Source organism: Oncorhynchus gorbuscha, linkage group LG01, assembly GCF_021184085.1.
Source record: "Oncorhynchus gorbuscha isolate QuinsamMale2020 ecotype Even-year linkage group LG01, OgorEven_v1.0, whole genome shotgun sequence".
Taxonomy (NCBI): domain Eukaryota; kingdom Metazoa; phylum Chordata; class Actinopteri; order Salmoniformes; family Salmonidae; genus Oncorhynchus; species Oncorhynchus gorbuscha.
In genome coordinates, this window is record NC_060173.1 from 46,811,756 (window position 1) to 46,883,844 (window position 72,089).

Sequence of the window (72,089 nt, forward strand, 5' to 3'; positions counted from 1 at the left end):
TGTCTGTCTGTCTGTCTGTCTGTCTGTCTGGCCTGCCTGCCTGCCTGTCTGTCTGTCACTCCTAAGTGTTAATTGTTATTACATATAGAGCCAACATACACTACAAATGTATGTGGACACCTGCTCATTGAACATCTCATTCCAAAATCATGGGCATTAATATGGAGTTGGTCGCCCCTTTGCTACTATAACAGCCTCCACTATTAGATGTTGGAACATTGCTGGGGGACTTGATTCCATTCAGCCACAAAAGCATTACTGTAAGAAGGTCAGGCACTGATGTTGGGCGATTAGGCTTGGCTCGCAGTCGGCATTCCAATTAATCCCAAAGATGTTCGCCGGGGTTGAGGTCAGGGCTCTGTGCAGGCCAGACAAGTTCTTCCACACCGATCTCGACAAACCATTTCTGTATGGACCTCGCTTTGTGCACTGGGGCATTGTCATGCTGAAACAGGTAAGGGCTTTCCCCAAACTGTTGCCACACAACCGGAAGCACAGAATTGTCTAGAATGTCATTGTATGCTGTAGCGTTAAGATTTCCCTTCACTGGAACTACGGGGCCTAGCCAGAACCATGAAAACAGCTCCAAACCATTATTCCTGGTCCACCAAACTTTTCAATCAGCACTTTCCATTCGGGCAAGTAGCATTCTCCTGGCATCCGCCAAACCCAGATATGTCCGTCAGATTGCCAGATGGTGAAGCGTGATTCATCACTCCAGAGAAAACATTTTCACTGCTCCAGAGTCTAACGGCGGCAGGCTTTATACCCCTCCAGCCGACACTTGGCATTGTGTATGGTGATCTTAGACTTGTGTGCGGCTGCTCGGCAAACGTTTCCACTTCACAATGACAGCACTTATGGTTGACCGGGGCAGCTCTAGCAGGGCAGAAATTTGACTTGTTGGAAAGGTGGCATCCTATGACGGTGCCACATTGAAATTCACTGAGCTCTTCAGTAAGGCCATTCTCCTGCCAATGTTTATCTGCGGAGATTGCATGGCTATGTCCTCGATTTTATACACCTGTCAGCAATGGGTCTGGCAGAAATAGCTGATGCCACTAATTTTAAGGGGTGTCCACATACTTTGGGTCACGTAGTGTATTACAGTTTTTCTCAGTGGCTTTGGTGCATTTCTTAGATCAAAAGTGCAATTCTTGATACTACTTGTACAAATTCCAAATCATCTAGTCACATGTGCACAATCATTAAAGCAATTTCTTATTCCTTTGAACAAATTGCAATTGATAATGTACACGTATCAGCTTTTTTCCACATATCAATTGCTCATGTCATGTTGATCAAAATATAGTAGATAGTTCTCTGTTGAATAGTCTTACCCCTCAAAACATCTAGGCATTAGTTCCTTGCATAAGCCATTACATGCAAAATTGTTGAACTATTTGTCATAAACTGTCAAGCATAGTTTTACACATTTATATTAGACCTTTTGTACAAAAACGTGAATTGATGAATCGTGCAGGTGAAATTGACCCTCACTCATGAAGGAATGTAAAGTGTTAGTTCAACCAACAATCAACCAGTTGTCTAAATTGCTCAAAGGTGCATCTCATGAGGAATCAATTGGCAAGCATATATAGACAGACCACAACACAGAGTTGCAATTTTCCAATAATAGATGGACCAGGAAACGAACAGGGTCAACAGCCAAGAGGAGGAAGAAGAGGAGCAAGGATGCGTGGTGGAAGGCAAAACAGAGGAAGAGGCAGACGAGGACATAGGCGCATATCTGATGACATAAGGGCCACTATTGTAGGCCATGTTGTCATCATGGCCTTACAATGGCTGAGGCGGGTCGAAGGGTGCAGCCGAATATTGGGAGATCAACCGTGTCCTCAATAGTCCAGACGTTTCGAAGAGAGAACAGGTATGTCCACCAATGTACAGTGCACTGTTACTGTATATAAGCAGTATACTGTATACTTCCTACAATGCTTCATATTACAGTAGTCCACTTGTATTTCACAGCATACAGAAATATACTCTGTAAAGATACATACTGCACCTTACATGCACCTGTATGTTTTACAGTAAAATGTGTGTTCGCAAAGTTGTCAATGTGAAAGTGTGCGATTGCATCACTGCATTTTTCCTCACATAAGACTGCAAGATTACCTCAAACCGGTGGCAGAGGACGCCTTTTCACACCTCAACAGGAGGAGGCTATTTGCACCATGGCTGAGCAAACAATGCCATGAGACTCAGGGAAATACAAAGGACCATTATAGAAGACAACGATGTCTTTGAAAACATCCATACGGTTAGCATCTCAACCATCGACAGGGTGCTGCATAGAAACCAGATGAGTATGAAACAGCTGTACCGTGTACCATTCCAAAGGAATGAGGACAGAGTTAAGGAGCTACAGTACCAGTATGTACAGGTAAAACATATATCTATGTAACTACTTTACAGCAACATTTTATAGTAATACATAGTACATTAAGCATAAACTGCACACATTTCCATTGCTGTGGAAGGAACATGCAATATATGTACATTTTATTTCACTCTTCCTTACCAAAACAAATTCAACTGTGTGTTCTGGGATATAGCGTATAATGGAGTTGGATTCAAGTGAACCCTCTCACAACTTTGTATACGTGGATGAGGCTGGCTTCAACCTGACCAAATGCAGATGGCGGGGTCGGAATATCATCGTTCACAGCTACTGTGGATTTGCCAGGCCAACGGGGAGGAAATATCACCATGTGTGCTGCTATTTCGGAACAAGTTGTCCTAACCCATATCCTCCTTATAGGGCCATACAACACCCAGCATCTACTCAACTTTTTAGAGACTCTCTACAGGGCTCTCATCCCTGATGATGAGAGGGGTCTGTTTAGAGAGGATATGCCAAAGTATGTGGTCATTTGTGATAATGTAAGTTTCCATCAATCAAACATCATAAGGCAATGGTTTGTGACCCACCCGAGGATGCTCATAGAATTCCTCCCTCCTTATTCACCATTCCTTAACCCAAATGAGGAGTTATTTTCAGCATGGAGGTGGAAGGTGTACGATTGTCAGCCACACACACAGATGACCCTGCTGGCTGCAATGGATGCAGCATGTGAGGACATCACAGTAGACGCCTGCAGAGGATGGGATAAGGCATTCCAAAAGATCCTTTCCACGTTGCACTGGAAGGGAAAATATCCGGTGTGATGTGGATGAGAATAAGTGCAGCCTTGTGCATTTTCAATACAGTAACTGTCATCCAAACGGTAGCCTAAGTTTACATCAGGAAATACTGTCAAAGTACACAGTTACATTGACAACATGCCTAAACATTTTGACGACCTTGTTCGTGAACAATGACTCAATGACTTCTCATTCTGATGACACTGACATGATCATTGGCATGAATATTTACTTTTGAGAGATGTACTAAGGATTTTTAGTGACTGACTAGTTTTAGAAACATATCTATTGTATATTGCAGTATGTACAAATTGTTCTGAGAAATGCACTTATTATTTTTGCACATGTTAGGGATGATGTGAAAAATACACCAAAGCGACTGAGAAAAACTGTAAGGAACTGGCAGTACATCGGTGTCTCTGTTTTCTTCCTACCTCCACTGCACTCGCCTCTGAGCTGTCAATATTAAGCCTCTTTCCCACAGCACTGAGACCAGGGGACCACACTGGCTGTGCTGGGCCCATCAAGATCCTAGTTGTGATTTAATATATACATTTATTAGCTAAAGAAGAAAGATCACTGCCTAATAGAGTTCCATTGGCTCATAATACCTTATGAAAGCCTAACTACTCATATTGCAAATATAAGTGCCTGGCTGTCATCCCCCAACCCCACTCCCAATCCAAAGAGTTAATTATGATAACATTACTACTGTCCCACCTTTTATTTTACTAGGCAAGTCAGTTAAGAACAAATTCTTATTTTCAATGAGAGCCTAGGAACAGTTGTTTAAACTGCCTTGTTCAGAGGAAGAAAGACACATTTTCACTTTGTCAGCTCGGGGATTCAATCTTGCAACCTTTCGGTAACCAGCCCAACGCTCTAACCACTAGGATACCTGCCGCCCCTGGACAAGAGGAATGCCTATGTAAGAATGCTGAGATGATCATGGACTTCAGGAAACAGCAAGTCCATGCTGTGCCTAGTTTCACTACACTCGCAATAACATCTGCTAACCATGTTTATGTGAGCAATACAATTTGATTTCGTTTCATTTTAGACACTGAGTTTACAAAACATGAATCCAGGTGAAGCTATGAACCATTATTGGTGTCACTTGTTAAATCCACTTTAATCAGTGTAGATAAAGGGGAGGAGACAGGTTAAAGAAGGATTTGTAAGCCTTGAGACAATTGAGACATGGATTGTGTGTGTATGCCATTCAGAGGGTGAATGGGGAAGACAAAATATCGATGTACCTTTGAACAGGGTATGGTAGTAGGTGTCTGGCACAGATGTTTGAGTGTGTAAAGAACTGCATTGTTGCCGGGTTTTTCACACTCAACAGTTACCCGTGTGTATCAAGAGTGGTCCATCACCCAAAGGTCATCATCCCTGTGGAACGCTTTTGACACCTTGTAGTCCCTGCCCCAAAAATTGAAGCTGTTTTGTGGGCAAAAGGCAGTGCAACTCAATGTTAGGAAGGTGTTCCACAGTGTAGATCATTAGATCATGTCGACAACACGTCTTCGTGTTTTCAGTACTCCGTCCATGGTGGCATGATACACTGTTGTAAACATAGTTATTTCAGGCATGCAATGTAACACTTGATAAAAAATGAATAACCTGATGTTTCAGCTGTTGTCAGCTCTCCCACAGAGATTTATTTGTATGCTTGACAGAATGAGATAAGCGCCATGAGACAGGTGTCTGCCTATTGGTGTGTGGAGCCATTTTGAATGAATAAATCGATCACTCAGTTAGTGGTATTTGTATTTATTATGGATCCCCAAGGCAGCAGCTATTCTTTCTGGGGTCCAAAAACATTAAGGCACAAAAATAAATAAAACAGTACATCATTTAACATCATTACACCACTACACACACTAAATGTATAATCCCACCATACAACAACAGAAAAATGTGTTTATGTATGGAGTGAGTGTGTTAGCATGTGTGTGAGTATGTGTGTATGTGTGCCTGTGTGAGTGCGTCTCTTCACACTCTGCCTTGGTCCATAAGGTGTAGTTTTATGTTTTTTAAAACAGATGTTTCTGTTTGCATGAGTGGAACAGAGCTCCATGTAACCATTGCTCTGTGTAGTACTGTGCATTTCCCTGAGTCTGTTCTGGACTTAGGGACTGTGAAGTAGTGCTGAGCAATTAGTGTTTCGGTTTCTGTTCGATTATTAAAAAATAATCATTGTTTTTCGATTTTGTTTTGATACATTTAAAAAAAACATTAAATGCACTATGAATAATGTGGGGTGAATGATGTAACAATAGAGAATACAACAATGGATAAAAGTCCCATAATATAATATAATAATATAATAATATATGCCATTTAGCAGACGCTTTTATCCAAAGCGACTTACAGTCATGTGTGCATACATTCTACGTATGGGTGGTCCCGGGGATCGAACCCACTACCCTGGCGTTACAAGCGCCATGCTCTACCAACTGAGCTACAGAAGGACCACGATGATGGTAGTGACTGCCCATTAGTAATTATCACTTATTAACCACCATTCTATCCCTCTCATCGCATATTCTCTCTTCTCTCAGTCTCCTTGTGCACAGCACGGACAAGTTTAAGCGGGCGAGCAATGGATTATGGTCATTGTAGTTCATTTCCACGTTTTCTGCTCTAAACTATGTAGAATATTGGCCTATTGGAAACTCTAACTCCCTACCACATTGCACAGTTCAGGCTTGATCTGATTCATCTCCACAGAAACTGCACACAGAGCTCACAGAAAAAAAACGAAACTAAATGGAATTCAAATAATGGAACTGACATCGCTCAATATGTTTTTTAAGAAATGAAAAATAATGACATTTCGGTTAATTGCTCAGCACTACTGTGAAGAGACCCTTGATGGCATGTCTTTTGGGGTACGCATGGGTGTCCGAGCTGTTTGCTAGTCGTTCAAACAGACAGCTCTGTGCTTTCAATATCTCAATACCTCTCACAAAGACAAGTAGTGGTGAACTCAATATCTCCTCTACTTTGAGCCAGGAGAGATTGACACGCATGCATGTCATTGATGTTGGCTCTCTGTGTACGTTTAAGGGCTCGCCGTGCTGCTATGTTCTGGGACAACCGTAATTTGCCCTCTTTGTCCCTCTTTGTGGCACTTGACCATATGACTGGACAGTAGCACAAGTGAGACAAAACTAAGGCCTGCAGGACTTGTTTTGTTGATGGCAATGTCAAGAAAGCAGAGCAGCGCTTTATTACAGACAGACCTCTCCCCATCTTAGCTACCATTGCATCAATATGTTTTGACCATGAGGATTTACAATCCGGTGTAAGCAGTTTAATCTCCTGAACTGGCTCAATTTCCACATTAGTCATTACAAGATTTAGTTGAGGCTTAGGGTTTAGTGAATGGTTTGTTCCAAATACAATGTTTTTAGTTTTAGAAATATTTAGTACTAGCTTAAAACCTGTGGGCTCTCCTTCACCACAGCCAACGTGAGTAAAACATTTAAACGTGTTAACCCTCGCATGGCTGCCGGCCCAGACGGCATCCCTAGCCGCGTCCTCAGAGTATACGCAGACCAGCTGGCTGGTGTGTTTTTATGGACATATTCATTCAATGCCTATCCCAGTCTACTCTTCCCACATATTTCAAGAGGGCCACCATTGTTCCTGTTCCCAAGAAAGCTAAGGTAACTGAGCTAATCAACTATCGCCCCGTAGCACTCACTTCCGTCATCATGAAGTGCTTTGAGAGACTAGTCAAGGACCATATCACCTCCACCCTACCTGACACCCTAGACCCACTCCAATTTGCTTAACGCCCCAATAGGTCGACAGACGACGCAATCGCAATCACACTTGACACTGTCCTAACCCATCTGGACAAGAGGATGTCTATGTAAGAATGCTGTTCATCGATTACAGCTCAGCATTTAACATCATAGTACCCTCCAAAACCCTTGGTCTCGACCCCGCCCTGTGCAACTGGGTCCTGCTTTCTGACAGGCCGCCCTCAGGTGGTGAGGGTAGGAAACAACATCTAATCCTCAACACTGGGGCACCACAAGGGTGCGTTCTCAGCCCTCTCCTGTACTCCCTTTTCACCCATGACTGCGTGGCCATGCACGCCTCCAACTCAATCATCAAGTTTGCAGATGACACTACATTGGCAGGCTTGATTACCAACAATGACGAGACGGCCTACAGGGAGGAGCTGAGGGCCCTCGGAGTGTGGTGTCAGGAAAATAATCTCATTGAACGTCAACAAAACAAAGGAGATGATTGTGGATTTCAGGAAACAGCAGAGGGAGCACCCCCCTATCCACATCGACGGGACAGTAGTGGAGAAGGTGGAGAGTTTTAAGTTCCTCGGCGTACACATCACAGACAAACTGAAATGGTCCACCCAAACAGACAGTGTGGTGAAGAAGGCGCAACAGCACCTCATCACCCTTAGGAGGCTGAAGAAATGTGGCATGTCCCAGGAAAACACTCACAAACTTTTACAGATGCACAATGGAGAGCATCCTGTCGGGCTGTATCACCGCCTGGTGTGGCAACTGCTCCACCCACAACCGTAAGGCTCTCCAGATGGTGGTGAGGTCTGCACAACACATCACCGGGGACCAACTACCTGCCCTCCAGGACAGGTACAGCACCCAATGTCACAGGAAGGCAAAAAAGATCATCAAGGACAACAACCAACTGGGCCACTGCCTGTTCACCCCGCTATCTTCCAGAAGGTGACGTCAGTACAAGTGCATCAAAGCTGGGACCGAGAAACTGAAAAACAGCTTCTATCTCAAGGCCATCAGACTGTTAAACAGCCATCACTAACATTGAGTGGCTGCTGCCAAAATACTGACTCAAATCTCTAGCCACTTTAATAATAAAAAATTGAATGTAATAAATGTATCACTGGCCACTTTAAACACTGACACTTTATATAATGTTTACATACCCTACATTACTCATCTCATATGTATGTACTGCACTCTATACCATCTACTGCATCTTGCCTATGCCGCACAGCCATCGCTCATCCATATATTTATATGTACATATTCTTATTCATTCCTTTACACTTGTGTGTATAAGGTAGTTGTCGTGAAATTGTTAGATTACTTTAGATATTACTGCACGATCGGAACTAGAAGCACAAGCATTTCGCTACACTCGCATTAACATCTGCTAACCATGTGTATGTAACCAATAAGATTTGATTTGATTTGATTACTTGCCACCCATTCTAAAACTGACTGTGGCTATTGTTTAAGTGTTGCAGTGATATCCCTTCCTGTGGTAGCTGACGTGTATAATGTTGAGTCATCTGCGTAAATAGACACACGGGCTTTACTCAGTTCCAGTTGCAGTTTATTAGTAAAGATTTTTTAAAGTAAGGAGCCTAGACAACTGCCCTGGAAAATTCCAGACTCTACCTGGATTATGTTGGAGGCTTCCATTAATTAAAAACACCCTCTGTATTATGTTAGACAGGTAACTCTTTATCCACAATATAGCAGGGGGTGTAAAGCCATAACGCATACGTCTTTCCATTAGCAAACTATGATCGATCATGTTAAAAGCTGCAATGAAGTCCAACAAATCAGCTCTTTCAAGATTCTTATTCAATTTCTTTCAGCCAATCATCAATCATTTGTGTAAGTGAGTGCCCCTCCCTAGAAGCATGCTGAAAGTCAGTTGTTAATTTGTTTCCTGTGAAATAGCATTGTATCTGGTCAAACACAATATGTTCCAAAAGTTTACTAAGGGCTGGTAGCAAGCTGATTGGTTGGTTGTTTGAGCCTGTAAATGGTGTTTTGCTAATCTTGGAGAGCATATCAACTTTTGCTTCCCTCCAAGCCTGAGGGCACACACTTTCCTTTCCTATACATTTAGATTGAAGAGATAGCAAATAGGAGTGGCAATATAGTATGCTATCATCTTCAGTCATTTTCCATCCAAGTTGTCAGACCCAGGTGGCTTGTCATTGTTGATAGACAACAATAATTGTATCACCTCTTCCCCACTCACTTTAAGGAATTCAAAATTACAATGCTTGTCCTTCATAATTTGGTCAGTTATGAATGGATGTGTAGGTTCAGAGTTTGTTGTTGGCATGCCATGTCTAAATTTGCAAATTTTGCCAATGAAAAAATAATTAAAGTAGTTGGGAATATCAGTGGGTTTTGTGATGATTGAGCCATCTGATTCAGTGAAAGATAGAGCTGAGTTTGCCTTTTTGCCCAAGATTTCATTTAAGCTGCTCCAAATTTTTTACAATCATTTTTAATATCATTTATCTTTGTTTCATAGTACAGAATATAGATTAAAACTTCTGAGAAAAAAAAGTTTCCAGATACTGTGTAGTCCTATTATTAACCTGTAAGCTACATTGTTATCAAGTATACTGTAAAGTACTGCATTGGGAAAGTATTCGGACCCCTTGGCTTTTTCCACATTTTGTTATGTTACAGCCTTATTCAAAATTGAATACATTTTGATATGACATAAATGTTGATATCACATTTACATAAATATTCAAACCCTTTACTCAGTACTTTGTTGAAGCACCTTTGACAGTGATTACAGCCTCGAGTCTTCTTGGGTATGATGCTACAAGCTTGGCACACCTGTATTTGGGGAGTTTCTCTCATTCTTCTCTGCAGATCCTCTCAAGCTATGTCAGGCTGGATAGGGAGCATCACTGCTCAGCTATTTTTATTTTGATCGGGTTCAAGTCCGGGCTTTGGCTGGAACACTAAAGGACATTAAGTGACTTGTCCCGAAGCCATTCCTGCATTGTCTTGGCTGTGTGCTTAGGGTTGTTGTCCTGTTGGAAAGTGAACCTTCGCCCTAGGCTGAGCACTCTGGAGCCAGGTTTTCATCAAGGAGTTCTCTGTACTTTGCTCTGTTCATCTTTCCTTGATCTTGACTAGCCTCCCAGTCCCTGCCGCTGAAAAACATCCCCACAGCATGATGCTGCCACCACCATGCTTCACCATAGGGATGGTACCAGGTTTCCTCCAGCCTTTTGGCAAAATCCAAGGGGGCTGTCATGTGGTTTTTACTGAGGACATAGCTTGCGTCTGGCCACTCTACCGTAAAGGCCTGATTGGTAGAGTTCTGCAGAGATGGTTGTCCTTATGGAAGGTTCTCCCATCTCCACAGAGGAACTCTGGAGCTCTATCAGAGTGATCATTGGAGTCTTGACTGCCAAGCTCAGTTTGGCCGGGCAGCCATACCTAGAAAGAGTTTTTTTGGTTCCAAATTTCTTCCATTTAAGAATGATGGCCACTGTGTTCTTGGGGATCTTCAATGCTGCAGACATTTTTGGGTCCCCTTCCCTGTATCTCTGCCTCGACACAATCCTGTCTCGGAGCTCTACGGACAATTCCTTCAACCTCATGGCTTGTTTTTTTCTCTGACATGCACGGTCAACTGTGAGACTTTATATAGACAGGTGTGTGCCTTTCCAAATCATGTCCAATCAATTGATTTTACCACAGGTGGACTCCAACCAAGTTGTAAAAACATCTCAAGGATGAATGTGGGCAGGTGGGATGCTACCGTCCCACCTGGCCAACATCCGGTGAAATTGCAGAGCGCAAAATTCAAACTACAGAATGATAAATATTTAACTTTCATAAAATCACAAGTGTAATACAACAAAATAAAGCTTAACTTCTTGTTAATCCAGCCGCTTTGTCAGAGTTCAAAAAGGCTTTACGGTGAAAGCAGACCATGCAATTATCTGAGGACAGCGCCCCGAGTCAAAAGCATGAAAAACATATTTGAACCAGGCAGGTTTGCCACGACAATCAGAAATAGCGATATAATAAATACCTTACCTTTGATGATCTTCTTCTGTTGGCACTCCAAAAGGTCCCAGATACATCACAAATGGTCCTTTTGTTCGATTTTGTCCTTCTTTATATCCATAAAAGCTCAGTTTACCTGGTGCGCTTCAGTCCGTTTCCCTCCATCAAAATACATACAAAATGAATCCCAAAAATTACTAATAAACTTTTCCAAACAAGTCAAATAGCGTTTATAATCAAACCTTAGGTACCCTAATACGTAAATAGAAAATACATTTTAAGACGGAGAATTGTTATTGTCTTTACCCAAGAAAAAAAACAAAGAACACTTTCTCTTTATTTTTAATGGTTTTTCCTCAGGCTTTCTCCTGCCATATCAGTTCTGTAGGACTCACAGACATAACTTTAGAGTGTTTTCTATCCAAATCTACCAGCATGTCCTAGCTTCTGGGTGTGAGTAACAGGCAGTTTACTTTGGGCACGCTTTTCATCCAGATGTGAAAATACTGCCCCCTACACAAGAGAGGTTAATAGAAACAGGATGTGCCTGAGCTCAATTTAGAGTCACATAGTAAAGGGTCTTCATACTTATGTAAATAAGGTATTTTTGTTTTTTATTTCAATGCATTTCTAAAAACCTGTTTCTGCTTCGTCATTATAGGGTATTTTGTGTAGATTGATGTGGAAAATGTTTTATTTAATACATTTTAGAATAAGGCTGTAACATAACCAAATGTGGAAAAGTCAAGGGGTCTGAATACTTTCTGAATTTGCTGTAGATAAAGCAACAATATACACTATGTGCTATAGCATAAAAGCAGTAATGTTTAAAGTGAGTAATATTGTTTGCCTTTCCTGCAGACCTCAGGCAGTCAATTCCAGTCAAGTACCAAATGTTGAGGGTTCTTATTGATGAGAACATATTTTAGAATCTACAGCTAATTTTTCATACCCTGCCATAACTACTTGTTACCATCACTCTTTGGAGACTCTGACAGAGTACATAAGAGATATATTAGTCACACTCACATTCTGTAAACACCATTAATCTTCTGAGCATAACACCATTCCTGCTTATCAGGTATGACCTTTTTCCAACCCCTAAACGTTGGCTGTGTAAACCTCGACCAGGCTGAGGCTCTCGCATTCTGTTCATATTCTCCTCTCTTGGATGAAGATGACTTCTGCTGGAAAAGTAGGTGTACCTCTGTGCCCTCTGAACTCAACGGGTGTCTGTTCAAAATATAGGCTACTGTAATGTATGTGTGTTGATGGGGTGAGTTTATATAGGAATAGAAGTGCCGCTGATAAAAAGAAAATGGGCTCTAATCTATTCTTTATAATGCCCTGTTTTCGTTGATACAGTATGTTGGTGTAACGGATGTGAAACGGCTAGCTTAGTTAGCGGTGCGCGCTAAATAGCGTTTCAATCGGTTATGTCACTTGCTCTGAGACCTTGAAGTAGTAGTTCCCCTTGCTCTGCAAGGGCCGCGGCTTTTGTGGAGCGATGGGTAACGATGCTTCGAGGGTGACTGTTGTTGATGTGTGCAGAAGGTCCCTGGTTCGCGCCCGGGTATGGGCGAGGGGACGGTTTAAAATTATACTGTTACATTGATGCTGTTGACCCGGATTACTGGTTGCTGCGGAAAAAGGAGGAAGGTCAAAAGGGGGGTGAGTGTAACGGATGTGAAATGGCTAGCTTAGTTAGCGGTGTGCGCTAAATAGCGTTTCAATCGGTTACGTCACTTGCTCTGAGACCTTGAAGTAGTAGTTCCCCTTGCTCTGCAAGGGCCGCGGCTTTTGTGGAGGGATGGGTAACGATGCTTCGTGGGTGACTGTTGTCGATGTGTGCAGAGGGTCCCTGGTTCGCGCCCGGGTATGGGCGAGGGGACGGACGTAAAGTTATTCTGTTACATTGGCACTGAAACGGAACAGTCCAATATTAAATGTTAGAATGTAGAATGTACAGACATTTTAGAGGGAAAACCTGTTTACCGTCCAAAATAATGTAACCTAACTGGAAGTGATTTAATTTTAAAATGCAGTGCTTCATGATACACCTGTGTATTGTACCAATGTTGGAAATAAACGTTTTCCAGTCCAGGGATTCATCCTAAAAATCCAGTATCAAATCAAATCACATGTTATTTGTTGTGCACTCATATTGTGCTGATGTTATCGTAGGTGCATCGAAATGCTTATGTTTCCAGCTCCAACAGTGCATTACACCTAACAATAGGATTGGGCGGTATCCTGATTTTTATATTGCCATATGGTCCTTCTCTCAACCTGGGATTTACGGTATTACCGGTTTAGTACAAAAGTGGGTTCCAAAAAACCCGCTGGGTCACCTCCCTGACCAAGGCCTTTCTCCCCCGATTGCTCAGTTTGGCCGGGCGGCCAGCTTTAGGAAGAGACTTGGTGGTTACAAACGTATCCCATTTAAGAATGATGGAGGCCACTGTGTTCTTGGGGACCTTCAATGCTGCAGAAATGTTTTGGTACCCTTCCCCAGAGCTGTGCCTTCACACAATCCTGTATCGGAGCTCTACGAAAAATTATTTTGACCTCGTGGCTTGGTTTTTGCTCTGACATGCACGGTCAACTGCGGGACCTTATATACACAGGTGTGTGCCTTTCCAAATAATGTCCAATCAATTGAATTTACCACAGGTGGAACTCGGTAGGGAATTTTTCAACCAATGACAGACTATTTTTACGCACTACATGCTGCATCACTCGACGGTCCTGTTCTGTGAGATTATATGGCCTAGCCCTTCACGGCTGAGCCGCTGTTGCTCATAGACGTTTACACTTCACAATAGCAGCCTTTACAGGGCAGACATTTTACGAACTGATGTTGGAAAGGTGGCATCCTATGACGGTTCCAAGTTGAAAGTCACCAAACTCTTCAGTACGGGCCATTCTACTGCTAATGTTTGTCTATGGAGATTGCATGGCAGTGTGCTCGCTTTATACACCTGTCCGCAACGGGTGTGGCTGAAATAGCCGAATCCACTCTTTTGAATACTTTTGGCAGTATTTTGTATATATGTGTTTTTGGGGGTGTGCTGATTCCTGTATATGTGTGTTTTTGGGGGAGAGAACTGATTCCTACTCTATCACCTCTGCCAATTCAGTTCAGACATATGGGAGAGACTGTGAAGAGAGTTCCATTGACTCAAGCATTCTTTGTAAGAAAGGTTTAAAATAGTCCTTACATATCTTCTCTAATAACGCTTTAATCATTAAAAAACATTTAAAACATGAATCTAAGAAATATATTTATTGTTGATGATAATAGAAGCAGAAAAAATAACTTTGGGTTCCTCTGAGACAATTTTACTTTTTGAACATGTAAAAAAGATGAATAACCGTATTTGTGGTTTATTAAAATACACACCAAAATGCTGCCAATGGAAAACTGTTTAAAGATAGAATGGTGTTTTTGTTTAACTCCCCCAACATTTGGTTTGGCATCTGTGAAGAAGACATCAATTAAGGCTACATGGAATGCTCAGTGCCTTCAGCAGTAAATTATGACAAAGTAAGAGATGTTTATCACAGTCAGAGATGTTTATCAAGCAAGAGGGGCTGACTGCAGACGGTCATACATCAAGTCCCAGTATTTCTAGTCGGAGACACATTGTGCGTCCCAAATGGCACCCTATTACATACAGTGCATTCCAAAAGTATACAGACCCCTTGACTTTTTTCACATTTTCTTACGTTAAAGCCTTATTCTAATAGTTTATTATTAAATAGCTTATTAAATAGTTTTTTTCCCTCATCAATCGACACAAAATACCCCATAATGACAAAGCAAAAACAGGTTTTAAGAAAGAAAAAAAAAGAAAAAAAACATAAATATCACATTTACATAAGTATTCAAACCCTTTATTCAGTACTTTGTTGAAACACCTTTGGCTGCGATTACAGCCTAGAGTCTTCTTGGGTATGACGCTACAAGCTTGGAAGACCTGTATTTGGTGGAGTTTCTCTCATTCTTCTTTGCAGATCCTCTCAAGCTCTGTCAGGTTGGACAGGGAGCGTCACTGCTCAGCTATTTTCAGGTCTCGGGTTCAAGTCCGGGCACTGGCTGGGCCACTCACAGACATTCATGACTTGTCCCGAAGCCACTCCTGTGTTGTCTTGGCTGTGTGTTTAGGGTCATTGTCCTGTTGGAAGGTGAACATTTGCCCCATCCTGAAGTCATGAGCGCTCTGGAGCAGGTTTTCATCAAGGATTACTCTGTACTCTCTGTACTTCTGTACTCTTTCCCTCAATCCTGACTAGACTCCAAGTTTCTGCAACTGAAAAACATCCCCACAGATTGATGGTGCCACCACAATGCTTCACCGTAGGTTATGGTATTGGTCAGGTGATAAGCAGTGCCAGATTTCCTCCATACATGACGCTTGGCTTTCAGAGTTCAATCTTGGTTTCATCAGACCAGAGAATCTTGTTTCTCATGGTCTGAGAGTCCTTTGGGTGCCTTTAGGTGCCTTTTCAATTGCATTTATTACAGGTGGACTCCATTCAAGTTGTAGAAACATCCCATGGAAACAGGATGCACCTGAGCTCAATTCTAAGTCTCATGGCAATGTGTCTGAATACTTATGTAAATAAGGTATTTCTGTTTTTAATAATAAATGTGCAAAAATAATGTTTTACCTGTTTTCACTTTGTCATTATGGGATATTGTGTGTAGATTGATGAGGATTATTATTCTTTAAATCCATTTTAGTATAAGGCTGTAACATAGCAAAATGTGGAAAAAGTCAAGGGGTCTGAATACTTTCTGAACTAACTGACATGCCTCTGATTTGCTTGAATAGCTTACACCAAATAACTTGTCAATGTGTGTTCATGTTTACATCTCATTCACACACTTACAGCATATCAACAATGGGCAATTCTGTAAAATATAATAAGAAGCCTAGATAAATAAAGGTTAAATAAAAAATGAAATAAAAAACGATACAAGCACATAGTAGCTTAACCAAGTAACAGGAAAGAAAACTGAAATACAACAGTATTAGTAGCATAGTATCATAAGTAAGATGGAGCCGGAGAAGTTTGCAGACGTTTTACATGCCCTGTATTCTATGTAGCTGTTTACATAACACTGTGGTCAGAGGCTAGCACTAAGACAGCATTGAATGAGCTGTAATCCGCCAGTACACCACATCAGTCATTGTCTTCATCATTAAGTGCATCGATGACGTCATCCCCACAGTGACTGTACGTACATACCCCAACCAGAAGCCATGAATTACAGGCAGCATCCGCACTGAGCTAAAGGCTAGAGCTGCCACTTTCAAGGAGCGAGCCTACCAGATGAGCTAAACTACTTCTATACTTGATTCGAAGCAGATAACATGGAAACATGCATGAGAGCACCAGCTGTTCTGGAAGACTGTGTGATCACGTTCTCCGCAGCCGATATGAGTAAGACCTTAAAACAGGTCAACATTCACAAGACAGCAGGACCAGAGAGATTACCAGAACGTGTACTGCGAGCATGCGCTGACCAACTGGCCAGTGTATTCACTGACATTTTCAACCTCTCCCTGTCCGAGTCTGTAATACCAACGTTTCAAGCAGACCACCATAGTCCCTGTACCCAACAACACTAAGGTAACCTGCCTAAATGACTACTGACCCGTAGCACTCACATCTGTATCCATGAAGTGAGTGCCTTGAAAGACTGGTCATGGCTCACATCAACACCATCATCCCAAAAACCCAAGACCAACTCCAATTTGCATACCTCCCCATCAGATCCACAGATGATGCAATCTCCATTGTAGTCAACACTGCCCTTTCCTGCCCTTAAAAGGAACACCTATGTGAGAATGCTATTCATTGACTATAGCTCAGCATTCAACACCATAGTGCCCTCAAAGCTCATCAATAAGGACCCTGGGACTAAACACCTCCCTCTGCAACTGAATCCTGGACTTCCTGACGGGCTGCCCCAGGTGGTAAGGGTAAGTAACAACACATGTGTGCTCAGTCCCCTCCTGTACTCCCTGTTCACTCATGACTGCACGGCCAGGCAAGACTCCAACACCATCATTAAGTTTGCCGACGACACAACAGTAGGCCTGATCAACGACAACGATGAGACAGCCTATAGGGAGGAGGTCAGAGACCCGGCCGTGTGGTGCCAGGACAACAAACTCTCCCTCAATGTGATCAAGACAAAGGAGATAATTGTGGACTAAAGGAAAAAGAGGACCGAGCACGCCACCATTCTCATTGACGGGACTGCAGTGGAGCAGGTTGAGAGCTTCAAGTTCCTTGGTGTCCACATCACCAACAAACTAACATGGTCCAAGCACACCAAGACAGTCATGAAGAGGGCATGCCAATGCCTTTTTCCCCTCAGGAGACTTGGCATGGGTCCTCAGATCCTCAAAAGGTTCTACAGCTGCACCATGGAGAGCATCCTGACTGGTTGCATCACTGCCTGGTATGACAACTGCTCGGGCACCGACCGCAAGTAACTACAGAGGTAGTGTGCACGGCCCAGTACATCACTGGGGCCAAAGTTCCTGCCATCCAGGACCTCAACACCAGGCGGTGTCCGAGGAAGGCCCTAAAAATTGTCCAAGACTCCAGCCACCCAAGTCATAGACCGTTTTCTCTGCTATCGCACGGCAAGCAGTACCGGAGTGCCAAGTCTAGGTTCCAAGAGGCTTCTAAACAACTTCTATCCCTAAGCCATAAGACTCCTAAACATCCAGTAAAATGGCTTCCCAGGCTATTTTCAGGGCTGTGTGGTGATCAATTTCCAACTACAACAGTTGGTTCCAGGCCAATTGACTAACTGGATGATGCTAGGATTCTCCAGTAGTGGAATGGTTAGTTGTCTGGTTGTGAAGGAGAGTCTGTGAAAGAGCTGTCACAAAAGCCTTGTTCACCCTGCAAGCATTCCAGGTGAAGCTGGTTGAGAGAATGCCAAGAGTGTGCAAAACTGTCATCAAGGCAGAGGGTGGTTACATTGAAGAATCTAAAATCTCAAATCTATTTTCATTTGTTTAACACTTTTTTGGTTACTACATGATTCCATATGTGTTTTTCCATAGTGTTGATGTCTTCACTATTATTCTACAATGTAGAAAATAGTAAAAATAAAGAAAAACCCTGGAATTAATAAGTATGTCAAAACTTTTGACTGGTACTGTATAAAAAATATAAAATAATAATAGTAATATATATATACATTTACAACTGTTGCAATGATAACTTGTCTAGCATATTTTGTTTTGTCGACATTTGGAAAGTTGACCAACAAATTTCCTGTTTCCATCAGGCCTGTCGTGATATTCTTTTCATCCGCCATGTACTTTACTCGCAGTTAAAGGTTGGATGGAAACCTGATTAGTGTGACCATTTACGGTATCTAGTTGTTGATTCTAAAGAGCAGAAATGTGTGTCTTACTACTCACAATCATTCCAATTCCTAATTGGTCTGTGGGTGGAGATTGTTATGTTGAATGTGGCAAAATGTCCTGCAGGTCACATTCTACATATTCCTTCATATTCCTTTGGAAGTCAGGTAGGATGGCAGATATTAGCTCTGGGTGGTTGGCTGTGATTACGGTTGGGAGCAGGCCCAGCATGAGACATGGAGAGGGACAGAACCGGGGAGGGTGACCTCAGGTTAACTTCAGGTTACTTAGAGGGTAGGTCATAGACTACGACTAAGAAGCGTTATGAGGGACGTAGCACAACTCCACACGCATTTTCATTTGAATTGGATCCCTGGGCTTTGATGGAAAGTAAAGGGTTTACAGAAGGAGGTGGAGCTGGTCAAGCATTGTGCACAAAGACCACTCTCTCGCAATAGATCCCCAGCCACCATACACAATGACATATAGCATATTTGTTTAAGTTAGTCCATTTTAAGAGGCATCTTTTTTTGTCATAGATGGCATATGTCCATAGCTGATTTGGCCTAGTTTTTATTGGATTGCTCCTCAAGCGGCCATGACAGAAGCCAAACGTGAGTTGGCTTGGGGGTGTGGTTTGATGTGGGTGTTCTTAAGTGTGTCCTTGCCACCTCCAAGATCAACACCAGGGCAAAATGGAGTGTTAAAAAAATATGTTGTTGTTATAGTTTACTATTGTTCTCTGTACCAGACAACACAGTGCCTAACACCTCTTTACTCTAAAATAAGACCTTGTCCAAGGTCAGGAGTTTTCCCTGGTCAGTTCATGTGGTCAGGAAAACCTCCTTAACCTGCTCATTCTTTACAGATATGCCGCTGGGTTAAGGTCAGATCCCATCCCTTCAGCATCACTGTGCTTCCTCTATGTATGAAGGGAGTGAATACTGAATATACATTGCTTTTACACTCTTTGGTTTACTGCTGCTGGCGAATTTATGTAGTGACCTGCAGTCTAAACTCAGGGACACTCTCAAATTCCAAATGGGGTTTGAAGGCATTTGTCAGGCCACTTCATCCTCGCACAGGAAAAATACACTCGTGGCTGTGCTTTTAAAGAAGAGACATGCTTTTAGCATTTAGAAAATGTTATCCCAAGAGAGGAGCCAAACCCCAGCCGGCTGCTTTCTTCAGAGTCACATTTAATTTCAATGGAGGGGAACAAACAGACGTGTTTGTGAGCAGACTTCGAAGGGCACGACTTGGTCACACTAATCAGGTTTCCAACCAACATTTTTAAGCAAGTAAAGGACCTGATGGATAAAAAATGTCACGACAGGCCTGATGGAAACAGCAAATTTGTCGGTCAACCTAAAAATGTGAACAAAACAAAATACACTAGACAAAGTTGGATCTTTTTGTGTCGGTAAAATGAACTATGTGAGAAATGGCGGTGGAAACGCCTTTATGCGCAAATATTTATATAATAACCATCATATCGAAGTAAACTTAGACCAGAGTAGACCAGAGTGGGCACATTCTCTATATAACGCAGACAATTTTGTGACAAAACCATCAATAGAGTTGAAAATGCGATGGAAACCCAATTGTTTTTTATTATTTGGTACATGGGAATTTAACCGCAAAAGTTATTTTATGTGCACTATGTCTTAATAATCTGTAACAAGTCAATTTGATGGAAACACACTGATGGGAATATATGCATAATTTTTCATGCAGAAGTTTGAATATTTCCATGAAAATCTGTAGCCAATTGGACGGAAACCTAGCAAATGACAGGAAAGAGATTTAGTTTATGCATTTGTGGTGACTTAAGAATGGTGTTTACAATATTGCATATGGATAGGAATAAAATACCTCTACAGTTACAGTATGTCAGATACCAAGATTATCATTGACAGAACAGGATGGTGTTTAAAATATTGTAGGTAACAGTGTTACTCACCTGGACCTCTAGAGTTACAGTTTGAGATACAGAGATCAGTTGACAGGTTTTCTGAAAAGGACATATCAGGCCTTTCCTGCCAGTATGATTTTGACCGTATTGTATCATTTTTTTGTTGTGGTTAGGCACTGTTTACTGGACAGTCTCTGGACTCATGTCCGTTTACTCATGTCTGACTCCCAAATCCAATAGTCTGGAACAATATCCCTCCTTTATTTTTTACATTGTTAATTAGCAGGATGTCTGTTAAGCAGGGGAAACAATCATGTGGGACATAAGGAGGAAATGTCAGCATGGATTTGTGTATTAGCCTCTGGCAATGTGGGTAAGGAGAGTAAACAAACATGTAGAGTTCCTTACTAGTTTTTAATCAATTCAGCTGTACTGAGAACAAACAGATTTTTTTTATACTAATTGCCTAATCTATAACACATTGGTTGATGTTTGACAGTTTTTCAAAAAGCAAAATGATTTGGACAAACCTTGACCTCTGGCTACAGAGGCAGTCATTCTTTTTTTAGTTATAGATTATAAAAGGGTGGGTGTGCATGAAGTTATGCTTAAATCCTCTAAGGACATAGAAGTCTAAAAACGATCAAGTAGTCTGAAACAAAGTACATCCATTTTTATTAGAGCTGTTTGTCACGACTTCCGCCGAAGTTGGCTCCCCTGCCTGTCCGGGCGGTGCTCGGCGTTCGTCGTCACCGTCCTACTAGCCGCGACCGATCCCTTTTTTGTTTGTCTGTTTGTTTTGTCTTATTAGTTTCACCTGTGTTTCTGTTGTTTAGATTAATGAGCTCCCCTATATTTAGTAAATAGGCCCGCCTTTTTTTTGTGCGGGATTGTCTTTATGTTACGTGAGTGCATTTTAGGTAGTGGTGGATTTTCTTCTCTTAAACTTGGCATCCTGTTTTTGGATTGTATCGTTGTATGTCCGCGCCCTGATTTGTTGGGCTTATTATTTTGTGTGCCTTAGTAAAAGCACTTAACCCCAGTGGAACTCTCTCTGCGTCTGATTCCTGCACCCACCTAGTCCCGCGTGACACTGTTGTCACCGGGGGATTCATAGTGAAGATTCTAGGATGAGGGCTCTCAAACTCGTGGAAACACAAGCGATTCACACAGTGCAGAATGATTTCCCAGTGGTTGTAAATACAATCTATTTTTCTACAGGATATTTATGTATTTACATTTTAGCACAGTGGTCACATCACAATTTCAGGTGTCATCAGATAAAATAAAATGTTTTTGTCACATGCGCTGAATACAACCGGTGTAGTAGACCTCGTGAAATGCTTACTTACCCCAACTTGACCCCAACTTTATGTAGTTGTATTGCTATTTAGGAAGGGGCACACTTGGGTCTTCTTTTTCCCTCATTTTAAGATGGAATTCAGTCAAGACCTCCTCTGACTGAAATGAAAGATTGTCTGCTCAGAATAATTTTGAGGCAAAATCCTTTCTAAAACATTTCAAAGCCTTATCAGTGCCCCTTTCCAGTTTAATTTGGTTTGTTTTTGTGCTGTTCATTTCTCTCTCTCTCTCTCTCTCTCTCTCTCTCTCTCTCTCTCTCTCTCTCTCTCTCTCTCTCTCTCTCTCTCTCTCTCTCTCTCTCTCTCTCCCTCTCTCTCTCTGTGTGTGTTGACAATGAGTTCAGCAAGGCCTGCTACTACAATTAATAAGTCTGTCTGGCACGGACAGGAAGTTTCCAAATTGTCATCAGTGGCACTGTTAACAAGTGATTAAGTCTCTCAAAACTCACTGGGTTGTCTTATTGGGACATTTGTGCATATCTCAAACTGTCTTATCTGTGGTTACGTCCCAAATGGCACCTTATTCCCTGTATAGTGCTCTACCCTGGTCAAAGGTAGTGCACAATATAGGGAATAGGGTGCCATTTGGGATGCTCAATGCAACCTGTCAGTATGGCTCTATTGGAGGATTCATGTCAAATCTTCCCATTTCATCTCAATTTCAAATAGCATCCCACCCTGATAGGAATATCAGATTGAAAGGGCTTCATTGTTGTTTATTCATACATCATCACAGGGATGGTTTTCAGAAAGTTGGGGAATCTATTGATAACAATTCAGACAAATCCTGTTCACTGCATAAGCAGAAGTGTGATAGTCATTTGCTATGAGACATAATGTTTTATTTGAAATAATTACATCATAATTGAATATATAAAGGAAAAGACAAAGGTTAAGAAAAAGGCTAATAGGATTTTAGGGTCATTTAGATTATGTGTTTTACTGTTCTAAACTGCTGTAACACAGTTATTAACACTATTACCATTTAGAGCCCACTGCTGTGGGAGTCTGTCAGATAGTGTGCCCATTAAATGTTACATCAAATCAGAAGGCAAGTGATAAATTATTCTGAAGTACTCAGATATTTACCACAGTTCATTTTTTAATGTCTGATTTCACAAATGATGTGTGATCTCCTACAGCAGCACTGGTTCTTTCATCTTTTTGATTTGAGATAGACAAGTCATTGACCTGCCTACCCCAGTGCCGTCACTGGCCAGGATGACTTGAAGAAAAGAGTACAGAGATGACGGATTAACAGGCAGCCTTATGGCCTATGATTATTTAGTCTCGGCACAGAAGAATATACAAGAAAAAGCTGTAGGGTGATTTATTTTCACACAGGGTAGACAACATTTCTCTTTTACCATCCTCCTTAAGTCCGGTCAACAATGATGCTATCACTTTTTGAATAATAAACTTCAAAGATTATAATAACATGACAGAAAGATTATCAGTAGGCTTTCCACATAAAATTCTGACTCAGGTAATGCACTTGACTGATGCACAACTGTTGGATGTTCTTAAGTCTGACTTAGGTAATGCACTTGACTGATGCACAACTGTTGGATGTTCTTAAGTCTAACTATAAGCCCCTTTCTTCCCATTTTCTACTTGCCTCAATAAACATACCATATCTCATATCACTGACTTTACCCGACAATTAATAATGTCACAGTATAATTTTAGTCCGCTTATATACAATAGGCAGCTTAATTCAATACATTCCTTCTGGTCATTAGAGTCATATTACATAATATTCATCTCTTTCCTTAAATCATGTTTATTCATGTTTCCAGACATGAAGGAGACATCAGCTTTCTAATGCTTACCCGCTGAAGCAGAAAGCAAATTAGAGCCACTGTGCTCTAGTGGGGTAATAGGTTCACATATTGATTATTCTCAGTTGGGCTCTGGAGTGTGTGTTCAGACTATAGCTGAATCTCCTCTATCTCTCATTAGGTGCTGTGAGGCAGATGAGGGAGAGAAAAGAGCCACCAGTTCTCAGGGAATACATGTACAGTATTTGTAACCCTGACACATACATATAGGGAGATGTACACTTGTCAGTCACATCTCTAAGTATACTGCATTCAACACATGCATTTGTCTGGCAAGGAGACTGCTCTCTTTGTGATGTTCCATTGGTTAAAACATGACAACAGACAATGAAAAAAGAATCTTCAACCTCTTTTCAACCTTTGGATAAAAGTGTCTGCTAAATGGGGTACTTGATATTGAGCAACTCAGGGTATAGAATGTCAAAAGGAACAGAGGTGGCTTTGAACACTGACCATCAGTGACGATTCCAGGCATAAGCGACATAAGCAGTTGCATAGGGCCCCCGACTGCTGGAGCGCCCCTCGACCAAAAATAAAGAAATAAACGTACCCCCCAAAAATTTTACTCAGTAAAGTGTGGTTGTGCATATACATGAAGTATGTGGACACCTCTTAAAATTAGTGGATTCGGCTATTTCAGCCACACCCGTTGCTGACGGTATATAAAATCAAGTGGTAGGTCACACAATCTCACAGAACGGGACTGCCGAGTGCTGAAGAGTGTAACACGTAAATATTGTCTGTCCTCGGTTGTAACACTCACTACCGCATTCCAAGCTGCGTCTGGGAGCAATGTCAGGACAAGGAAGGTATGTCAGGATCTTCATGAAATCGGTTTCCATGGCCGAGCAGCCGCACATAAGCCCCCATGCGCAATGCCAAGCGTCGGCTAGGGTGGTGTAAAACTCGCCGCAGTGGAAACACTTTCTCTGGAGTGATGAGTCACGCCTCACCATCTGGAAGGACAGACGATTCTGGGTTTGGCGAATGCCAGGAGAATGCTACCTGCCCCAATGCATACTGCCAACTGCAAAGTTTGGTAGAGGAGGAATAGTGGTCTGGGGCTGTTTTTCATGGTTCGGGCTCAGCCCCTTAGTTCCAGTGAAAGGAAATCTTAATACTACAGCATAAATGACTTTCAAGACGATTCTGTACTTTTAACTTTGTGGCAACAGTGTGGGGAAGGCCCTGTCCTGTTTCATCATGACAATTCCCCCATGCACAAAGCGAGGTCCATACAGAAATGGTTTGTTGAGATCGATGTGGAAGAACTTGACTCACCTGAACAGAGCACTGACCTCAACCCCATCGAACACCTTTGGGATGAATTGGAACGCCGACTTCAAGCCAGGCCAACATCAGTGCCCGACATCATGAATGCTCTTGTGGCTGAACGTAAGCAAGTCCCCGCAGCAATGTTCCAACATCTAGTGTTATAGCAGCAAAGGGGGAACCAACTCCATATTAATGCCCATGAATTTGGAATGAGATGTTCGACGAGCACACATAATAATAAAGTAGTAAATTATTATTATTATTCCACATACTTCTGGTAAAGTAGTGTAGTTTAGCCGGCTATCTAAACTAGTAATAATTATGGCCAAATGCCGTGCCCAGGGCCCCTGGCCTCCAGAGGGCACCCATTTATTTTGTTAGTCATTCACATTCAGATATCTTATTAACATGGTATAAGTCATTACAAAATGTGTAGAATTGCAGGAAATTTGCTTTAAATCTGCAAACAATTCTATCCATGGCAAAATGGGTCAATTTTTTAATTGTATTTTTTATCTGTGCCCCATGGCATACTGAGAATAATTGCATGGCATTTGTTTTAAAAAGTTCTTGCAGTCCCATAGCAAAATATGTAGAATTGCAGAAAACTTGCTTCAAACCTTACATTTTTCTCCACCTTCAAGAGGGGGGCCACTATAGAATGTTTACGCATGGCAGGGGGCCCCCCAACCAAATCTTGCTTAGGGCACCCAAAAGGCTAGAGCCGGCCCTGCTGACTGTATATTCAGCTGTTGAAAGAAACATAACATTTCTTAGATGTAAAATGAAAAATGAGCTCCTGTATTTATTGAGATTTAAATGTTTTTTTAGAGTGAAGTACATCGAAAAAATCAAGAGAAAACTGCAAGATTCAATAGAAGACAAAACAAGGAACAAACTAAACAAGACAGGCTTTTGAAAAATTAACTATTTTTTTCATAAAATTGTACAGTTATCTTAGCTAGGTGAATTGCTAGCAGAATTGTTTACTTGTTGCTAAGCAGTTGCTAGGGACTCTCCTGGAAGAAGCTAGCTAGCTTACAAAGAATAACAACAAAAAATATCTAGTTAACAGAAGAAAGGAAGACAAAATAAGGACAAAAGAAGGACAGAAGAAAAAGGAAAAGAAAGAGGACAACAAAGTGAAACAGTCAGCACTTCTATTGCAACTTCGTATTTCGTCGTCCTAACGTAGTCTACACTGCTATCTGCCCAGCAGCTAGCCAGCTAGCAAACGTCCACCGTCTACCGAATAGCAGCACTGTAGAAACTATTACACTCAACTGAACGACTTGATTAGTGTAGTGTTAGCTAGCGACATAGTTGTCTTTGCTGTCTTCGTATCCAAGATAATTGTGTAGTTTAGAGCGTGTAGTCTTAGAGTGATTATCTTAATTTACCGAGGTTAGCTAGCCAGCTATTTGTCGTCCTTAACGTAGGAGACACTGCTAGCTAGCCAACAGCTAGCCAACGTCTACTGAATAGAACTTCCGCACTCAACAACCCGGTCGCATTCCGCTTCGCTCCACAGGTAGTATCACATTTTTCATTTCATTTCATTACAGCACAATGGTTTGATTTGTTTGATCGTAGCTAGCTACATAGCTAGCTACATAGCCGTCTGTGTATCAAAGATAATTGTGTAGTCTAGAGCGATTTTCTAGGTTAGCTAGCCAGCTATTGTCGTTCTTTTAACGCAACGTAACGTAATCAACACTGCTAGCTAGCCAGCTAGCCCCCGAATAGCAGCACTGTAGAAACTACTACACTCAACGGAACGACTTGATTAGTGTAGTGTCAACAACGCAGCCACTGTCAGCTAGCCTACAAAGTCAACAACGCAGCCACTGCCAGCTAGCCTACTTCAGCAGTACTGTATCATTTTTAATAATTTTAGTCAATAAGATTCTTGCTACGTAAGCTTAACTTTCTGAACATTCGAGACGTGTAGTCCACTTGTCATTCCAATCTCCTTGCATTAGCGTAGCCTCTTCTGTAGCCTGTCAACTATGTGTCTGTCTATCCCTGTTCTCTCCTCTCTGCACAGACCATACAAACGCTCCACACCGCGTGGCCGCTGCCACCCTAATCTGGTGGTCCCAGCGCGCACGACCCACGTGGAGTTCCAGGTCTCCGGTAGCCTCTGGAACTGCCGATCTGCAGCCAACAAGGCAGAGTTCATCTCAGCCTATGCCTCCCTCCAGTCCCTCGACTTCTTGGCACTGACAGAAACATGGATCACCACAGATAACACTGCTACTCCTACTGCTCGCTCTTCGTCCGCCCACGTGTTCTCGCACACCCCGAGAGCTTCTGGTCAGCGGGGTGGTGGCATAGGGATCCTTATCTCTCCCATGTGGTCATTCTCTCTTTCTCCCCTTACCCATCTGTCTATCGCCTCCTTTGAATTTCATGCTGTCACAGTTACCAGCCCTTTCAAGCTTAACATCCTTATCATTTATCGCCCTCCAGGTCCCCTCGGAGAGTTCATCAATGAGCTTGATGCCTTGATAAGCTCCTTTCCTGAGGACGGCTCACCTCTCACAGTTCTGGGCGACTTTAACCTCCCCACGTCTACCTTTGACTCTTTCCTCTCTGCCTCCTTCTTTCCACTCCTCTCCTCTTTGACCTCACCCTCTCACCTTCCCCCTACTCACAAGGCAGGCAATACGCTCGACCTCATCTTTACTAGATGCTGTTCTTCCACTAACCTCATTGCAACTCCCCTCCAAGTCTCCGACCACTACCTTGTATCCTTTTCCCTCTCGCTCTCATCCAACACTTCCCACACTGCCCCTACTCGGATGGTATCGCGCCGTCCCAACCTTCGCTCTCTCTCCCCCGCTACTCTCTCCTCTTCCATCCTATCATCTCTTCCCTCTGCTCAAACCTTCTCCAACCTATCTCCTGATTCTGCCTCCTCAACCCTCCTCTCCTCCCTTTCTGCATCCTTTGACTCTCTATGTCCCCTATCTTCCAGGCCGGCTCGGTCCTCCCTCCCGCTCCGTGGCTTGACGACTCAATGCGAGCTCACAGAACAGGGCTCCGGAAGGCCGAGCGGAAATGGAGGAAAACTCGCCTCCCTGCGGACCTGGCATCCTTTCACTCCCTCCTCTCTACATTTTCCTCCTCTGTCTCTGCTGCTAAAGCCACTTTCTACCACTCTAAATTCCAAGCATCTGCCTCTAACCCTAGGAAGCTCTTTGCCACATTCTCCTCCCTCCTGAATCCTCCTCCCCCTCCCCCCTCCTCCCTCTCTGCAGATGACTTCGTCAACCATTTTGAAAAGAAGATCGACGACATCCGATCCTCGTTTGCTAAGTCAAACAACACCGCTGGTTCTGCTCACACTGCCCTACCCTGTGCTCTGACCTCTTTCTCCCCTCTCTCTCCAGATGAAATCTCGCGTCTTGTGACGGCCGGCCGCCCAACAACCTGCCCGCTCGACCCTATCCCCTCCTCTCTTCTCCAGACCATTTCCGGAGACCTTCTCCCTTACCTCACCTCGCTCATCAACTTATCCCTGACCGCTGGCTACGTCCCTTCCGTCTTCAAGAGAGCGAGAGTTGCACCCCTTCTGAAAAAACCTACACTCGATCCCTCCGATGTCAACAACTACAGACCAGTATCCCTTCTTTCTTTTCTCTCCAAAACTCTTGAACGTGCCGTCCTTGGTCAGCTCTCCCGCTATCTCTCTCAGAATGACCTTCTTGATCCAAATCAGTCAGGTTTCAAGACTAGTCATTCAACTGAGACTGCTCTTCTCTGTATCACGGAGGCGCTCCGCACCGCTAAAGCTAACTCTCTCTCCTCTGCTCTCATCCTTCTAGACCTATCGGCTGCCTTCGATACTGTGAACCATCAGATCCTCCTCTCCACCCTCTCTGAGTTGGGCATCTCCGGCGCGGCCCACGCTTGGATTGCGTCCTACCTGACAGGTCGCTCCTACCAGGTGGCGTGGCGAGAATCTGTCTCCTCACCACGCGCTCTCACCACTGGTGTCCCCCAGGGCTCTGTTCTAGGCCCTCTCCTATTCTCGCTATACACCAAGTCACTTGGCTCTGTCATAACCTCACATGGTCTCTCCTATCATTGCTATGCAGACGACACACAATTAATCTTCTCCTTTCCCCCTTCTGATGACCAGGTGGCGAATCGCATCTCTGCATGTCTGGCAGACATATCAGTGTGGATGACGGATCACCACCTCAAGCTGAACTTCGGCAAGACGGAGCTGCTCTTCCTCCCGGGGAAGGACTGCCCATTCCATGATCTCGCCATCACGGTTGACAACTCCATTGTGTCCTCCTCCCAGAGCGCTAAGAACCTTGGCGTGATCCTGGACAACAAACTGTCATTCTCAACTAATATCAAGGCGCTGGCCCGTTCCTGTAGGTTCATGCTCTACAACATCCGCAGAGTACGACCCTGCCTCACACAGGAAGCGGCGCAGGTCCTAATCCAGGCACTTGTCATCTCCCGTCTGGATTACTGCAACTCGCTGTTGGCTGGGCTCCCTGCCTGTGCCATTAAACCCCTACAACTCATCCAGAACGCCGCAGCCCGTCTAGTGTTCAACCTTCCCAAGTTCTCTCACGTCACCCCGCTCCTCCGCTCTCTCCACTGGCTTCCAGTTGAAGCTCGCATCCGCTACAAGACCATGGTGCTTGCCTACGGAGCTGTGAGGGGAACGGCACCTCAGTACCTCCAGGCTCTGATCAGGCCCTACACCCAAATAAGGGCACTGCGTTCATCCACCTCTGGCCTGCTCGCCTCCCTACCACTGAGGAAGTACAGTTCCCGCTCAGCTCAGTCAAAACTGTTCGCTGCTCTGGCTCCCCAATGGTGGAACAAACTCCCTCACGACGCCAGGACAGCGGAGTCAATCACCACCTTCCGGAGACACCTGAAACCCCACCTCTTTAAGGAATACCTAGGATAGGATAAAGTAATCCTTCTCACCCCCCCCCCTTAAAATATTTAGATGCACTATTGTAAAGTGGTTGTTCCACTGGATGTCATAAGGTGAATGCACCAATTTGTAAGTCGCTCTGGATAAGAGCGTCTGCTAAATGACTTAAATGTAAATGTACATGTAATGTAAAACATAAATAAAGTGAGCACCAGTGGGGACAAATTGTGGCCTGGGGATATGGCGTTGTTGTCCTTTAATGTGTATGGCCGTCACCACAAAACAATCCAATGGAATCCCTGGGCACCGTTGTATATTTTATTTTCATTAGAAAAAGTCAGCTTTTAACAACAATCCCAAGTTAATATTTTTGTTTGCTTATGTATTGCATATGAATGTGGTTTATTTAAGTGATAATGTCCGAGAAGCCGGTGTTCAGAGGATATATTGGCATGGGTGTTGTTAGGCCAATATATCATCCAAACACCAGCTTTGGTGTGCGAGTGTGTATTTGTTTTCTTCCTAGGGTTTGTTTTTTGGCGTTCATGGTCAAGGTTGTCAATTGTACCGCAGGAATAGAATGTAAATCACAGAGGATAGACGATGTGGTGGCAGCTGAAGAGAAGTAATTTGGTGTACGAGATTTCACTGCTGAAGAGTTACAAGATGTTTTGAATGATGATGTCCCATCCTCCCAGGCTGCCGGCCTGGAGTAGAATCAAATAGGGCCAAAGTAGTGGCCAATACAGCAGCATGCACCTATGACATTTATTTGTGGACCACCATAATACAGAAGAAGAAGAGACAATTGATACATGGATTGTGTGCCGTTCAGAGGGTGAATGGCCAAGACAAAAGATTTAAGATTGATTTGCCTTTGAAAGAGGTAGGTGCCAATAGTTTCCTGTGTGTATCAAGAATGGTCCACCACCCAAAGCACATCCAGCCAACTTGACACAACTGTGGGAAGATTTGGAATCAACATGGGCCAGTATCCCTATGGGATGCTTTTTTAAATACTTTTTGCATACGTTTTGTATACTCAGAGTACAGCCAAACCAACAAGGAACTGGCAGTACATCTGTGTCAGAGTATCTCTACCGCTCTCTCTGAAATTGATATAAAACCATCTGTGTTCGTCAAAGAACGATGGGACTAGTTTCTGTGGATGAGGACAGATTTCCAGCATTGTGCTTTGTTTCAAGCAAGCAGCAACAGGCCCTCTGATGAGCAAATTCAATTTTAGGTGGGACCTTCCAGCCTCCAATGGCTGTGGATATTTAAGTGATAATGCCAGAGAAGCTGGTGTTTGGAAGATATATTGGCACGGGTGTTTATAGGCCTGAAACAAAGTGCCAATAGAGGTACAGGGAGTGAAGGTTTGATAACTGGAAGACGTTAAACAGAACAGGAACAGCGTCTGCACAGGAACACACAACACCAAGTAATGCATACACAGGGAACACCACGAGGAACAGATAGATATACAGGGGCAATCAACCACGTGAAGGAGTCCATGTGAGTCCAATGAGCGCTGCTGCGCGTAGTTATGGTGACAGGTGCATGTACAGACAGGTAGCCTGGCGCGGAGGGGGAGTGGGAGGAGGCGTGACAATATCCTCCAAACACCGGCTTCGAGGATACATCAATAACAATGAGCTAATCAGGTACGATTTCACCCGGCATAAAAAAAAGTGCTCTCTTGTTAGGACACTATTGTTCAGAGGAGCAAGCCAACAACCCAGCGAGCAAAATAACTACAAACTGGAGCTGGAAAGACTGCAAACTAGCTGCCCTTCCTTTCGTTTGACATTTTTTCAATTGATATGTCTTTGTATATTTCCATGAAAATCACAACTTGCTGAGAAACGCTGCCTGGCATCTCTCTTTCTCGTCCGACTCCCGACCCCGACCCCTTACACGTTCATTACTATGGGACAGTTGGAGATCGAATTTGAATATTTGAAACAATGTTGCAGATGTCGGAGAGAGACTAATGTTTATACAAATCTCCGCTGTTGAAAACTAAATGTTAGTCTAAAGAAATGTGAGATAATGTCTAGATGCTTTTTATAGTGGAGATCAAGTTTATAACTTCCCTGCCTGGGCTGATGAGACAGTCAGATGGAACAGAGTACATAAGCATTTTAACGTCATAGATTTAGCTGGTGGTAATTTGTGGAATTAGACACCTGCTGGAATGCGCTTTTAACCAATCATCATTCTGGGTTATACCCACCCATTGTATAAATGGGTGATTCATGTGTTATGACGTCTTAATGTAGGTAGCCTTCAAGTCAAGCATTATGTGTGTCAAACTACTAACAGGCAGGGTTTCCACACAATTTACTTGCCCATCAATTATGATTAAAGTAATCTCGTTCACCAGATACTTTAAATTAGCTGGGGGGTGAGGTCCTGATTAAGGTGTAGCAGCAGTATAAACACCACACAACAAAAGGTGAGTTTGGTCACCGATGAGCTGAGTCATCATGCCCCGAAAACACCTTATTGTACATGAGCATGCCTGCAGGAGAGAGAGAGAGACGGAACACTGGCTAGCAGACCTAATCCCCTCATTAAAGCTGATTAAACTTGCATCCCAAATGGCACTCTATACAGTGCACTCTATACAGTGCACTACTTTTGACTAGACCCCTATGGGCCCTGGTCAAAAGTAATGTATTGTATAGTGAATAGTGTACCATTTGAAATGCAGTCTGGATCTCCTCAACACAATTATACAGATGAGTTTCCCCGTTCCACTGTGCCTAAGGTTACGGTAAAGCCACTCACATGGAGTGGGCTTACGACTGCTCCTCTTCGCCTCAGCCTCTGAGAGAGGGGCTTCCCTACTAGTATGAATGGGCCATGATAAAGTCCTCTTTTTCAATATGTCTAAGTCCTCTTCTGAAAGTATTACTTTCTTTGTCTCCCCAAGTTAGGCAAACAGAGTAGTCACATAAACACGTGGTGCATAAATATCATATGTCAAATCATACTAAACTCGCTTGCCAGGCTTCACGGTTCCGGATGCAGAATACATGCAAGAATATGACAGCTGGCCGTAAGACTCACATTCTCCTATAACTACAAATATATACAACCTGATGTATATGCACTGAGTGCACAAAACATCAAGAACACCTTCATAATATTTAGTTGCACCCTTTTCCCCCCTCAGATCAGCCTCAATTCGTCGGGGCATGGACTCTACAAAGTGTCAAAAGCATTCCACTGGGGTGCTGGTCCATGTTGACTCCAATGCTTCCCACAGTTGTGTCAAGTTGGCTGGGTGTCCTTTGGTTGGTGGACCATTCTTGATTCACACGGGACACTGTTGCGTGTCAAAAACCCAGCATCTGCACTGTGACATCAATAAAGATCATAGCTTTCACCTGGATTCACCTGGTCCATCTATGTCATGGGAAGAGCAGTCATGTTTTGTACACTCAGTGTATATTACACTGCTTTAACACTGCTAATTCATTTGGCAGACAGCAATGTTTTATTTCACACTATAAACTCTGAATTCAATATACTGTATATGATTCATCAAGCCCTTCTCCGCCAAGGCAGAGTTAGAGGAAGATGTAAGTATGCATTTCACCTGTTCGACTCAGCGCATGTTATAAATACATTGTTTCGATTTTCTGACAGAAGATATTTGTCGCCATCTTGAGGCCTTTTCTACCTCTTTCAGGGCCGTGACAATTAAATAAATACGTCAATGTCATCCAACTTCAGACCGTCGAACACTAATATAAAGTTGACATACGTCAATTCACTTTTATTAATTTACATTATTTCTACTATAATATAACGCTCCATAATGAATATCTTAATACTGCACTATGGATACCATTATATACCTTTATAGTAGTCATAAAATGACTAAGCCTAGTTCATACCCTTCACAAAATGCTGATCCTGCATTCTTGTGTAAAGGTTTTTTTGTGTAGCTGCTTGTAGTTATTTCTTGTGTACGTAGGTAGGGTATAAACTACACTTTAGTCCCATGTCATCAAATTAAAACCTAAATTAAAATGAAAAATTATGAAAGATACAATATTAATCCAAATCTGCAATACAAATGCTTTATTAAAACAACCATTAAAAAGTATGTAAGTGATTGAAAAATAAAATACATAGTTCCTCAAAGCCCAAAAAGTTTAGCACCACTCTCCTAATCGTAAGAGTAGAAGCTGCTGTCGGCCTACCCTCCTTGTCATTTTTTAATTTAGGCTAAAAATCTACATCAAATTTAGAGGCTGCAATGGACGTGGATCAATGATTACAATAGGGAGAGGGCATCAGATGTACAGCACATCTAGTCAATTGGTTATCTTCCTAATCACAGAAGAAGCTGTAGATGTCTGAATGACATTTAGAAGCTCACATTCCTAGTTACAGGAGTGGGAGCTAATAAGGAATCAAAAGACCCATGTTGAATTTTGGTGTTGAGTAGCCTATAGTGGATCTTCCTTGAGGAGTATAAACTAATGGTAAGCTAGTCCACTGACAGCCTGGTTCAAATATAGCAGCATTAGGGGATTCAAAATGAAAACAGAAATGAACAACAAAAATAAAAATGTTGTATTGAGGCCAGTTGTGGTGTCCTCCTCAGATGTAGCCTGGCAAAAGCAACTGGGCTGCACGTCATCCAGGCAACCCTCCAGAGGACCCAGAGGATTTGCAGGTGACCAAGCGTTTCCAGGCCTTCTGGACTCCCCAGAAGAAGTCCCGGATGCCTTTCCTCATCTTGGATAATTTAACTGGCAAGAAGATGAAAATATGTAAGAATTTCAGATGGACAATTGTCTGATAAAACAATAATTTATTACTTCTTTATATATAATTGTCCCATAAGAACATTTCCCCCCCAGGAAGACTCACTCATAGGTGGAGAATCCACAGAAATGTACATCTCTGGCTGGATTGTAGTGTCTGTAAGGACCATGCTCATGTTGGACTGTGATCAGAATTCAAGAATGCACAATTAAACTTCAATTTCACTTCCTTTACATATTCCTATAAATTATACAGCTATACTTACTGGTGCCGATATCAAAAAGCACAACCAATGACCATTCAAGAGTAACCTGAGCTTGTCTTACCTTTCTGCCGGTGGCATAATGCACCCCCTCTGATTCCGCATCCTCCAAATCATTACTGCATGAGTCTTCAAGGTCTGAGGTCTCACGGTCATATGAGTTGGAAACTGAGGGTTTCAAGATGGCCAGTAACTTGTGGGAAACAATGACAGAGACAATGGAAAGCATCTCCTGATCCTCAAATAAATCGTCAATTTTCAAGGAGCGTTTCAAACGCTTGACCTTCCCAAGGTCAGTGTAGATGGCATCTGCCAGCTTCGATGTCATCTTAGAATTGAAACTTTTTTGCTGGCTTTCCATTTCCTCAATCAGATATTTGGCCACCTCATCGTCGAACAATCGGATCAGCTCAGTCACCAGATCACTGATCTGGATGCGCTGACGCTTGTTGGTCCTTTTTGGCATTGGGCATATCTTCTTGACAAGCTTCATCAGGACTTCTTCTAATATAAGCTCCCTTATGAAGCTGGTGGAACCGGATGTCACTTGTTCCACAGTGGACCACTCCGGCTGTTCAATCTCAGTCTTGATTCTGCTCTGCTCAGCTTTCTTATTCAAAGATTGACGGGTTGTCATTTCATTAAACAAGGCTGTCAATTCTTTCAAGTTGAGTGTAGATTCCAGATTTTTGGTGTCTTGAAGTATGGATGGTGCATCCATAATTCCGTTCGTGACAAGACAGACAATGTCCTTGTGCAGCTTGGGTGCCTTGTGGCACAGTATCTTCTGTAGGGCTTCCTCTGTGCCATAGCGTTGCATCAACTTTCTATGCACAGACAGCACCAACTGAAAGATGTCTGTTGCCTTCAGGCAGACATTTGCTTCCCTCCACCTGTTAGTCACCCTCACCCACAGAGCACTGGACAGCTTGTTTGTCACATCCTCAACTAGGGTCCAGCTGGCCAGTTTATCCTGGGTCCGAGGAACAATCAGAGACCGCAGCCGGACAATGATATCCATCACCGCCTCTACATGAACAATAGTATACACCGGTTGGGATGCCTTCACCTCAGCCGAGCCACATCGGCTCTTAACCATGACCCTGTCCTGGTCTGTCCTTAGGCAGATGTCTGAGGAGAGCGGCCTGACAAAGACTTTGGGTACGATTGAACTCAGACGGTTGACTTCCCTGGTGACTGCACTCGCAATGGCTGTTGTCATCTCCCCGCTGCCACGGCTCAAAGCTCGCCTCAGAGCATCAGGAGAGCCCATGTGCTCCTCCAGCTCTCTGCAGAGGGCACTTACAATCCTTGCACTTGAGGGGCGGGAGTACGGCGTCTTGAGATCCTTGGTCATTTCCAATGCTGAGGTAACGTCTGGGGAATCGGACATGTCCCGAAGGACAGAAACCACCATGTCCATTGCCACATCAGAGAGAGTGGTGGTTGGGGATGACACAGGTGATGCAAAGTCCTCTGAGTTAAGCTCATACCCATGAAGCAGCTTGGTGATCAGGTCTACAACCACCTCTGGTGTGGAATGTAGACTGGGAGAGTCCTTGTTGGAGGTCTCAATCATACAGGATTCAATTTCACTCAAAGCCCCTCTGACCATGTTGTTGGTCTCAGAGTCATCGGGTACATGGTTCTCTTTGAGGTGTTTGATACCTGCCTCACACAGTTCTTTCACATGGATGTTCTCGGAAGACATCACTGCTTCTTGAAGAGTAGGTGGTTGATTGGCTAAGGTTGTAGCCATGATTGTCCTTACCATCAGAGGACAAAGCTTTGCAACCAGTTCATACTGTAGCTTAAAGTTCACAAAGCGGCTGTAGTTCATGGGTACCTCAGGGATGTCAAGGCCCTGAAATAGCATCTTCCGTACCAGTTTGCCCACTACACCCTCCAGTAGGCAATTAGTAGGGCTTGGGGTCTCATTCCCTCTGCCACTGGTGCTGGGAGGTAATTCTTGCTTCTTGTGAAGGCCATGAATGGCCTCACTTTGCGCAATACAACCCTCAACAGGCAACTCCTCCAATGCAACCGTGTGCACAACCTCATTGACGTCGTTGGTGTGGGATCCAATCAAACGCTTCTTATAGGTTGGGTCTGTGACATATTTTAAAACATCCCCGCCTGTCTTTAAGTTCTGAGCTTTATCTCCAAATGTCCTATCCAGGAGACACAATACTGACTCAGATAGTGGGTCAGTGAACTCCTGGAGATCAAGGCTGCTCTCAACTTCGAAGGGGCTGAGGCTACAGCTGATCTGGGAGCTGTAATAAGAAGCCTGCAGCTCTCTCTTGGACACCAATCTGTCATGCAGCTTTGGATATAAGGCATCTGCAATGGAGTCTGTGAGCCGCTCATCCAAATTAACAGAGAAAATATTATTCAAGCTTTTGTTGGAAGCCTCCTCTTTGGTTTTCCTCAGGATGTCCCGCACAGCTTCCCTTGGGGCAGAACCAGAAGTGCTAACATGTCCATTGGATGGTGTCTGGGTGGCAGTAAGGGATTCCTTGATCAAGAAACTCTGGAGTTCGTTGGCCACTTCCTTAGACATCTCCCTTCTGATCTTCAGAACAGCAGGTGTCAGTGTAGCTTTCTCCGAGGTCAAAGGTGTCAGAACTCTGGTCAAAGTTGAGGGGCAACTGAGATGATCACCCAGACCCTCTAAGTCATCAGAGCAGGACACCTTGGCAACTTTAATTAAAACCAAACTAATAAGGTTCTGAGCCACAGCAGATGATTTTGCTGATGCTGCCTGGAGGGTCTCTGAACTAAGCTGATTGGAGGCAGCCATCTTTGTTGTTGCCCTGGTAATGACGTTACTCACAGGCTTGATGGAGTAGCTCATAAACTGGGATCTCAGGCTTTCAAAGACTCCCTTCACTCGTTCTGCCTTCAGGTCTTTGTCAGTGGCAAATACACACGACTGAACAGCATGGAGAGATACAGGGAGAGGAAAGCCCAAGGGTGAAGCCACATCTGTGATATGGATGGAGGACTCTGACGGTGTCCCCTCAAGGCGCCTCTGCAGCAACTTTATCATCTCCAGGACTCTGGCATTGTCCTGTGGTGAGGTGGAACACTCTCCTGAGAGGTTCTCACTGTCGAGTGTGTTCTGGATTCCAAGCAGTGTTGTGCTGAGTATCCTCCTGTCATGGGGAAGCACTCCACTCAGTGCAGAAGAGGACCGGCTCTGTGGTGCTGGTGTGTTGCATGGTGTTGATGCACCAGAGACGTCACTTCCACTGTCATCATCTTTTTTGGTCCTCATTATAATAAGGATTTCGTCAATGATCTCATCACTGTAGACTTCTAAGTCCTCTGTGGTAAGATGGGCCGTTGGGGTGGCGATACTCAGAGTACGACCCCCAAGAAGTTTGAAGGACGTCTCCGACCCACTGCCAAGAGGGCCAACAGACACACATTGCAGTGTTTCGCTTGATGACGAAGAACAACTGGAGGAGAGATCAAGCAGCTCCTCCTCCAAAGTCGGAGAGGAGGAAAGAATTCCCTCCATTTTCAGGACAGAGATAACATCCGCAAGTGTTGAATCTACAAGGTCCTCACCTAGTGGGCTACTCCTTAAGTGGCTGACAAACACCCTTGTAGGAGAATGGGAGACTGTGGTGGGAGATGGAGAGCCCTCCTCACCATTCACACTTGACCGCGCCTCCACAATTGCTAAAGACTGGGAGATGACGGAACATACAAGTCCGCCAGCCCGCTCAATAATGGAGGGGAGGGAAACATCCAAAGGGGCTGGAGGTGTCACACTCCCTCCTTGGCCATTTCTATCTTGGCTGAGGCAGATCGACGAGACCTCAGTAGCAAATTGATTCTCCCGCACAGGGCTGCTGCTAGAGTCAGGTCCAGGAACATTTGAAATGGAGCTTACAGTCAGGGAGCAAGGAATGTCACTCCTACTGTCTGAAAGCTTGATGGAGCACGAGGAAGGGAGGCTGCTGGAGGAGAGGTTGGTGTTGGTCTCGTCGCTGGAGATTAAGGAGGAGAAAGGGGCCAAGGTCAGTTTGACAGGGATGACATGCCCACGACCTACCACAGCAGATAAGGTTCCAGAGTAGTCAGTGGCAGTAGGTGGTTTAGCAAAATGTGATTTAGCAGGATGTGGTTTAGCAGGTGGTGGTTTAGCAGATTGTGGTTTATCAGATGGTAGTTTAGCAGATGGTGGATTGGCAGAACGTGGCCTAGCAGCCAGGAGGTTCTTAGTAGAGATCTGACTGGAGAAAGAGTGTGCTCGTTCCTCACGGGACAGAGAACTTCTGCTACAAATAGTCTGGACAGCAGTGACTGGTTCATCAATGGAGATTGGGGAGGACCTACTGTCAGGACTCTGAGTGAGACAGATGACATTGACTTTGGAGAGTAGGGAGGTACAGTTGACAGAGCCCTGGGTTGAATCTTCATTGGTGTCTTTGTTGATGGGGAGCATATTCTCTGCAGCACTTTCTGAAGCTCTCAGCCTTATAAGGTCAACCAAGTCAGGGATCAGGATGCTATTTACCTCCTCCAATACTGAGCTCGTTATGTGCCCAATCATGAGCAGCAAGTCCCTAACAGTAATCTGTATATATAAACATCAACAGAATTGATTAAGATTTACAGTATGTTGGAAGTCAAAACACATGTTAATACATATCAAATTATTTTAAAAAGTAAATATAACAAGTATACCTTTCTTTCTTTTTTAGCAATTACTCTATATCAAATGTGTGGTCTCCATTGTTGCAACTTAATAATCTTCCTCATCTAGACTTTTTACATTTACCAAAGGCATTTCACATCAAATTATCCAATGACAGTGGCAAGACAAAGTATATGAACCCTATTGGAATTATCGGAATTTCTGCATAAATTGGTCATAAAATTAGATTTAATCTTCATCTAAGTCACAACAACAGATTAACACATTCCGCTTAAACTAATAACACACAAATGATTGTATTTTTATTGTCTATACTGAATACATAATTTAAACATTCGTGCTTTTACACCTGCATTGTTTGCTGTTTGGGGTTTTAGGCTGGGTTTCTGTACAGCACTTTGAGATATCAGCTGATGTACGAAGGGCTATATAAATAAATTTGATTTGATTTAAAACATTCACAGTGTAAGTTGAAAAAAGTATGTGAATGACTTCTCCAAAAGCTCATTGGAGTTAGCTAACCTGGAGTACAATCATTGAGACGTGATTGGAGATGTTGGTTAGAGCTGTCTGCCCTAAAAATACTCACAAAATTTGAGTTTGTTATTCACAAGAAGCATTGCCTGATGTGAACAATGCCTCAAACAAAAGAGACGACCCAATATTAAGAATGGTTGACTTGCATATAGCTGGAAAGGGTTACGAAAGTATCTCTAAAAGCCTTGATGTTCATCACTCCACGGTTAGACAAATTGTATATAAATTGAGAAAGTTCAGCACTGTCGCTACTCTCCCTAGGAGTGGCCGTCCTGCAAAGTTGACTGCAAGAGCACAGCGTAGAATGTCAATGAGGTTAAGAAGAATCTTAGAGTGTTAGCTGAAGACTTAAAGAAATCTCTGGAACATCCTAACATCTCTGTTGACGAGTCTACGATACGTAAAACACTAAACAAGAATGGTGTTCATGGGAGGACACCACGGAAGAAGCCACCGACTGTCCAAATAAAAACATTGCTGCACATTTGAAGTTCGCAAAAGAGCATCTGGATGTTCCAGATTCTGTGGAGAGATGAAACTAAAGTTCAGTGTTTTGAAAGGAACATCCAACACTGTGTGGAGAAAAAAAGCCTCATCCCAACTGTAAAGTATGGTGAAGGGAGCATGGTATCATGGTCTGGAGCTGCTTTGCTGCCTCAGGGTCTGGACAGCTAGCTATCATCGATGGAAAAATGAATTGCCAAGTTTATCAAGACATTTTGCAGGAGAATGTAAGGCTGTTCGCCAATTGAAGCTCAACAGAAGTTGGGTGATGCAACAGAACAACGACCCAAAACACCCATGTAAATCAACAACAGAATGGCTGCAACAGAAGAAATATATGCTTTCTGGAGTGGCCCAGTCAGAGTAGGGGACCTCAACCCGATTGAGATTCTGTGGCAGGGCCTCAAGAGAGCGGTTCACACCAGACATCCCAAGAATATTGCTAAACTGAAACAGTTTTGTAAAGAGGAATAGTATAAAATTCCTCCTGACTGTTGCTCAGGTCTGCTCTGCAACTACAGAAAATGTTGAGGTTATTGCTGCCAAAGTAGGGTAAACCGTTTATTAAAACAAAGGGTTCACATAAACTCAGCAAAAAAAGAAACGTCCTCTCACTGTCAACTGTGTTTATTATCAGCAAACTTAACATGTGCAAATAATTGTATGAACATACAAGATTGAACAACTGAGACATCTTCTTAAGGCTAGGGGAACCCCTCGACAACATCCGCTGAAATGGCAGAGCGCGAAATTCTAAAATATTTTTCCGAAATATTTAACTTTCATACGTTCACAAGTGCAAAACACCTAATTAAAGCTTAACTTCTTGTTAATCTACCGATCGTGTCCGATTTGAAAAAGGCTTTACAGCGAAAGCACATCATCAGCTTTGTCACAGAAAAACATACAGCCATTTTCCAACCAAAGAAAGGAGTCACAAAAAGCAGAAATAGAGATCAAATTAATCACTAACCTATGTTTTGTTCGATAAAGTTCATATTTATTTCCAAAAATCTCAGTTTACATTGGCGTGTTATGTTCAGTAATGTTGTGCCTCGAAAACATCCGGCGAATTTGCAGAGAGCCACATCAATTTACAGAAATACTCATCATAAACTTTGATAAAAGATACAAGTGATGCACAGAATGAAATATATACTTCCCCTTAACACAGCGCGCACCCAACCCGGAAGCCAGCCGCACCAATGTGTCGGAGGAAACACTGTGCACCTGGCAATCTTGGTTAGTGCGCACTGTGCCCGGCCCGCCACAGGAGTCGCTGGTGCTCTATAAGACAAGGATATCCCTACCGGCCAACCCCTCCCTAACCCGGATGACGCTAGGCCAGTTGTGCGTCGCCACACGGACCTCCTGGTCGCGGCCGGTTACGACAGAGCCTGGGCGCTAACTCAGAGTCTCTGGTGGCAGAGCTGGCGCTGCAGTACAGGGCCCTTAACCACTGCGCCACCCGGGAAGCGCAGTGGACATTGCTTAGATGAAGATCAGATAACATTTTATGACCAATTTACGCAGAAGTCCAGGTAATTCCAAAGGGTTCACATACTTTTTCTTGCCACTGTACTTGGATATGGATTTCCCAGTAGATGGTAGACAGGGAAGCAGTAATATGCCTACAGCCCCCAAAGAGTGAAAGCTGGGAACATGTTCATGACCAAAATGACCTACCACTGACGGGCTAGCTGAATGTGGTGAGCAGGTCATCACAGAAGACAAGGTTCCAGAGTGATCAGAGTCACTGCTAGGTCTTTCAGTTGATGGTCTGGCAGTTTGTGGTCTGGCAATATGTGGTCTGGCAGTATGTAGCCTAGCAACCTCGAGGTTCTCAGTCGAGATCTGACTGGAAAGAGTGTCCATCGAGGAGGTGGAGTGTCTGAAGGGAGAGTCCTTTCCCAGAGGTGTGTGTGTCTCCATGCCCAGGGGTCTCCAATCTCCCATCTGGCTACCAGGCTAAGAGAGACGGGTGAGAAAGAGAGGCAAATGGATGAAGATACCAACAGAAACACTGAGGTCCTACTGCTGCTTAAGCAACTGTGAGTTGATATCAGCCCTAGGAGTGCCGCTGTTCCATCCTTACCTGTCCAATCACCGACCAGCGGATTCGGCGCTCCAGGCGCAGCTCCCTGCACACTTCTCTTTCCAGCTCCTTAAGCCTGAGGCGTCGTTTCACATCCCAAGCCAGTTCGGCCAAGTGAAGGTTCTTCCCCTCTTCCATTTCACTCTGAAACCTTCACATACAAGGGAACATAAAACATGATTTACCTTAATTTTTCTACAACTCAAACTGTCCACCATATCTATTTCTTAAGTTATTGTTAGATAAGAGGTCAACGTGATTCCACACCTTTGCTTATGTTTTTTTTAAACAAATTTGAGTAAAAGATTCTAATAACACTCACGTATTCTTGAAGTAGTTTCTACCCTTAGCAATGAGCCAATCTCTAATATCCGTCAGTGAGATGTGGGACGGAACCTCCCCTTGCTGCTGCAAGACTAGGAACTGCTTCAAAAGCATTTTCTGAGAGAGAGAGAGATTCATTTGCACCCTTGCCTTCCACAAGTTTTTCCTGGTCTTGTGACGTGATCAGAAAACCCTTTCCCGATCCATGAGCGACAGCAAGTTACATACACAGTTGGAATAAAAGGCATGGAAAGGTGTCTTACAATATAGCATTTGTGTTTTTATAATTATGCATCGAGAAAGCAGACCACCCTAACCTGCTCTGCACAGCACTGCTTCTCCCACAGCAACTGAACGGACTTGATGTAGCTACTGTAGCGATTGTACTCTTTACACGTACACAGCACCTGAAATGGAGGAGCCACAAAAGAGCCATTTTTAGAGGAAGTTCATGTGTACAAACACCCAATCCCAAATCTACCTATATCCGAAACCCCAATATTGATTGATTTTGCCTTTATTTAACCAGGTAAGACATTAAGAACACATTCTCTTTTACAACCTGCAGTAACAATGACCATATGTAGATTTGGATTTGTGTAAACTAAACAAAATGGCAAACATTTCACCTAGCCATCATATTGCTTACACCTGTCAAATTTTCTCAGCTCTATATAAGTGTCACTTTTAGATTTTGGAAAGAAAAGGAAGGTCTGCCTTGCCTTCTCATTTGAGGTGATGAGGCCTTGCTTCACCAGCCGCTTCTTCCTTTCCGGATGGCGGAAAAAACTCTTCAGGTGTTTGTCGTGGAGGCAGTTATAACTAACATCTATGACTCTCATGTTGGGGTCCAACATGTCAAACCCTGGGGTCTCCTGATGGAGCTGTGGATTGTGTTTTAACAAACCTCAATGTCAGGGCAATGGATACTACAGTGGGAATGGTTTTGGAATTAGGACTGGAAATGGGAAGGAAGTCATTAAAAATATATAATTACGTAACATTTAATTTGAAAGAAATTGAGGTTCTCAGATCATTTGGAATATCATACTATCACACTAACCTTTTCCCCCAGTTTTCCTCTGAAGAATACAGGGAATGTCCTTTCTGGGGCTTCCTGTAACCCCTACAAAGACAATCATGACAATCAAAACTTTATAGACGTGGGGTTTTGGTAATGGTTTTGATAGTAGACCCCATCCCTGTCACTTGGTTTGTAATAATTCCACCTTTTGCCAATTCACTTGCATGAAAAATGTTGAATCAAGCTTATCTCTAAAACAGATGTGTTTGATCCATTTACATTGTTAAACTATCCTTAAAGTAGTCAACTAGCCGTAGGCCAACATGACTGATTCTGTAGGCTATATATTCACCTCATAGACTTTCATCGTCCATCTTTAGAATTATACAAATGTGAAGCGACATTAATATGAAGAACTAACAAAACATTATCCTAGGCCTACTCACATTTTCTTTGCCCGCACTTTTTGTCATAGTAGGTATGTTGACTAATATTGTAAACAAGTGATGTCATAACTGAAACTTGATTATCCTGTGTCTCCAGAAAAGGTATGCCCGATGCCCTCAAGTAAACGTCTGCTATCTGATAGACCTATGTTGTTGTACTGATATAAACACAATGAAAGGATATTGTAGCCTTAACCTATTGCTATAGTCTACAGGCTTATTTATGGTGTGCCCGCTCCTTAAAGCAGAACTCCAGTTGTGCCTGAGCTTGCTGCAACACGTGCACTCTGTTGCCAAGCCTTCCACAGAATCATATCTCAACCCTAAAATGTGATCCACATGTATTCGATGTCGAAATTGTCAGTCATTTGCAGTGATGGATTTAAAGCATTACCACGACCCCGTCTATATTATTAAATTATTCCACCCACACTGCTTGGGCGCGCCAACGAGCATCTGCATAGCAAAGGGCTAAAATAGAAGACAGTTCTATTTCTGATGCAGATCCCACTGCAAGTCCTGCCTCTCCCATCTCCTCATTGGTTTATAGAAGCAGGTACCAACGTGCCATCTCCTCATTGGTTATACCCACGTGGGTGACTGAAAAACCAAAGAGGTCAGTGGCGGTAAGGCACCTAATTTATGAAAGTTGCCAATCGCAATATAGAATCAAGAGAAGAAAAAGCCTGGAAGGAGGAGAGATGACTAGAAAGGATTTGGTTGACCGTTTTATGTGTGGATTAATTGGTGGTGTAAAAGACCTTGGTTCACACAGGGTCATGTCTGGCGAGTCAGTGGACAAGTATCCTGCCTCTATTGTATTGAGTTTTGGAGAAAATGGGGGTCGTATTAGCAGTAACTGCAAAAAGTTACTGTGAAACCAAGGTAAATGGCAGTAACTGAACTTACTGCTTTTTAGCTTGGTTTCAACCTGCCCTTGGCTGCAGTTACTGCGTTTTACCTTTGTATCATATCATTTTATTCTGATAGTGATGCAATCGAACCTGTATGACACTGACTGACAGCTACACACACACACATTGCTAATCTAGGGATACAACACCATGGCACAGCATTCCCGGGGGAAATGATGGTTCAACTTGCTCTGAAACGCCGACATCCAGACACTGGTAAGAACTAGCAAGCTAAGTACATCTGACGTCAAAATAAATTAGCTCGCTAGCATAGACTAACAATGCTCCCTGCTCTCATAAGAGATCTGAAATTGATACTAACATCAATCTACCAAAACTTCAAAACCTACCTAGCTAGCATTAGCATGAAGCAATATATTTGTGCTACATGTTCCCATAAGAGACGATCAACAGTTTATACTAGCTTCAATCTATTATACCTGGATTTAATATCATCCTTTTAGTTGTATTCTGACATTCAATGGGTTATTTGAATCCGTAACATTACACCACACACACGATCTTTAGCCAGCTGAAGCCACGCACACTCTTTTTCCGAATGAGCGCACACACAGCATTGCCAGCTCATTAATAATATAACCACTCACATGTTTCTGGTTTTCTTTTATATTCCAGTATTGCGTGACGGTCCTGGTCAGGGAAGTTAAAATCACAAATTGTATCCATCACCTTTGTTGGTGGCAGATGTAATTAGTACAACAAGCTTTGACATGCCAAACGTGTGCTCAATGTTGTCTGCTTCAGTGCCATCTTTACATGAATGTGGAAAAAACTGTTTTGCATGACGTAGACAGTACAACCACGTCAATACTAGGTTTTATTCCTGTCAATGTCCATCCATGCAATATTTTTGTATTTGTAAATTAAAATTAAAATGTAAGATCCTTTTTGGGAGCAGGTATGAAATTAATAGATGAACTGAGTTTTGAGAGTGAAAATTATTAAGATAATGTTTGCACAAGATAAAATCAACATTGATTATATCCTATATTATAGAATAACTGAAAATGATTATGATCATATGTTTGCATACCAGAAAATGTCACTATTAATTATTATCATCCATGACAGATTAGAATCATTAGGATGCATGTCCCTGATTATTTGCTCTATTTATTTCAGTTGATTTTGAGGGCCACATTTCAACAAAGATTCCTGATCTACCCCCTTTAACTGAAGTCACAGTGTCAACACTATTTGAAGAAATAGAGAACCAGTGGGTGGTCTCTGACTCCTTAGACATCAGACTATCAGAAGAGAAATCAATTGTCAATGATGATGATGAAGATTATCATCCACCTTCAGAGTTGGATGTTCCAGCACAAGTGGCAGCTGAGCCCGTGGACACAACTCCAGAACACCTATCAAACAACAAATCCAAGATTCCACCAATGGGTAAGCCATGTGGTCCCAAATGCAAGAGGCAATGTACTCAGAATATTTCAGAGGTTAGGCGAAAGGAACTATGGGAAAATAATGGGAGATTAATTATAAGGAGAAGAGGACATGGATCTTCCACACGGTGGCACAGCAATCTAAGAAGAATGTTACAGTTGGTGCTTACAGTCGACGCAGCAGGTCGTTTCTGTACCATCTTCTAAACCAGAGCGGTTCTGCACAACAGGTGTGCAAAGAGTTTTTTCTGACAACATTGGGCTACCACCCCAAAAATGACAGGTTGATTGTCACAATGATGGGCAAGTCAATCACCACCAAACTGATTCCACCAAAGGATTAGAGGTGAAAGAAAACTTCAGTGAGCAAATTGAACATGAATCCAATCCTGCAACACATTGAGTCCTTAAATCCCCAAATCAGCCACTACAGACGAGAGCATGCCCCACATCGCCTCTACCTCCCTAGTGACGTCAATATTCGGTTCATGCATAATGACTACAAGGAGAATAACAAAGATGCCAGCCCCGGTTGTGAAACCTATCGCAAGGCGGTAAAGGGAAGGAACATCAGCTTTGTGAAGATTGGAGAGGAGGAGTGCGAGCTCTGTTTGGTGCAGGGTCATCATCTTAAGATGGAGCACAGTGAGAATGAGGCCATGGAAACCCAAGCCTGCCAAGACAACAGCCATGCAGCACCTGAATTCACCATCACCAACCCGACTGCATTCAATGTAGAAAATATGAGGAATATAAGAAGTCTGCTAGGCAGAGCAGAAGCCATTACCAGGCTGATGCACAGAAAGATTGGCCTGAGGACTGGTCTGTGAAGAGCATTGATATGCAAAAAGTCATCATGCTCCCTCGCATGCCAGGTGTGAAAACAGCATTGTTCACAAGAAGAATCGTTGCCTATCACGAGACATTCACCACCATTGGAAAGAAGTCTCAAAAGAAGAAGTAAACAATCTCAGTGGTATGGCATGAAGGAACAGCTGTTCGGAAGGCAGAGGAGATTACTTCATCTTACGTAACAGCACTGGAGAGTGAGAGAGATGTCAAGCATGCAGTGTATTGGGTGGATACCTGCACTTCTCAAAACAAAAACTGGTGCCTCCTAAAATCACTGGTGAGTGTTGTCAATGCTGACTCAACTTTGATGGAGGACATCACCCTCAAGTTCTTAGAGCAAGGACACACCTTCATGAGTGCAGACAGTTTCCACCATGGCGTGGAACAGGAAATGAAACCTCGACCTGGAGGTGTGGTGTACGACTTCGGGGACTTCCTTCATGTGGTCGCTACTTCCAATGCAGGCAAGGTGGAGGTGGCCGGAATTAAAAAGGAAAACATCCTGGAATGGAAAGCTGGTCATTCCATCATCAAGCTGAAGAAGGCAGCAGCACCAAAGCTGGCAGAGATGGCTGAGATCCAATTGAGGCGTGGATCCAGGAGCCTCTTCTACAAAGTCTCCCATGAAGAAAAGGACTTCATAGAGCTTGACTTCCTCATGAAGAAAGTCACTCTAGAGACACTCTTGACACTACGTACACAGGATAGAGGGATAGAAGAGTCCAAGAAGATGATCATAATCACCAAGATGTGTCCTCTGATGCCTGCAAATCGAAGGCAGTTCTGGAATGACTTGGCTGTGAACAGCATTACTGAGAATGAGGAGTGATATGGAAGAGCACTGAAGAAATTTTACTTAAAAATTAAATGTTACTTAAAAATTAAATGTAACTATTCAGCATTTTATCAAATGTGAATTTGTGAATATGAATATGTAAATATGTTTAAAATGTATTCTTAAAGCTGTTATTTATTCAATCAATAAGAAAACTCATGGTCATTTTTTATCATTTTTTTACCCTACATCATATGATTAACACATGTGACGAGACCCGTAATCATCTGCGCAATCCACAAGGACACGAAAGCCCAAAACACACAGCACAGGTACTCACGCGCACCAACTGACATTGTAGTAATAATCAAAAGTCCAATGTAAACTGAAGGGCACACTTATACAAGTCCTAATCAGTGGGAATAGGGGACAGGTGTGCGTAATGAAAGTTCCAGCGGGATCCCTGACATCCGCGAAGCGCAAGAAGCATGAATGCTCTGACTTCTGTGGCCAATGCAGAATTCGGATTGACCATGCAGAGTCCTTAATAGTAATAGTAATAATAATAATAATAGTTTAATAATAGTAATAATAGTAGGAATAATAACAACAGTAATAACAGCAATACTCATAATAGTAGTATTAATAATCATACAAATAGTAATAATAACAACAGTAATAATTATAATTATAGTAATCATAGTTGTAATAGTATTAATAATAATAATAATAATAATAATAGTAATAATAATAATAATGTATGGCATTTCTGTAGCGCTTTTCATAGATTCTCAAAGTGCTTCAACAGCAAAAAACAAACAAGCAATACATCAGGACAGGTGAACCAATAGAGGCCAAGTCTTTGAAAGCTGCTTCCTGCCAAGATGGAGGGTTCATTCATGGCTTGAGCGGAGAGAGCTGGTTAGAGAATGGTAGATGATTGTGATGGAGTTTGTTAATGATCTTGTATAGTCTTATAGCCACTGGATTACTCTTCCACTCTGTGTAGCACCCACTTGGGTGATGCCTCAGCGTTTCTGGGCATCACCTCACAAAGTTCCAAATAGTAGCCAGTCATCCTCACTACGAACACCCCACTGCACCTCTCTGATTCAGAGGGGTTGAGTTAAATGCAGGAGACACATTTCAGTTGAATGCATTCAGTTGTGCAACTGACTAGGTATCTTCTTTCTTTACCTTTCCATCCCAGCATATTCTGTAGAATTCATAGTATATTCATAGTATACTCATAGTATACTCATAGTATATTCATAGTATATTGTGTAAATATTCCTACTACTCTTCCTCCTTTTAAAAATATGTTTCTATTACTTGGTTGTATTTATGTCTGTGTGTATGTGTGTGTGTTGCACTGTTGAGGAGAGCCTGTGAGTAAGCATTTCGCTGCAACATTTACATCCTATTCTGGGAATGTGACCAATATATTTTGATTTGATGAGGCACTAATTAGCCAAATAAATATAAGGTATTATGAGCCAATGGTAACCTATTAGGTATTTATTCAGTATTTATTCTTCTTTATCTAAAACATTTGTTTATTCATTCACAACTGAGATGTTGCTGGGTCAGTATAGGCATTGTGGTGCAGTGGCGATAGGAAGAAAACAGAAAGAGACACACAAATGTAATGCCAATTGCATAATATGTAATAGTGATTACCACTAGGGTATGATGTGTTGCTAGATTGCCAGGGCTGAATTTTTGTCCCAGTCAGCCAATGCTTAACATAACAAAGGGGTTGAATACTTTTTGACTCAAGATATTTCAGCTTTTAATTTTTTATAAATTTGTAAAAATGTCTAAAAAACTTAATTCCACTTTTACATTATGGGGTATTATGTGTAGATCAGTGGCACAAAAACTTAATTTTATAAATGTTATATTCAGGCTGTTACACAACAAAATGTGGAAAAAGTCAAGGGGTGTGAATACTTTCTGAAAGCACTGTACATATTGGTATGTTTAATCATAGAAATACAGTAGATACATTCTATTATGGTTTTCTTTGTAGCCTATTGGTTTCGTGGTTGTAAATGGAATAGTACATGTTGGAAACGTATTTATGGTAGGCTGGCATTGCTTAATTGATTATGTGGGTCTAATTTGATCCACAGAAGTGTATTGTACCATATCACAACGTGTTGCTGAACCCCTGAGCAGCACGACTTTCCATGTTTGAAGCGGGCCTGTTGTTTTGGCAAGACAGCTGTGCATGGCTGCATCTCACTGTTGCAGGCTGTAGACTATGTTTTGGTTATTTGCCTTTTGTTTGCTGCATTTGTTTACTGTTAATGTAACTAGCCTAAATATACTGTAGATTGTGTCATATCTTTATCAATCTTACATTTTGTTTACTAGTCATACTACTTGGTACCGCTGTTCACGTTCGTTGCATTCACAGTTGTGTCAGTAGGCTATTCCAAGCCAAACTGCTATTCAGTAGCCTATTTTTGTTTGCATGCATGAATAACTAGGCTGCTAGGCTACTTTCAGTATTTTGTTTGTATTATTTTGTACACCTGCATTCACATAGGCTGTTTGTAATAAGTGAATTACCCTATCTATCTTGTAGCCTATATTCATTACCAAACGGACTTGCTTAAGTGTGTAGGGCACTGTCCATGGTGCTGATACGTAGCGGAAATACAACAGCTTTTGCACCAACCTACCTTACTTCAAATGCACTCGATGATCTCTGAGTCTCAGCATTTGAACTTTATGTTTGTGATATAAGCAGAATTCAATATAATTCCAATGCAAGAGCCCCCCAAAATGTGCCCCCTCATCGATTTCGACTGCCCGCTTAGTAAATGTTTCCTGGCGCCTGGTGTGCGTGAGCGGCCTCGGGCATACGGGTCTGATTAAATGGCAATTCCTAACACACAATGATCTTAGCCAAATCGATCAATTTTATAGACTCCATGCTGACGACAGGGGATTTACACATAACCTCAGACATGCACCCGTTTCCATACATTTTTCAGTGTAATCAATACAAAAACTGTCTACAGTCAATCATTTCAAGGTAGGCCTATAGCGATAGAAATGGACTTACTTTTCGGGCCTTGTCGCCGTCCATGCTACAGGCCTAATTCGTTCTCCAAAATGAGCCGGTAAAACATCGTACTTCATCTGAGGTTGCCAAAGCTTGAATGCTATTGAATATTAAACTGGCTTAGAAATAAGAATGAATAGAAATTCCAAAAAAACATTGAAATTATTGCGTCACAATACCAGGCAGCCATTGGGAGTGTACCCATGAAGTTACCAGTCAATTTCCAGGGTTAGAGTTCCAAGCCCAAGAATCTATTGATTCTTACTTCTGTGAGCCCAGGCCTACTCCCATCATGATGTAATTTGCAGTCCACATCATTAAGCATAAATCTTAGACCACAGATGCTGAGATGCACTATTTTGCTCAAAATATATAGCTTTTACCCTTTGGTGTAAGCTATACAGTACCTTTTAGAAGTTTGGATGCACCCACTCCTTCAAGGGTCTTTCTTTATTTTTTAAAACTATTTTCTACACTGTAGAATAGTGAAGACATCAAAACTATGAAACACATATGGAATCATATAGTAACCAAAAAAAGTGTTAAACAAATCCAAATATATTTTATATTTGAGATTTTTCAAAGTAGCCATCCTTTGCCGTGATAACAGCTTTGCACACTCGGCTTCACCTGGATTGCTTTTCCAACAGTCTTGAAAGAGTTCCTACACATGCTGAGCAATTGTTGGCTGCTTTCCCTTCACTCTGTGGTCCAATTAATCTCAAACCATCTTAATTTGGTTGAGGCCAGGTCATCTGGTGCATCACTCCATCACTCATCTTGGTCAAATAGTCCTTACACAGCCTGGAGGTGGGTTAGGTCATTGTCCTGTTGAAAAACAAATGTCACTAACACTAAAGACAAACCAGATGGGCTGGCCTATCGCTGCAGAATGCTGTGGTAGCCATGCTGGTTAAGTGTGCCTTGAATTCTAAATAAAGCAAAGCACCCTCACACCATCACACCTCCTCCTCCATGCTTCACGATGGAAATCACACATGCAGAAATCATCCGTTCACCTACTCTACGTCTCACAAAGACACGGACGGCCGTTGGATCCAAGAATCTCAAATCGCAGGCTGTCAAATCAAAAGGCACTCCTTCAATAAAGTTGTTTTTGACTAAAATGAAAACATGTAATTTTCGCAAGGTTGTGGAGTAACATGTTCAACTACATATTATTGGCTCAAATTCGGGTTGTGCCTTTAGATAGACAAAATTAACAACCAATGCAAGAATTTTTCACTTGTCAATCCCTGCCCTGGTCTGCTTGGTTTGTTTCGTAAGCGTTCAAGAAAGTCTTGTGATGTTGCGCCTCTTGGTTCAGAAATTCTGATGTAACATTAAGCCTGTTTGAAGAATAACATTTACAGGACAAATATACAGGAATCCTAGTCTCTCAGCCTGTATCTTTTGTGCTAAGCTATCAATGCTAGTTAGCAAAGTATCTCAACCTGATGCATCTGAAATAACTATCGTTTAACGTTAAATACAGCCTCAGTGACTGTTCAAGCAAACAACAACACTGGAGGCTTATTGGAACTACTAAAAAGTATGAAGTTTACAAGTAATTAAATACCAAAAATATAGGCTATTTGGAAAGGACACAATGGCTGCAACTTCGGTTGGTGATGGTGGGAGTGGTTTTGCCGAATGGACCCATAGGAGTTTGAGCCTTGAACAACAGAAAAATATTGAGTAACTACTCTCATTCTACAGGTTTTTAAGCATCTAGTTACAGACGTTAGACTAAGACATCCAGAGCAACACATAGCAGGGAGCTCCAATATGATCAGGAAACTAGACCGGTTATATAGATTGCTGAAAATGACTGTCAATCATTTCTTGTCACAAAAAGCAGAAATAGAGATCAAATTAATCACTAACCTATGTTTTGTTCGATAAAGTTCATATTTATTTCCAAAAATCTCAGTTTACATTGGCGCGTTATGTTCAGTAATGTTGTGCCTCGAAAACATCCGGCGAATTTGCAGAGAGCCACATCAATTTACAGAAATACTCATCATAAACTTTGATAAAAGATACAAGTGTTATGCACAGAATGAAATATATACTTCCCCTTAACCTGTTAATCCTACCCCCTACTTTTTCGAACATTCTGTTAAAAATCGCGCAACATTTCAGCGCCCTGCTACTCATGCCAGGAATATAGTGTATGCATATGATTAGTATGTGTGGATAGAAAACACTCAGACGTTTCTAAAACTGGTTAAATCACGGCTGTGACTATAACAGAACGTGCGTTTCATCGAAAAGCGCAGAAAAATCTGATCACTGAAAACTGGAAAATATATCAATTGCGCCACTTGAATGTATTGTTGAATAGAAACCACATTACCTGGAGCCGAGGTTGCAATACCTACAGCTTCCACACGTTGTCAACAGTCTTGTCATTTGCCTAGGATTTGTTTCTTGGTCAAACGAACAAGAGACAGCCCATTTCTTCCGGTCTCCGACCGGATATTTTAGTTGAGATTTATCCGGACATTATTTCAAGACGTACAGCTATACATCGCCTCGTGATCAATTTGATTGATTATTAACATTTACTAATACCTAAAGTTGCATTACAAAAGTATTTCGAAGTGTTTTGTGAAAGTTTATTGTCGACTTTTTTAATTTAAAAAAATGACGTTGCGTTTTTAAAACACTGTTTTTTTCCTTGATCACACAGTCTTCATAGATCGATATCTAGGCTATATATGGACCGATTTAAATCGAAAAAAAGACCCAATAGTGATGTTTATGGGACATCTAGGAGTGCCAACAAAGAAGATGGTGAAAGGTAATGAATGTTTTATATTTTATTTCTGCATTTTGTGTAGCGCCGACTATGCTAATTATTTTGTTTACGTCCCTGCGGGTCTTTAGGGGTGTTGCATGCTATCAGATAATAGCTTCTCATGCTTTCGCCGAAAAGCATTTTTAAAATTTGACTTGTTGGCTGGATTCACAACGAGTGTAGCTTTAACTCAGTACCCTGCATGTGTGTTTTAATGAGTACTATTAGCATTTAGCGTAGCGCATTTGCATTTCCAGATGTCTAGATGGGACGCCTGCGTGTCGGGTCGACCTAAGAGGTTAATGCAACCGCTGAGTCAGATTTCGAAAAAGCTTTACGGAAAAAGCACACCATGCAATAATCTGAGTATAGCGCTCAAATGTTGTTGAGTTAGTAAAAGTCAGAAATAGCGTTATAAATATTCACTTACCTTTGATGATCTATCTATCTATCTACTACTACTACTGCATATATTAGCTTCTGGGCCTGAGTAGCAGGCAGTTTACTCTGGGCACGCTTTTCATCTGAACGTGAAAATACTGCCCCCTATCCCAAACAGGATAAACTGAACATGTGACTAACAGAAATGGAATGATGTGTCCCTGAACAAAAAGGGGGTTCAAAATCAAAAGTATTTGCCAGTTCTTGCTGTGAGATGTTACCCCACTCTTCCACAAAGGCACCTGCAAGTTCCCAGACATTTCTGGGAGGGGGGAGTTTACCCAGTTTTCTCCCCAATTTCGTGGTATCCAATTGTTTAGTAGCTACTATCTTGTCTCATCGCTACAACTCCTGTATGGGCTCGGGAGAGACGAAGGTTGAAAGTCATGCGTCCTCCGATACACAACCCTACCAAGCCCCACTGCTTCTTAACACAGCGCGCGCACCCAACCCGGAAGCCAGCCGCACCAATGTGTCGGAGGAAACACTGTGCACCTGGCAACCTTGGTTAGTGCGCACTGTGCCCGACCCGCCACAGGAGTCGCTGGTGCGCTATGAGACAAGGATATCCCTACCGGCCAACCCCTCCCTACCCGGATGACGCTAGGCCAGTTGTGCGTCGCCACACGGACCTCCCGGTCGCGGCCGGTTACGACAGAGCCTGGGCGCTAACCCAGAGTCTCTGGTGGCAGAGCTGGCGCTGCAGTACAGGGCCCTTAACCACTGCGCCACCCGGGAAGCGCAGTGGACATTGCTTAGATGAAGATCAGATAACATTTTATGACCAATTTACGCAGAAGTCCAGGTAATTCCAAAGGGTTCACATACTTTTTCTTGCCACTGTACTTGGATATGGATTTCCCAGTAGATGGTAGACAGGGAAGCAGTAATATGCCTACAGCCCCCAAAGAGTGAAAGCTGGGAACATGTTCATGACCAAAATGACCTACCACTGACGGGCTAGCTGAATGTGGTGAGCAGGTCATCACAGAAGACAAGGTTCCAGAGTGATCAGAGTCACTGCTAGGTCTTTCAGTTGATGGTCTGGCAGTTTGTGGTCTGGCAATATGTGGTCTGGCAGTATGTAGCCTAGCAACCTCGAGGTTCTCAGTCGAGATCTGACTGGAAAGAGTGTCCATCGAGGAGGTGGAGTGTCTGAAGGGAGAGTCCTTTCCCAGAGGTGTGTGTGTCTCCATGCCCAGGGGTCTCCAATCTCCCATCTGGCTACCAGGCTAAGAGAGACGGGTGAGAAAGAGAGGCAAATGGATGAAGATACCAACAGAAACACTGAGGTCCTACTGCTGCTTAAGCAACTGTGAGTTGATATCAGCCCTAGGAGTGCCGCTGTTCCATCCTTACCTGTCCAATCACCGACCAGCGGTTTCGGCGCTCCAGGCGCAGCTCCCTGCACACTTCTCTTTCCAGCTCCTTAAGCCTGAGGCGTTGTTTCACATCCCAAGCCAGTTCGGCCAAGTGAAGGTTCTTCCCCTCTTCCATTTCACTCTGAAACCTTCACATACAAGGGAACATAATACATGATTTACCTTAATTTTTCTACAACTCAAACTGTCCACCATATCTATTTCTTAACTTATTGTTAGATAAGAGGTCAACGTGATTCCACACCTTAGCTTATGTTTTTTTTAAACAAATTTGAGTAAAAGATTCTAATAACACTCACGTGTTCTTGAAGTAGTTTCTACCCTTAGCAATGAGCCAATCTCTAATATCCGTCAGTGAGATGTGGGACGGAACCTCCCCTTGCTGCTGCAAGACTAGGAACTGCTTCAAAAGCATTTTCTGAGAGAGAGAGAGATTAATTTGCACCCTTGCCTTCCACAAGTTTTTCCTGGTCTTGTGACGTGATCAGAAAACCCTTTCCCGATCCATGAGCGACAGCAAGTTACATACACAGTTGGAATAAAAGGCATGGAAAGGTGTCTTACAATATAGCATTTGTGTTTTTATAATTATGCATCGAGAAAGCAGACCACCCTAACCTGCTCTGCACAGCACTGCTTCTCCCACAGCAACTGAACTGACTTGATGTAGCTACTGTAGCGATTGTACTCTTTACACGAACACAGCACCTGAAATGGAGGAGCCACAAAAGAGCCATTTTTAGAGGAAGTTCATGTGTACAAACACCCAATCCCAAATCTACCTATATCCGAAACCCCAATATTGATTGATTTTGCCTTTATTTAACCAGGTAAGACATTAAGAACACATTCTCTTTTACAACCTGCACTAACAATGACCATATGTAGATTTGGATTTGTGTAAACTAAACAAAATGGCAAACATTTCACCTAGCCATCATATTGCTTACACCTGTCCAATTTTCTCAGCTCCATATAAGTGTCACTTTTAGATTTTGGAAAGAAAAGGGAGGTCTGCCTTGCCTTCTCATTTGAGGTGATGAGGCCTTGCTTCACCAGCCGCTTCTTCCTTTCCGGATGGCGGAAAAAACTCTTCAGGTGTTTGTCGTGGAGACAGTTATAACTAACATCTATGACTCTCATGTTGGGGTCCAACAGGTCAAACCCTGGGGTCTCCTGATGGAGCTGTGGATTGTGTTTTAACAAACCTCAATGTCAGGGCAATGGATACTACAGTGGGAATGGTTTTGGAATTAGGACTGGAAATGGGAAGGAAGTAATTAAAAATATATAATTACGTAACATTTAATTTGAAAGAAATTGAGGAACTCAGATAATTTGGAATGTCATACTATCACACTAACCTTCTCCCCCAGTTTTCCTCTGAAGAATACAGGGAATGTCCTTTCTGGGACTTCCTGTAACCCCTACAAAGACAGAGACAATCATGACAAAACCTTATAGACGTGGGGTTTTGGTAATGGTTTTGATAGTAGACCCCATCCCTGTCACTTGGTTTGCAATAATTCTACCTTTTGCCAATTCACTTGCATGAAAAATGTTGAATCAAGCTTATCTCTAAAACACATTTGTTTGATCCATTTACATTGTTAAACTATCCTTAAAGTAGTCAACTAGCCGTAGGCCAACTGTCACGGTCTGACCATCGTTCGTATGTGTTTTCCTTGTTTTAGTGTTGGTCAGGACGTGAGCTGGGTGGGCATTCTATGTTGTGTGTCTGGTTTGTCTATTTCTATGTTTGGCCTGATATGGTTCTCAATCAGAGGCAGGTGTTAGTCATTGTCTCTGATTAGGAACCATATTTATGTAGCCTGTTTTGTGTTGGGTTTTGTGGGTGAATGTCCTTAGTGTCCTTGTTCTGTGTGTATGTGCACCAGTGTTAGGCTGTTTTGGTTTTCGTTAAGTTTATTGTTTTGTAGTGTTGGTATTGATTCGTGTTTATGTTTGTTCATTAAACATGGATCGCAATCTACACGCTGCATTTTGGTCCGACTGTCCTTCACCTAAAGAGAACCGTTACACCAACATGACTGATTCTGTAGGCTATATATTCATCTCATAGACTTTCATCGTCCATCTTTAGAATTATACAAATGTGAAGCGACATTAATATGAAGGACGAACAAAACATTATCCTAGGCCTACTCACATTTTCTTCTTCTTTGCCCTTACCTTTTGACATAGTAGGTATATGGACTAATATTGTAAACAAGTGATGTCATAACTTAAACTTGATTATCCTGTGTCTCCAGAAAAGGTATGCCCGATGCCCTCAAGTAAACGTCCGCTATCTGATAGACCTATATTGTTGTACTGATATAAACACTATGAAAGGATATTGTAGCCTTAACCTATTGCTATAGTCTACAGGCTTATTTATGGTGTGCCCGCTCCATAAAGCAGACCTCCAGTTGTGCCTGAGCTTGCTGCAACACGTGCACTCTGTTGCCAAGCCTTCCACAGAATCATATCTCAACCCTAACATGTGATCCACATGTATTCGATGTCGAAATTGTCAGTCATTTGCAGTGATGGATTTAAAGCATTACCACGACTAACAGGCTGACTACATCTATATTATTCAATTATTGCACCCACACTACATGGGCGCACCAACGAGCGTCTGCATAGCAAAGGGCTCAAATAGAAGACAGTTCTATTTCTGATGCAGATCCCACTGCAAGTCCTGCCTCTCCCATCTCCTCATTGGTTTATAGAAGCAGGTCCCAACGTGCCATCTCCTCATTGGTTATACCCATGTGGGTGACTGAAAAACGAAAGAGGTCAGTGGCGGTAAGGCACCTAATTTATGAAAATTGCCAATCGCAATATTGAATCATGAGAAGAAGCCTGGAAGGAGGAGAGATGACTAGAAACGATTCGGTTGACCGTTTTGTGTGGATTAATTTGTGGTGTAAAGGACCTTGGTTCACACAGGGTCATGTCTGGCGAGTCAGTGGACAAGTATCCTGCCTCTAATGTATTGAGTTTTGGAGAAAATGGGGGACGTATTAGCAGTAACTGCAAAAAGGTACTGTGAAACCAAGGTAAATGGCAGTAACTGAACTTACTGCCTTTTAGCTTGGTTTCAACCTGCCCTTGGCTGCAGTTACTGCGTTTTACCTTTGTATCATATCATTTTATTCTGATAGTGATGCAATCGAACCTGTATGACACTGACTGACAGCTACACACACATACATTGCTAATCTAGGGATACAACACCATGGCACAGCATTCCCGGGGGAAATGATGGTTGAACTTGCTGTGAAACGCCGACATCCAGACACTGGTAAGAACTAGCAAGCTAAGTACATCTGACATCAAAATAAATTAGCTCGCTAGCATAGACTAACAATGCTACCTGCTCTCATAAGAGATCTGCAATTGGTAATAACGTCAATCTATTAGTCATATAATCAATTATATTCTGAAATTTAATCTAATGGTTTCTTTGAATCAGTACACCACACACACAATTTCTAGCCAGTGACAGCCACTTCGCTAAAAATGACACGCACCTACCAAAACTTCAAAACCTACCTAGCTAGCATTAGCATGAAGCAATAGATTTGTGATACATATTCCCATAAGAGACTAGCTTCAATCTGTTATAACTGGATTTAATATAATCCTTTTAGTTGTATTCTGACATTCAATAGGTTATTTGAATCCGTAACGTTACACCACACACACGATCTTTAGCCAGCTGACGGTCAGTTGGACGTGCACCCCATACTGAATTGTCAAAAGCCACGCACAGCATTGCTAGCTCATTAATAATATAACCACTCACATGTTCAGGGTTTCTGGTTTTCTTTTATATTCCAGTATTGCGTGACTGTCCTGGTCAGGAAAGTTAAAATCCCAAATTGTATCCATCACCTTTGTTGGTGGCATATGTAATTAGTACAACAAGCTTTGACATGCCAAACGTGTGCTCAATGTGTCTGCTTCAGTGCCATTTTTACATGAATGCGGAAAAAACTGTTTTGCTTGACTTCCACCAATCCCTGTGGCCTAGATGATTAGTATCTATGCGGATCAAAGTTGCCATGTGAGGGTGAATTAGGGCAGTACAACCACGTCAATACTAGGTTTTATTCCTGTCAATGTCCATCCATGCAATATTTTTGTATTTGTAAATAAATATGAAAATGTAAGAGCCTTTTTTGGAGCAGGTATGAAATTAATAGATGAACTGAATTTTGACAGTGAAAATTATTAAGATAATGTTTGCACAAGATAAAATCAACATTGATTATATCCTATATTATAGAATAACTGAAAAGGATTATGATCATATGTTTGCACACCAGAAAATTTCACTATTAATTATTATCATCCATGACAGATTAGAGTCATTAGGATGCATGTAATCCAGGTCATCTACAAGTCTATGCTAGGTAAAGGTCTGCCTTATCTCAGTTCACTGGTCACGATGACAACACCCACCCGTAGCACGCGCTCCAGCAGGTTTCACTGACCATCCCTAAAGCCAAAACCTCATTTGGCTGCCTTTCCTTTCCAGTTCTCTGCAGCCTGCGACTGGAACGAATTGCAAAAATCTCTGAAGTTGGAGACTTTTATCTCCCTCACCAACTTTAAACATCTGCTATCTGAGCAGCTAACCGATCGCTGCAGCTGTACATAGTCCATCGGTATATAGCCCACCCAATTTACCTACCTCATCCCCATACTGTTTTTACTTTATTTACTTTTCTGCTCTTTTGCACACCAGTATCTCTCTACCTGCACATGTTCATCTGATCATTTATCACTCCAGTGTTAATCTACTAAATTGTAATTATTCACTCCTATGGCCTATTTATTGCCTACCTCCTCATGCCTTTTGCACGCAATGTATATAGATAATTTTTTTTCTACTATGTTATTGACTTGTTTATTGTTTATTGTTTACTCCATGTGTAACTCTGTGGTGTTGTCTGTTCACACTGCTATGCTTTATCTTGGCCAGGTCGCAGTTGCAAATGAGAACTTGTTCTCAACCTGCCTACCTGGTTAAATAAAGGATTAATAAAATAAAAATGAATAAATAAAAATTAATGTCACCGATTATTTGCTCTATTTATTTCAGTTGATTTTGAGGGCCACATTTCAACAAAGATTCCTGATCTACCCCCTTTAACTGAAGTCACAGTGTCAACACTATTTGAAGAAATAGAGAACCAGTGGGTGGTCTCTGACTCCTTAGACATCAGACTATCAGAAGAGAAATCAATTGTCAATGATGATGATGAAGATTATCATCCACCTTCAGAGTTGGATGTTCCAGCACAAGTGGCAGCTGAGCCCGTGGACACAACTCCAGAACACCTATCAAACAACAAATCCAAGATTCCACCAATGGGTAAGCCATGTGGTCCCAAATGCAAGAGGCAATGTACTCAGAATATTTCAGAGGTTAGGCGAAAGGAACTATGGGAAAATAATGGGAGATTAATTATAAGGAGAAGAGGACATGGATCTTCCACATGGTGGCACAGTAATCTAAGAACATTTTTACAGTTGGTGCTTACAGTCGACGCAGCAGGTCGTTTCTGTACCATCTTCTAAACCAGAGCAGTTCTGCACAACATGTGTGCAAAGTGTTTTTTTTTTCTGACAACATTGAGCTACCACCCCAAAAATGACAGTTTGATTGTCACAAAGATGGGCAAGTCAATCACCACCAAACTGATTCCACCAAAGGATCAGAGGGGAAAGAAAGCTTCAGCGAGCAAATTGAACATGAATCCAATCCTGTAACACATTGAGTCCTTCCATCCCCAAATCAGCCACTACAGACAAGAGCATGCCCCACATCGCCTCTACCTCCCTAGTGACGTCAATATTCAGTTCATGCATAATGACTACGAGGAGAAGAACAAAGATGCCAGCTGCGGTTATGAAACATATCGCAAGGCGGTAAAGGGAAGGAACATCAGCTTTGTGAAGCTTGGAGAGGAGGAGTGCGAGCTCTGTTTGGTGCAGGGTCATCATCTTAAGATGGAGCACAGGGAGAATGAGGCCATGGAAACCCAAGCCTGCCAAGACAACAGCCATGCAGCACCTGAGTTCACCATCACCAACCCCGACTGGATTCAATGTAGAAAATATGAGGAACTTAAGAAGTCTGCTGGGCAGAGCAGAAGCCATAACCAGGCTGATGCACAGAAAGATTGGCCTGAGGACTGGTCTGTGAAGAGCGTTGATATGCAAAAAGTCATCATGCTCCCTCGCATGCCAGGTGTGAAAACAGCATTGTTCACAAGACAAATCGTTGCCTATCACGAGACATTCGCCACCATTGGAAAGAAGTCTCAAAAGAAGAAGTAAACAATCTCAGTGGTATGGCATGAAGGAACAGCTGTTCGTAAGGCAGAGGAGATTACTTCATCTTACCTAACAGCACTGGAGAGTGAGAGAGATGTCAAGCATGCAGTGTATTAGGTGGATAACTGCACTTCTCCTAACATCACTGGTGAGCGTTGTCAATGCTGACTTAACTTTGATGGAGGACATCACCCTCAAGTTCTTGGAGCAAGGACACACCTTCATGAGTGCAGACAGTTTCCACCATGGCGTGGAACAGAGCTTGACTTCATCATGAAGAAAGTCACTCTAGAGACACCCTCGACACTACGTACACAGGATAGAGGGATAGAAGAGTCCAAGAAGATGGAGCAAATCACCAAGATGTGTCCTCAAATGCCTGCAAATCGAAGGCAGTTCTGGAATGACTTGGCTGTGAACAGCATTACTGAGGATGAGGAGTGATATGGAAGAGCACTGAAGAAATTTTACTTAAAAATGAAATGTTACTTAATAATGAAATGTAACTATTCAGCGTTTTATCAATTGTAGCTAAATGTCATTTGGGTCCTCTTGTGAATATGAACATATAAATATGTTTAAAATGTATTCTTAAAGCTGTTATTTATTCATTCAAAAGTGTATTTAAAAAAAAAAATTATTAGCAAACTCATGGTCATTTTCTATCATTTGTATAACCCTACATCATATGATTAACACACGGGACGAGACCCGTAATCATCTGCGCAATCCACAAGGACACGAAAGCCCAAAACACACAGCACAGGTACTCACGCGCACCAACGGACATTGTAATAATAATCAAAAGTCCAATGTAAATTAAAGGGCACACTAAAACAATTCCTAATCAGTGGGAATAGGGGACAGGTGTGCGTAATGAAAGTTCCTGGCGCGATCCCTGACATCCGCGAAGCGCAAGAGCATGAATGCTCTGACTTCTGCGGCCAATGCAGAATTCGGATTGACCATGCAGAGTCCTTAATAGTAATAATAATAATAATAGTTTAATAATAGGAATAATAGTAGGAATAATAACAATAGTAATAACAGCAATACTCATAATAGTAGTAATAATAATCATACAAATAGTAATAATAACAACAGTAATAATTATAATTATAGTAATAATAGTTGTAATAGTATTAATAATAATAATAATAGTTGTAATAATAATAATAATGCATGGCATTTCTGTAGCGCTTTTCATAGATTCTCAAAGTGCTTTAACAGCAAAAAACAAACAAGTAATATATCAGGACAAGTCAACCAATAGAGGCCAAGTCTTTGAAAGCTGCATCCCCCGAAGATGGAGGGTCTGTTCATGGCTTGAGCGGAGAGAGCTGGTCAGAGAATGGTAGATGATGGTGATGATCTTGTAGAGGGCAAGTCTGGGAACCAGCCTGAGTCTTATAGCCACTGGATTACTCTTCCACTCTGGGTAGCACCCACTTGGGTGATGCCTCAGCGTTTCTGGACACCAGAAAGCTCACCTCACAAAGATCCAAATAGTAGCCAGTCAACCTTACTACGAACACCCCACTGCACCTCTCTGATTCAGAGGGGTTGAGTTAAATGCAGGAGACACATTTCAGTTGAATGCATTCAGTTGTGCAACTGACTAGGTATCTTCTTTCTTTACCTTTCCTTCACAGCATATTCTGTAGTATTCATAGTATATTCATAGTATATTCATAGTATATTGTGTATATATTCCTACTACCCTTCCTCCTTTTAAAAATTGGTTCTATTACTTGGTTGTATTTGTTTATTTATGTCTGTGTGTATGTGTGTGTGTTGCACTGTTGAGGAGAGCATTTCACTGCAACATTTACATCCTGTATTCTGGGAATATGACCAATATATTTTGATTTGATGATGGCCAGGCACTAATTAGCCAAATAAATATAAGGTATTATGAGCAAATTGTAAACTATTAGGCATTTATTCAGTATTTTTTCTTCTTTATTTAATACATGTGTTCATTCATTCACAACTATGATGTTGCTGGGTCAGTATAGGCATTGTGGTCCCCTGGTCTACTGGTATCAGAGCTGTGAGAAAGGATGCTAGGCCTAGCAGAGATGGATCAGTGGCGGTAGTGTCACGCCCTGATCTTAGATATCTCTGTTTTTCTATGCATTCTGGTTAGGTCAGGGTGTGACGAGAGTGGGTACTCTAGTTTTTTGTATGTCTAGGATTTTTTGTATGTCTAGAGTTTTTGTATGTCTAAGGGTTTTGTATATCTTTGTTGGCCTGATATTGTTCCCAATCAGAGACAGCTGTTTATCATTGTCTCTGATTGGGGATCATATTTAGGTAGCCCTTTTTCCCACTTTCTGGTGTGGGATCTTGACTATGTGTAGCTGTCTGTCTGCACTATATTGTATAGCTTCATGTTTAGTTTGTTATTTTGTTCGGTGTTCATTCTTTTAATAAAGAGAATGTACGAATACCACGCTGCGTGGTCTCCTTCATACGACGATCGTGACAGGTAGGTGCAGTGGCGGTAGGAAGAAAACAGATGATTGTGGACTTCAGGAAACAGCAGAGGGAACACCCCCCTATCCACATCGATGGAACAGTAGTGGAGAGGGTAGCAAGTTTTAAGTTCCTCGGCATACACATCACAGACAAACTGAATTGGTCCACTCACACTGACAGCGTCGTGAAGAAGGCGCAGCAGCGCCTCTTCAACCTCAGGAGGCTGAAGAAATTCGGCTTGTCACCAAAAGCACTCACAAACTTCTACAGATGCACAATCGAGAGCATCCTGGCGGGCTGTATCACCGCCTGGTACGGCAACTGCTCCGCCCTCAACCGTAAGGCTCTCCAGAGGGTAGTGAGGTCTGCACAACGCATCACCGGGGGCAAACTACCTGCCCTCCAGGACACCTACACCACCCGATGTTACAGGAAGGCCATAAAGATCATCAAGGACATCAACCACCCGAGCCACTGCCTGTTCACCCCGCTATCATCCAGAAGGCGAGGTCAGTACAGGTGCATCAAAGCTGGGACCGAGAGACTGAAAAACAGCTTCTATCTCAAGGCCATCAGACTGTTAAACGGCCACCACTAACATTGAGTGGCTGCTGCCAACACACTGTCATTGACACTGACCCAACTCCAGCCACTCTAATAATGGGAATTGATGGGAAATTATGTAAATATATCACTAGCCACTTTAAACAATGCTACCTTATATAATGTTACTTACCCTACATTATTCAACTCATATGCATACCTATATACTGTACTCTACATCATCGACTGCATCCTTATGTAATACATGTATCACTAGCCACTTTAACTATGCCACTTTGTTTACTTTGTCTACATACTCATCTCATATGTATATACTGTACTCGATACCATCTACTGTATGCTGCTCTGTACCATCACTCATTCATATATCCTTATGTACATATTATTTATCCCCTTACACTGTGTATAAGACAGTAGTTTTGGAATTGTTAGTTACATTACTTGTTGGTTATCACTGCATTGTCGGAACTAGAAGCACAAGCATTTCGCTACACTCGCATTAACATCTGCTAACCATGTGTATGTGACAAATAAAATTGGATTTGAATTCCATAATATGCAATAGTGATTACCACTAGGGTATGATGTGTTGCTAAATTGCCAGGGCTGAATTGTTGTCCCAGTCAGCAAATGCTTGCCATAACAAAGGGGTTGAATACTTTTTGACTCAAGATATTTCAACTTTTTATTTTTTATTAATTTGTAAAAAATGTCTAAAAAACTTCATTCCACTTTTACATTATGGGGTATTATGTGTAGATCAGTGGCACAACAACTCAATTTAATAAATGTTATATTCAGGCTGTAACACAACAAAATGTGGAAAAAGTCAAGGGGTGTGAATACTTTCTGAAAGCACTGTACATATTGATATGTTTAATCACAGAAATACAGTAGATACATTCTACTATGGTTTTCTTTGTAGCCTATTGTTAAATGGAATAGTACATATTGGAAACTTATTTATGGTCGGCTGGCATTGCTTCATTGATTATGTGGGTCTAATTTGATCCACAGAAGTGTATTGTGCCATATCACAAGTGTTGCTGAACCCCTGAGCAGCACGACTTTCCATGTTTGAAGCGGCCAGTTGTTTTGAAAAGACAGCTGTGCATGTGTTGCCGATGTGAAATGGAGCGAGGTAAACGATGCTTCGAGGGTGACTGTTGACGTGTGCAGAGCGTCCCTGGTTCGCGCCTAGGTCGGGGCGAGGGGACGGGCATCAAGTCTATACTGTTACACATGGCTGCATCTCAATGTTGCAGGTTGTGGACTATGCTTTGGTTATTTGCCTTTTGTTTGCTGCATTTGTTTACTGTTAATGTAACTAGCCTAAATATACTGAAGGTTGTGTCATATCTTTATCAATCTGACATTTTGTTTACTTGTCATAATACTTGGTACCGCTGTTTTGTTCTGTTCACGTTCAATCGTTGCATTCACAGTTGTGTCAGTAGGCTATTCTAAGTCAAACTGCTATTCAGTAGCCTATTTTTGTTTGCATGCATGAATAACTAGGTTACTAGGCTACTTTCAGCATTTAGTTTGTATTATTTTGGTAAAACATAGGCTGTTTGTAATAAGTGAATTACCCTATCTATCTTGTAGCCTATATTCATTTCCAAACGGACTTGCTTTAGTGTGTAGGGCACTGTACATGGTGCTGATACGCAGCGGAAATACTACAGATTTTGCACCAACCTACCTTACTTCAAATGCACTCAATGATCTCTGAGTCTCAGCATTTGAACTTTGTTTGTGATATAAGCAGAATTCAATATAAGTCCAATGCAACAACCCCCCAAAAAGTGCCCCCTCAGCGATTTCGACTGCCGGCTTAGTAAATGTTTCCCGGCGCCTGGTGTGCGTGAGCGAACTCGTGCATACGGGTCTGATTAAATGGCAATTCCTAACACACAATGATCGAAGCCAAATCGATCCATTTTATAGACTCGATGTTGCGACAGTGGATTTACACATGACCTCAGACATGCACCCTTTTCCATACATGTTTCCGTGTAATCAATACAAGAACTGTCTACAGTCAATCATTTCAAGGTAGGCCTGTAGCCATAGAAATTGACTTACTTTTCGCGCCTCGTCGCCGTCCATGCTACACGCCTAATTCGTTCACCAAAATGAGCCGGGAAAACATCGTACTTCATCTGAGGTTGCCAAAGCTTGAATGCTATTGAATATTAAACTGGCTTAGAAATAAGAATGAATAGAAATTCCAAACAAACATTGAAATTATTGCGTCACAATACCAGGCAGCCATTGGGAGTGTACCCATGAAGTTACCAGTCAATTTCCAGGGTTAGAGTTCCAAGCCCATTCTATTCATTCTTATTTCTGTGAGCCCAGGCCTACTCCCATCATGATGTAATTTGCAGTCCACATCATTAAGCATAAATCTTAGACCACAGATGCTGAGATGCACTATTTTGCTCAAAATATATAGCTTCTACCCTTTGGTGTAAGCTATACAGTACCGTTTAGAAGTTTGGATGCACCCACTCCTTCAAGGGTTTTTCTTCATTTTTACTATTTTCTACATTGTAGAATAGTGAAGACATCAAAACTATGAAACCCATATGGAGTCATGTAGTAACCAAAAAGTGTTAAACAAATCCAAATATATTTTATATTTGAGATTCTTCAAAGTAGCCACCCGTTGCAGTGATAACAGATTCACCTGGACTGCTGTTCCAACAGTCTTGAAATAGTTCCTACATATGCTGAGCAATTGTTGGCTGCTTTTCCTTCACTCTGCGGTCCAATTAATCTCAAACCATCTTAATTGGGTTGAGGCCAGGTCATCTGGTGCATCACTCCATCACTCATCTTGGCTGGCGAGTGTATGTAGTGACCCGCAGTCTAAACTCAGGGGCACTCTCAAATTCCAAATGGGGTTTGAAGGCATTTGTCAGTCCACTTCATCCTCGCGCAGGAGAAATACACTCATGGCTGTGCTTTTAAAGAAGAGACATGCTTTTAGTATGGAAAATGTTATCCCAAGACAGGAGCCATTTAATTTCAATGGAGGGGAACAAACAGAAGTGTGTGTGAGCAGACTTCTAAGGCCACGATTTGGTGACACTAATCAGGTTTCCAACCAACTTTTGTATGCGAGTAAAGGTGTCACGTTCGTCGTAAGGATCGGACCAAGGCGCAGCGTAGTAGGCGTACATTTTATTTTTATTAAATGAACACCGGACAACAACAACAAAACAACCAAACGAAAGAAACGTGACACGACTGTTTTGCACTCAGGCAACTAAATGTAGACAAGATCCCACACCAGAAAATGGGAAAAAGGGCTGCCTAAATATAATCCCCAATCAGAGACAACGATAAAAATCTGTCTCTGATTGGGAATCATATCAAGCCAACATAGAAAAGCACAACATAGAATGCCCACCCCAAATCACACCCTGACCTAACCAAATAGAGAAATAAAACAGCTCTCTAAGGTCAGGGTGTGACAAAAGGACATGATGGATAAAGAAATTCACGACAGGCCTGATGGAAACAGCAAATTTGTCGGTCAACCTTACAAATGTCAACAAAACCAAATACACTAGACAAGGTTGGATCTTTTTGTGTCGGTAAAATTAATTATGCGAGAAATGGCGGTGGAAACGCCTTTATGCGCAAATATTTATATAATAATCATCATATCGAAGTAAACTTGGAGTCACGCAATGATATTGTGTGGTCCTCCCACTATGACTTGGGAAAGCATGCAGTTTATTTGGCTACAGATGAAATAAGTTACGATGAAGTTGATGATGTTCATGCTCCTTTCCAATAAATATCAAGGGTCTTATTCTGATGGCATGATGATCGATGCTTGGCTGCCGTTTGACAAGTAAAATCATACAGTATAGGCTATACCCGCAAATTATCAGCGAGCTGTTGGCTAAAGCACATGTGCCAAAACAAGAGTGGGCACATTCTCTATATAACACAAACAATTTTGTAACAAAAACATCGGTTGAGTTAAAAATGCGATGGAAACCTAATTGTTTTTTATTATTTGGTACATGTGAATTTAACCACAAAAGTTATTTTATGTGCACTACGTTTTAATCTGTAACAAGTCAATTTGATGGAAACACACTGGTGGGAATATATGCATAATTTTTTCATGCAGAACTTTGAATATTTGCATGAAAATCTGTCACCAATTGGATGGAAACTGACAAGAAAAGAGATTTAGTTTATGCATTTGTGGTGATGGTTTTTACAATATTGCATATGGATAGGAATAAAATACCTCTGCAGTTACAGTATGTCAGATACCAAGATTATCATTGACAGAACAGGATGGTATTTAAATATTGTAGATTACAGTGTTACTCAACTGGACCTCTAGAGTTACAGTTTGAGATACAGAGATTAGTTGACAGGTCTTCTGAAAAGGACATATCAGGCCTTTCCTGCCAGTATGATTTTGTATCATTTTTTTGTTGTGGTTAGCCACTGTTTACTGGACAGTCTCTGGACTCATGTCCGTTTACTCATGTCTGACTCCAAAATCCAATAGTCTGGAACAATATCCCTTCCATTATTTTTTACATTGTTAATATTCCAAGATGGCGTAGCAACGCAGATGTGTTTTGTTCGTCCTCTCGTGTACTTTTGTATTTTTCGTCTTTTTTTGTATAACCTGCCTCACTCAATGTGATACGGAAGCGCTATTATTCTTCATTTAAAGACCTTATAGCAAGAACCACCTAGCCATCAGAAGCTAACCAGCTAATTAGCTACAAGCCATTTAGTCATTGCAGACTCAATAGCCTTGTTTTTTTCTAATGACTGCCTCGCCTGGTTCACCAACTACTTTGCAGACAGAGTTCAGTGTGTCAAATCGGAGGGCATGTTGTCCAGACCTCTAGCAGTCTCTATGGGGGTACCAAAGGGTTCAATTCTCAGGCCGACTCTTTTCTCTGTATATATCAATAATGTCGCTCTTGCTGCAAGCGATTGCCTGATCCATCTCTACGCAGACGACACCATTCTGTATACCTCTGGCCTTTCCTTGGACACTGTGCTAACTAACCTCCAAACGAGCTTCAATGCCATACAACACTCCTTCCGTGACCTCCAACTGTTCTTCAACGTGAGTAAAATCAAATGTATGCTTTTCAAACGTTTGCTGCCCACACCCGCCCGCCCGACTAGCATCACCACCCTGGATGGTTCCGACCTAGAATATGTGGACAACTATAAATACCTAGGTGTCTGGTTAGACTGTAAACTCTCCTTCCAGACTCATATTAAACATCCCCAATCCAAAATTAAATTTAGAATTGGCTTTCTATTTCGCAAACAAAGCCTCCTTCACTCACGCCGCCAAACTTACCCTAGTAAAACTGACTATCCTACCGATCCTCAACTTCGGCGATGTCATCTACAAAATAACTTCCAATACTCTACTCAGCAAACTGGATGCAGTCTATCACAGTGCCATCCGTTTTGTTACCAAATAACCTTATACCACCCACCACTGCGACCTGTAAGCTCTAGTCGGCTGGCCCTCGCTACATATTCGTCGCCAGACCCACTGGCTCCAGGTCATCTATAAATCTATGTTAGGTAAATCTCCGCCTTATCTCAGTTCACTGGTCACGATAACAACACCCACCCGTAGCACACGTTCCAGCAGGTATATCTCACTGATCATCCCCAAAGCCAACACATCATTTGGCCGCCTATCCTTTCAGTTCCAGGGGAACTCACCAAACATGACCCTGTGTGACCCAACAGAAGTCATCCCAGATGTCCCCCCTGGCCTTTATGTCCAGTTCACTGCCACCAAGGTAGGGCCAGCATTCCCTTCCTTCCCAGTAGGGCCAGCATTCCCTTCCTACCCTGTAGGGTCAGATTTCTCTTCCTTCCGGTAGGGTCAGAGTTCCCTTCCTTCCGGTAGGGTCAGAGTTCCCTTCCTTCCCGGTAGGGTCAGAGTTCCCTTCCTTCCCGGCAGGGTCAGAGTGTCCTCATTTCCTGGCAGGTGTAAAGTGTCCAGGCTTTGAGTGTCCTGCTCCTCAAGTAGTTCTATCCTGCCCCCCCAGGTCCTAAGTCTCAGGCCCTAGTTGCAGGTTCAAACGTTTCTGATTTAAGTTCCCGGGCTCCAACCTTAGTGATAGGCCCCCAGTACTCAGCCGTTCTAGGTCCACAGTCTCCTGCATGAGTAGCCACTAAGTTTGATGCTCTGCCCCCCCCCCCCCCCATCAGGTCCGTAGTTATCTGCATTGAGCCAGTTTCCCTGTCAGGCCGAGAATCAGTATCCCTGTTTAGTTTCAGTCATTCTCCCTCTCAGGTCCAGAGTCCGTTTCCCTCTCGGGTTCAGCGTTGTTCTCCCTCTCAGATTCAGAGTCATTTTCCCTGTCAGGCCTAGAGTCAGCTTCCCTGTAAAAAGCTAACTAAACTCTGCAGTGGTGGGTTGAGGCAGAGTTGAGTGAAGCAGCTTCAATGGTAAACTTGACCTTCCCTTATAAATCAAATAAATATTACAGGCGGAGTCGTATCACGCTCATGGGTCCTATGTGTGCCCACTAGGACTAATTGAATGATCCAAAAAGTGCAAATCAAGTGTAGCCTACCTGGGAACACATGGAACGTTCAAACAGCGCACGGAACTTGTTGACAAGTCATTGTTTTGAATAGGACTTAAGTGGCAAGTACATAGGTC

The 72,089-nt window shown here is 42.4% G+C and overlaps 3 protein-coding genes and 1 long non-coding RNA gene across 5 annotated transcripts; all 4 read right to left on the bottom strand.

Annotated features, from left to right (window-relative positions):
• Positions 1-33,448: 33,448 nt before the first annotated feature.
• Positions 33,449-39,506, bottom strand: LOC124038568. Of its 2 annotated transcripts, XM_046354605.1 has the most exons (3): positions 34,795-39,506; positions 34,574-34,649; positions 33,449-34,452 (listed from the first exon to the last, which is right to left on the bottom strand). In XM_046354605.1, the coding sequence occupies exons 1-3, from the start codon at positions 39,295-39,297 to the stop codon at positions 34,337-34,339; spliced, it is 4,695 nt and encodes a 1,564-aa protein (XP_046210561.1). In that variant the 5' UTR covers positions 39,298-39,506; the 3' UTR covers positions 33,449-34,336. The 2 variants fall into 2 exon arrangements, with proteins under 2 accessions (XP_046210561.1, XP_046210570.1); XM_046354614.1 differs by lacking the exon at positions 33,449-34,452 and having other exon boundaries at positions 34,568-34,624; positions 34,657-39,505.
• A 2,428-nt stretch (positions 39,507-41,934) lies between these two features.
• Positions 41,935-43,243, bottom strand: LOC124044143. Its single transcript, XM_046363669.1, has 4 exons — positions 43,180-43,243; positions 42,861-42,979; positions 42,539-42,689; positions 41,935-42,411 (listed from the first exon to the last, which is right to left on the bottom strand). Exons 2-4 carry the CDS (start codon positions 42,974-42,976, stop codon positions 41,935-41,937), a joined length of 744 nt encoding a protein of 247 aa, XP_046219625.1. The 5' UTR covers positions 42,977-42,979; positions 43,180-43,243.
• Positions 43,244-43,613: 370 nt separating this feature from the next.
• On the bottom strand, positions 43,614-46,005 carry LOC124009201. Its single transcript, XR_006834249.1, has 3 exons — positions 45,855-46,005; positions 43,926-43,988; positions 43,614-43,746 (listed from the first exon to the last, which is right to left on the bottom strand). It is a non-coding gene; the product is annotated as an uncharacterized LOC124009201 (long non-coding RNA).
• Positions 46,006-55,363: 9,358 nt separating this feature from the next.
• On the bottom strand, positions 55,364-59,961 carry LOC124044208. Its single transcript, XM_046363795.1, has 7 exons — positions 59,808-59,961; positions 57,355-57,417; positions 57,014-57,175; positions 56,609-56,698; positions 56,290-56,408; positions 55,968-56,118; positions 55,364-55,840 (listed from the first exon to the last, which is right to left on the bottom strand). The coding sequence occupies exons 3-7, from the start codon at positions 57,131-57,133 to the stop codon at positions 55,364-55,366; spliced, it is 957 nt and encodes a 318-aa protein (XP_046219751.1). The 5' UTR covers positions 57,134-57,175; positions 57,355-57,417; positions 59,808-59,961.
• Between the last annotated feature and the right edge of the window lie 12,128 nt (positions 59,962-72,089).

What these genes read in the sequence shown, in the direction of transcription:
- LOC124038568 (XM_046354605.1), bottom strand. Translation starts at nt 39,297, where the DNA reads ATGATTGGGCACATAACGAGCTCAGTATTGGAGGAGGTAAATAGCATC. An exon ending in ATTATGCCACCGGCAGAAAG is followed by an intron (nt 34,650 to 34,794) that starts GTAAGACAAGCT and finishes TTCTGATCACAG; the next exon opens with TCCAACATGAGCATGGTCCT. An exon ending in TGTGGATTCTCCACCTATGA is followed by an intron (nt 34,453 to 34,573) that starts GTGAGTCTTCCT and finishes TCTTCTTGCCAG; the next exon opens with TTAAATTATCCAAGATGAGG.
- LOC124044208 (XM_046363795.1), bottom strand. Translation starts at nt 57,133, where the DNA reads ATGAGAGTCATAGATGTTAGTTATAACTGTCTCCACGACAAACACCTG. An exon ending in TCATCACCTCAAATGAGAAG is followed by an intron (nt 56,699 to 57,013) that starts GCAAGGCAGACC and finishes CCTCCATTTCAG; the next exon opens with GTGCTGTGTTCGTGTAAAGA. An exon ending in GCTGGTCGGTGATTGGACAG is followed by an intron (nt 55,841 to 55,967) that starts GTAAGGATGGAA and finishes CGTCTCTCTTAG; the next exon opens with CCTGGTAGCCAGATGGGAGA.
- LOC124044143 (XM_046363669.1), bottom strand. Translation starts at nt 42,976, where the DNA reads ATGCTTTTGAAGCAGTTCCTAGTCTTGCAGCAGCAAGGGGAGGTTCCG. An exon ending in AGAAACTACTTCAAGAATAC is followed by an intron (nt 42,690 to 42,860) that starts GTGAGTGTTATT and finishes TTGTATGTGAAG; the next exon opens with GTTTCAGAGTGAAATGGAAG. An exon ending in GCTGGTCGGTGATTGGACAG is followed by an intron (nt 42,412 to 42,538) that starts GTAAGGATGGAA and finishes CGTCTCTCTTAG; the next exon opens with CCTGGTAGCCAGATGGGAGA.